The sequence below is a fragment of the Miscanthus floridulus genome, chromosome 7 (genome assembly GCF_019320115.1).
Source record: "Miscanthus floridulus cultivar M001 chromosome 7, ASM1932011v1, whole genome shotgun sequence".
Taxonomy (NCBI): Eukaryota; Viridiplantae; Streptophyta; class Magnoliopsida; order Poales; family Poaceae; genus Miscanthus; species Miscanthus floridulus.
Window position 1 is genome coordinate 34,138,240 of NC_089586.1, and position 72,089 is coordinate 34,210,328.

The 72,089-nt window shown below is 44.6% G+C and overlaps 2 protein-coding genes and 2 long non-coding RNA genes across 12 annotated transcripts; all 4 read right to left on the reverse strand.

The window, feature by feature from the left end:
- Positions 1–18,768: 18,768 nt before the first annotated feature.
- Positions 18,769–27,216, reverse strand: LOC136466857 (uncharacterized). Its single transcript, XR_010761475.1, has 5 exons — positions 27,064–27,216; positions 25,760–26,119; positions 25,616–25,679; positions 22,109–22,246; positions 18,769–19,147 (listed from the first exon to the last, which is right to left on the reverse strand). It is a non-coding gene; the product is annotated as an uncharacterized lncRNA (long non-coding RNA).
- A 10,101-nt stretch (positions 27,217–37,317) lies between these two features.
- Positions 37,318–39,406, reverse strand: LOC136466856 (uncharacterized). 3 transcript variants are annotated; one of them, XR_010761474.1, is made up of 4 exons: positions 38,899–39,406; positions 38,702–38,785; positions 37,865–38,223; positions 37,318–37,787 (listed from the first exon to the last, which is right to left on the reverse strand). It is a non-coding gene; the product is annotated as an uncharacterized lncRNA (long non-coding RNA). The 3 variants fall into 3 exon arrangements; XR_010761473.1 differs by having other exon boundaries at positions 37,865–38,607; XR_010761472.1 differs by having other exon boundaries at positions 37,865–38,610.
- A 2,134-nt stretch (positions 39,407–41,540) lies between these two features.
- LOC136466858 (uncharacterized) lies at positions 41,541–48,158 on the reverse strand. 7 transcript variants are annotated; one of them, XM_066465377.1, is made up of 5 exons: positions 48,058–48,158; positions 47,909–47,939; positions 42,671–43,085; positions 41,958–42,059; positions 41,541–41,879 (listed from the first exon to the last, which is right to left on the reverse strand). In XM_066465377.1, exons 3-5 carry the CDS (start codon positions 43,078–43,080, stop codon positions 41,873–41,875), a joined length of 519 nt encoding a protein of 172 aa, XP_066321474.1. In that variant the 5' UTR covers positions 43,081–43,085; positions 47,909–47,939; positions 48,058–48,158; the 3' UTR covers positions 41,541–41,872. The 7 variants fall into 7 exon arrangements, with proteins under 7 accessions (XP_066321474.1, XP_066321476.1, XP_066321477.1 ...); XM_066465379.1 differs by having other exon boundaries at positions 47,901–47,939; positions 48,058–48,116; XM_066465380.1 differs by lacking the exon at positions 48,058–48,158 and adding an exon at positions 46,758–46,831 and having other exon boundaries at positions 47,909–47,984.
- A 1,534-nt stretch (positions 48,159–49,692) lies between these two features.
- On the reverse strand, positions 49,693–54,332 carry LOC136463018 (uncharacterized). Its single transcript, XM_066462068.1, has 2 exons — positions 52,718–54,332; positions 49,693–51,734 (listed from the first exon to the last, which is right to left on the reverse strand). The coding sequence occupies exon 1, from the start codon at positions 53,412–53,414 to the stop codon at positions 52,719–52,721; it is 696 nt and encodes a 231-aa protein (XP_066318165.1). The 5' UTR covers positions 53,415–54,332; the 3' UTR covers positions 49,693–51,734; position 52,718.
- Between the last annotated feature and the right edge of the window lie 17,757 nt (positions 54,333–72,089).

A 72,089-nucleotide genomic window follows, 5' to 3' on the forward strand; every position in this document is an offset into this window, starting at 1 on the left:
TCCGATCACTCCTTCGGCAGTAGGTTCACCTCCTGTGAACTAACCGGACGCTGGACATCAGAGTCCAGTGCAGCGTCCGATCACTCCTTCTTCACCAAATCTTCAAATTCCTTCGCGCTGCCTGTTCCCAATCAAGTCCCAACTCCAATAAGATCCAAATAAACACAAATTAGGACTGATATGAGTGACCTCTCTCAAACCCTCAAGTTTTTCAAAATATTTTGCCTTAGGCTTTAATTCTTTTTAAGAAAATAGGGGAGAAGAGGGTGATTTAAGATAAATGACAAAACAACATTCATGCATATGCAATACTTGAATGTAAATTTAGTTGCTTGTCAAGTTTGATCCAAAGTTAAGCTTCTTCACACGCTTTTTGGCAGTTATCTTAACCATGTTAGACAAGCCCTATATGCATTATAAGGCATTAAACATGTTGTATATTACAATGCAATGCAAGGGACAACACAAGCTCATTTTTTAGTGAAGTTACTAAGATCAAGCACATTTAGTTCATTCTACAATCTACAAAATGTTGCCTCATCTAGCGGTTTAGTGAAGATATCCGTCAATTGATCCTCGGTCCTTACACCTTCTAGTGATATATCATTTTTAGCAACATGATCTCTAAGAAAGTGATGGCGAATATCTATGTACTTGGTGCGAGAGTGTTGAACCGGATTGTTTGCAAGTTTTACCGCACTTTCGTTGTCGCACAAAAGAGGTACTTTATCTAGAGCTACACTATAGTCTAGCAAAGTTTGTTTCATATAAAGTATTTGTGCACAACAAGCACCCGTGGCAATGTATTCCGCTTCGGCGGTGGACAAAGCCACACTATTTTGTTTCTTGGAGGACCAAGACACAAGTGATCTACCAAGCAAATGGCACCCACCAGATGTGTTTTTTCTATCAACTTTGCATCCGGCATAATCCGAATCGGAATAGCCAATTAATTCAAAACTAGCTCCTTTGGGATACCAAAGGCCAATGCTTGGTGTGTGCTTAAGATACCTAAGGATTCTTTTTACAACAATTAAATGAGTTTCCTTAGGATTAGCTTGAAACCTAGCACACATACACACACTAAACATAACGTCGGGCCTAGATGCAGTCAAATATAACAAGCTACCAATCATAGAGCGGTAGAGAGTTTGATCAACCGAGTTACCTCCCTCATCTAGGTCGAGATGTCCATTGGTTGGCATTGGAGTCTTGATTGGCTTACATTCATCCATCTTGAATCTCTTGAGAAGATCATTAGTGTATTTCTCTTGAGAGATGAAAATCCCTTCTCTCATTTGCTTGACTTGAAAACCAAGAAAGAATGTAAGTTCTCCGATCATTCACATCTCAAACTCTTTCGACATCAATTCACCAAATTCTTTGCATAAATCTTCATTTGATGATCCAAAGATGATATCATCAACATACACTTGACAAATGAAGATATGCCCATCAAGCTTCTTGGTGAAGAGTGTGGTGTCAACCTTCCCAATGATGAAGCCCTTCTCAATGAGGAAGTCCCGAAGGCGCTCATACCAAGCTCTTGGAGCTTGCTTAAGCCCATATAATGCCTTGGACAACCTATAAACATGATTAGGATATCTAGGGTCTTCAAACCCGGGAGGTTGATCAACATAGACTAGTTCATTTATAAAGCTATTTAAAAATGCACTTTTCACATCCATTTGATAAAGTTTTATTTCATGATGTGATGCATATGCAAGGAGGATACGGATGGCTTCTAATCTTGCAACCGGGGCAAAGGTCTCTCCAAAATCCAAACCTTCAACTTGAGAGAACCCCTTTGCAACTAGTCTTGCCTTGTTCCTCACAATAACCCTTGATCATCTTGCTTGTTTCGGAACACCCACTTTGTTCCAATGACTCTTGCACCTTTTGGCCGCTCCTCAAGAGTCCAAACTTCATTGCGAGTGAAGTTGTTCAACTCTTCATGCATGACATTTATCCAATCAGGATGTTGAAGAGCTTCTTCTACCTTATCAGGCTCAAAGCAAGAGACAAAAGAGTGATGAGCAATAAAAGAAGTAAGTTTTTTAGATCGAGTCATTACACCCTTTGATGGACTCCCTATGATGAGATCTTATGGATGATCTTGGAGTAGGGGTGTATTTCTTCTATTGACCACTTGAGGGGGAGGTTGTGGAGCATCAACATCTTGTGCTTGTACCACCATTTGTTCATGGGAGACATGAGTATCTTCATTTTCTACTCTCCCATCTTTTTCATCATCTTGTGGCACACTTGATGAAGAAGGTGGATCAATCACTTGTACATAATCTTCATCATCTTTAGGCTTGATGTCTCCAACCGGAATGTTCTTCATAGCCTCCCTCAATGGTTCATCACCTACATCATCAAGATTCTCATGTGCTCCTTGGGAGCCATTAGATTCATCAAATTCCACATCATATGTTTCTTCAACCAAGCCAGCGGCATGATTAAATACTCTATATGCTTTGGACTTTGATGAGTAACCAATAAGAAAACCAATATCACAATGTCTTTGGAACTTCTCTAGGTGTTGCCGCTTCTTGTAGATGTAGCATTTGCAACCAAACACCCTAAAGAAAGAGACGTCTGGCTTCTTCCCATTGAGCAACTCATAAGGTGTCTTGCCAAGGAACTTTTGAAGGAATAGGCGGTTTGATGCATAGCATGCAGTGTTGATTGCTTCCGCCCATAGACCTTCGGGGGTGTTGTACTCATCAAGCATTGTTCTAGCAAGAGTGATCAATGTCTAGTTCTTCCTCTCAACTACACCATTTTATTAAGGAGTATATGTTGCGGAGACTTCATGTTTGATTCCAATTTCATCACAGTAAGCTTCTATATTTGTGTTGTCAAATTCTTTCCCATTGTCGCTTCTTATCTTCTTGAGCTTCACTTCAAATTCATTTTGTGCTCTCTTGGCAAACTTCTTGAAGCAAGATGCAACTTTGGATTTGTCATGAAGGAAGAATACCCATGTATACCTTGAATAATCATCAACAATCACAAGACAATAAAGATTTCCTCCCAAACTCTTGTATGTTGTAGGTCCAAATAAATCCATGTGAAGGAGTTCTAGCACTCTTGCGGTTGACATGAAAGCTTTTGTTGGATGGATATTTGCAACTTGCTTGCCGGCTTGACATGCACTACAAAGCTTGTCATTCTCAAACTTCACATCCTTCAACCCTCTCACCAAATCATTCTTCATAAGCTTCTTGAGTGAGCTCATCCCAACATGAGCAAGTCTTCTATGCCATAGCCACCCAAGTGTTGTTTTGGTGAATAGGCATGTCTTCAAGTTTGCATCTTCGGAGGTGAAATCCACTAGATATAGGTTGTTGTATCTAAATCCTTTGAATATCACTTGTTCATCATCCTTCTTAGATACAACAACTTCCTTCTCGGTAAACAAGCATTGGAAGCCAAGATCACACAATTGCCCAACGGATAGCAAGTTGAAGCTCAATGAAGCAACATATAACACATTGGAGATTGAATGATCATTTGATATTGCCACTTTGCCCAGTCTTTTAACCTTGCCCTTTGAATTATCCCCAAATGTGATTCTTTCTTGTCCATCTACTTCTTCATCTAGTGAGGTGAACATACGAGGATCACCGGTCATATGTTGTGTGCAACCACTATCAATAATCCAATGACTTCCACCGATCTTGTAGTTCACCTACACACAAGAGATCAAGCTTTAGGAACCCAAACTTGTTGAGGGCCCTTCACCTTCTCAACAAGTGACTTTGCAACCCAAATTTTCTTAGGCCTATTCTTATTGGGAGGTCCTAAGAACATCACTTTCATCTTTCCACTAGAATCCTTTCTAAGCATGTAGTGAGCATTGAAGGCAAAGGGTCTAGCATGCTTGGGCAAGGGTTGTGGTGGTGGAGTTTGGCACTCATGAGCAAAATGGCCTTCTTGTCCACACTCAAAGCATCTCTTCGGCTTTGGCTTTGGCTTTGATTGTTGTTGTTGAGCTTGAGCCTTCTTCTTATCTTGATTTGCCATATACCCAATGACACTTCTATCCATCTTCATGACGGTGTTTATTAAGAGCTCACTTTGAAGATGCTTGCCTCTTGTGAACTTGCTCAATCCAATCTTAAGATGCTCTTTTTCTAACTTGAGCTTCTTGTTTTCTTCCTTGAGAGCATCATTGTTCTTTTCTTCCTTGAGCTTCTTGTTCTCATCTTTGAGCTTCTCATTCTCAAGGATCAAACCATCATCATGAACAATAGTCTCTAGCACAATAGGCTTGGTGGCTTTGAGTTCTTCAAATTCTTTCTTGAGCTTCTCATTATCATGCTTGAGCTTGATGTACTCATCATAGTCATTGCACTCAACCACTTGCTTGCCTTTGCCACTAGATCCTTGCTCAATGCTCTCATCAATAAGATCATCACATGATATAGCTATATCAATCTTAACAACATCATTAGTGGCATCATGTGGCTCATTGGGTAAAAATTCTTGAGCAATAACAAGGGTATCATGATTAACCTTAAGAGTAGTGTATTCATCTTTTAGCTTGTTATGGCTAGTGATGAGCTCTTTGTGCACCCACTCAAGTTTATCATGTTTATCTTTGAGCTCTTTCTTAGAAGATTTGAGCTCCTTGAGTTTGGATAACATAGCATCATTTGCCTCTCTAAGCTCAACACTAGCCCTTTCGGCTATCTCACATTTAGCTAAAAGAGAATCATTCTTAATCTCAAGCTTTTCATTTTTAGCTCTAGTCTTTATAATGATCTTAGTGTATTTCTTTAGTAGTTTAGCAAGATCATCATAAGTAGGTGACTCATATTCATCATCGCTATCACTATCACTATCATCATTATGAGCATGATCGTCACCACTACTATCATCATCATGTGATACCTTGCGTTCACCCTTGGCCATAAGGCATAGGTGTGTAGAGGATGATGGCGGTGAAGGCGGTGAAGATGATAAGTCAATAGCAATGGCGGCCACCTTCTCATTGTCACTTTCATCATCGGATGATCCACTAGATGAATCAATGTCCGTGAGCCAATCACCGATGATGTAAGCCTTTCCACTCTTCTTCTTCTTGTGGAAGTCCTTCTTGCCATCTCTTTTCTTGTATGGCTTGTTCTTTTTCTTCTCATCTTCATCTTCATTGCTTAAGTCATCTTTCTTGCCCTTGTTCTTGTTCTTGAACTTGTCTTTCTTGGGCTTTGTGCATTGATGAGCTAGATGGCCAAGTTCTCCACAATTATAGCAATCCATCTTGGAGATTGGCTTCCTTCTAGAGCTTGTGAAGAACTTCTTCTTCTTCCATCAAACTTGATGCCACTCTTGTTGAGCTTCTTTAGCATCTTGGTGGTCTTCTTCACCATGAGAGCAAGGCTTTCATCATCAACGTCATCTTCACTTGAGCTCTCATACTCAAGTCTTGCCTTGCCCTTCTCTTGGCTAGCTTTGAATGCTAAGTCCTTATCTTTCTTCTTGGTAGAGGATGAGCCATCTTGTGGCGTGATGTGCATGTACATTTCATGAGCATTTATCTTCCCCAAGATTTGTGTCGGTGTAGCGGCGGAAAGATCACCTTGATGTAGCACGGTCACAATATGCCCATATTTGTTAATGGGGAGGACACTCAAGATCTTTCTTACAACATCGAATGGTTGCATTTGAGTGAGTACAAGCCCATTGACTTTCTCTACAAAAACATTCAAACATGAATACATTTCATTAGCACTTTCCTTAGGAAGCCTTTCAAAAGAGTTGAGCTTTTTCATGACAAGATGATAGCGTTCCTCACGCTCACTCTTAGTTCCCTCATGGAGCGCACAAACGTCCGACTATAGTGCATGGGCGTCTTTGTGGTTCCTCACCCGATTAAACACATCTTTGCAAAGACCTCTAAAGATGGTGTTTTGAGCCTTTGCATTCCACTTCTCGTAATTAACATCATCGCCTTGTAGGTTAGTAGCATCCCAAGGTTTTGGGAAGCCTTGTGAGGCGGCTCTAAAAATACCAACATCTAGAGCCTCTAGATACGCCTCCATGCGAATTTTCCAATAAGCAAAGTCATCTCCCTCAAAGATAGGAGGAGGTCTATCCCCGTGAGACATCTTGCTCTAGGCGGTTAAGCCTAAATACGTGAGCATGAGGCTCTAATACCAATTAAAAGGATCAAGATGCCCAAGAGGGAGGGGGGTGAATTGGGCTAATTCTAAATTTCTTTGCAATAATTAAATCCTATGGTTAGCCCAATTAACCCCTTGTGCCTAGAAAGTGTTCCTAATTGTTCTACCGCACAAAAGACTTGCAACCTAAGTTTTAATCCTACTCTAGCATGGCAATTCTAAGAATGTAAAGACATGAATTGAATTGCACAAAGTAAATGCTCAAAGTAAATGCTCAAGGTAAATAGAGAGGAAGGAACGCGGCGATGTTTTGCCGAGGTATCGGAGAGTCGCCACTCCCCACTAGTCCTCGTTGGAGCACCCGCGCAAGGGTGTAGCTCCCCCTTGATCCGCGCATGGATCAAGTGCTCTCTACGGGTTGATTCTTCGACACTCCATCGCGATGAATCACCCACAACCGCTCACAACTTGAGTTGGGTCACCCACAAGCTCCGCCGGGTGATCACCGAACTCCCAATCACCACCAAGCCATCTAGGTGATGGCGATCACCAAGAGTAACAAGCACGAACTCTCACTTGACCACGATAAGCCTAATGAGAAGGTGGATGCACACTTTGCTACTCTCGATCTTCACTAATGAGGTCTCTCTTTTAGATTCTCAAATCTCAATCACCTCACTAGGACCTTGCTCTTCTTGGCACTCTCTAAGGTGTTTCTCAGCTGTTGGAATGAGCAAAAGTGACTCCACACACGAGTGGAGCTTCTATTTATAACATGGGCTGAAAAACGAACCGTTATGTGCCTTTGCGGGGTGACCGGACGCTCCGGTCATGTTGACCGGACGCTCCAGTCAGTACACCCCAAACTCCAGGGTTTACAGTGTGACCGGACGCGTCCGGTCATGATTTACCCTCTCTAGAACCTTACTGGAAATGACCAGACACTGGCTCTCAGCATCTGGTCACTTGACCTTCCAGCGTCCGGTCACACTGAACGATTTCACCTCAGTCAAATAAACTAACCGGACTCTGCGCCAGTGTCCGGTCACACCGAAGCCAGCGTCCGGTCAGTATTTGACCCTCCATTCACTTCCAAACCTCAATCATATGTGAATGAAGGTTGCTCCATTTGATCTTAGGCATATGTAGGAGCTACCTAGTGCTAGTTTTAACAAGTGTGCACCACACCTAACTCACTAGACTCACCTAGGTCAAGCTACCCATCCATACCCCCCTTAATAGTATGGCCAAAGGAAAAACAAAGTCCTAAACTACTCTAAGTGTCTTTAACTTCAATTGACACTTAGAACTAGCTCATCCTTAACCTTGTCGTCCATCCTTTGAAAACCGAAACGATTTCCATCATAGGGGCATGACAACCATGATTGCCCAATCGATCTCCATTACCGTGACCTAACTCAATTGTTTCTGTAAAACACATGTTAGTCACAGTAATCATGTATTGTCATTAATCATTGAAACCCAACAAGGGGCCTAGATGCTTTCAGAAGGGAATGCAAAAGCTTGCGTAAGGAACTAAAAGACCTTAAGCAAGCCTTTGATGAGCTCAATGCATCTCATGAGAGGCTAGAGTAAGCCAATGAGAAGCTTGGCAAAGCTCACAAAAAGCTTGAAAAGGCTCATTCCTCTTTGCTTGATGAGCAAAATAAGAAGAAGCATGTTAAAACTTGCAATGTAGGTTTAACTTGTGATATAATTGATGAATCACTATCCATGCCTATCATTATTGCACCTACTAACCCTTCTTGTAGCACTTCCACTTCTACCTCATCTAGTAGTGATGATCTCACTTGTGATGCCTCACTTGTAGTTGAGAATGAGAACCTTAAGAAGGAGGTCAATAAGCTCACTCACACCTTAGCTAAAGCTTATGGTGGTGAGGACCGCTTGCTTATGTGCTTGAGTAGCCAAAGAGCTTCTCTCTATAAAGAGGGATTGAGCTATACCCCCAAGAAAGGCAAAGCGGCCTTTGCTCCTCACAAGACTAGTTTTGTGAAGAACAATGGTCGGTTTTGCACTAGTTGCAAGCAAGTTGGTCATGTAGAGCAAAAAATGTATGAACAAGAAATCACAAGCTAATGTATCCTTCATAAAGCTTGATTCATGCTATATGCTTACTAAGGGTACAAATGGTGTGAAGGCTAAGTTCATTGGTAAACCATGGATGGGCTCAAAGAAGAAAGCCATTTGGGTACCAAAAAGCTTAGTGACTAACCTTCAAGGACCCAAGCAAGTTTGGGTACCTAAAAAGAATTGATCTTCTTTTATAGGTCAATTGCAAAGCTGGAGGAATGCATTGGGTTCTTGATAGTGGGTGCACTCAACACATGACCGGTGATGCAAGAATGTTCAACTCAATCAACACCAATGGCAATGATGGTTATGATAGTATCACATTTGGTGATAATGGCAAAGGTAAGGTCAAAGGGATTGGTAAGATTGCAATATCCAATTACATGAGCATATCCAATGTGTTGCTAGTTGAGAGCTTGAATTTCAATTTGCTATCCGTGGCTCAATTATGTGATCTTGGATTCAAATGCATATTTGGGGTAGATGATGTAGAGATCATAAGTGTAGATGGCTCTAACTTGATCTTCAAAGGCTTTAGATATGAGAATCTATACTTGGTTGATTTCAATGCTAGTGAAGCTAAATTATCTACATACTTGTTCACTAAGTCTAGCATGGGTTAGTTATGGCATAGAAGGCTTGGTCATGTTGGAATGAAACAATTGAATAGATTGGTTAAGCATGACTTAGTTAAAGGCTTGAAAGATGTTGTGTTTGAAAAGGATAAGCTTTGTAGCTCTTGTTAAGCCGGCAAACAAGTTGGAAACACCCATCCTAAGAAAAGTATGATGAGCACTAGTAAAGCATTTGAGTTATTGCACATGGATTTGTTTGGGCCAACTCAATACACCAGTATCGGTGGAAACAAATATAGATTTGTGATAGTGGATGACTACACTAGATACACAAGGGTATTCTTTCTAGTGGACAAAAGTGATGTATTTGCAACAATCAAATCATTTGTCAAAGGCATTCACAATGAGTTTGAAACAACCATCAAGAGAGTTAGAAGTGACAATGGTAGTGAGTTCAAGAACACTAGAATTGATGAGTTATGTGATGAATTTGGAATTAGATATCAATTCTCGGCCAAGTACACACCTCAATCAAATGGCCTTGTTGAGAGGAAGAATAGAACACTCATTGATATAGCAATGTCTATGCTTAGTGAGTACAATGTGAGTCAATCTTTTTGGGTCGAAGCTATCAACACGGCTTGCTATTGTAGCAACCGCCTCTATTGTCACCGATTGAAAGAGAAGACGCCATATGAGCTCTTGAATGGTAGAAAATCCAACATTGCATATTTTTAGGTTTTTGGTTGCAAATGCTATATCTTGAAGAAAGGCATAAGATTGGGCAAGTTCGACAAGAAATGTGATAAAAGATTCCTACTTGGCTATTCCACTACAAGCAAAGCATATAGAGTTTGGAATTTGGATAGTGGTACTCTTGAGGAAGTTCATGATGTTGAATTTGATGAAACCAAGGGTTCACAAGTAGAGAATGAGAACTTAGAAGATGTTAGAGGCATTCAACTTTTAAATGCCATGAAGAACATGGATATTGGTGAATTGAGGCCTAGGCAAGTGAATGATGATGAAGATGATCAAGTGCAAGTGCTCTCTAACTCAAATGTGCAAGATGATACAAATCAAGTTAGTGCAAGTGGATCTTATGATAATGAACAAGATCAAGTGGCTAGTACATCATCTCAACCCAAGGATCAAGCAAGTACAAGCAATCAAGTTCCAATCCTCCAACCAACCAATGTTGCAAGGGATCATCCATTGGACACTATCATTGGTGATATTTCTAGAGGTGTACAAACAAGATCAAGATTGACATCATTTTGTGAACATTTCTCATTTGTGTCATCCATTGAATCAAAGAAGATAGATGAAGTATTGAAGGATGTTGATTGGGTAAATGCTATGCATGAAGAGTTGAATAACTTCACAAGAAATCAAGTATGGGAGATGGTAGAAAGACCAAAGGGACACAATGTGATTGGAATCAAATGGGTCTTTAGAAACAAGCAAGATCAAGATGGGATAGTAGTAAGGAACAAAGCAAGATTGGTAGCACAAGGCTATGCCCCGGTTGCTAGATTGGAAGCAATTAGAATCTTGCTAGCCTATGCTTGTGCCCACAACATCAAGCTCTATCAAATGGATGTTAAGAGTGCATTTCTAAATAGCTACATCAATGAAGAAGTATATGTTGAGCAACCTCCCGGTTTTGAAGATGACAAGAAGCTCAACCATGTGTACAAGTTGAAGAAGGCATTGTATGGCTTAAAGCAAGCACCTAGAGCATGGTATGAGAGATTGATGGACTTCCTACTCTCTAAAGGGTTCACAATGGGTAAGGTTGACACCACTCTTTTCATCAAGAAGATTGGAAAAGATCTATTTGTATTGCAAATATATGTTGATGATATCATATTTGGATTAACCAATCAAGATTTTTGTGATGAGTTTGGAAAGATGATGGCTAATAAGTTTGAGATGTCCATGATTGGAGAGTTGAGTTACTTCCTTGGTCTTCAAATCAAGCAATTGAAGAATGGTACATTTGTAAGTCAAGGCAAGTACATCAAGGACATGATCAAGAAGTTTGGAATGATTGATAGCAAAGTCATTAGCACACCAATGGGAACCAATGGCAACTTGGATAGTGATGCAAGTGGAAATATGGTGGATCAAAAATTGTATCGGTCTATGATTGGAAGCCTACTCTATGTGACCGCATCAAGGCTGGATGTCATGTTTAGTGTATGCATGTGTGCAAGATTTCAAGCCTCACCAAGAGAAAGTCATTTGAAGGCTATAAAAAGAATTTTGAGGTACTTAAAGCATACACCAAATGTTGGTTTATGGTATCCCAAAGGAGCAAAGTTTGAGCTAGTTGGTTACTCCGACTCAGATTATGCGGGATGCAAGGTTGAAAGAAAGAGCACATCGGGCACATGTGAATTGTTGGGAATATCACTTGTCTCATGGTCATCAAAGAAGCAAAATAGTGTTGCATTATCAACCACCGAAGCCAAATACATATCCATCGATAGTTGTTGTGCACAAATACTTTGGATGAAAGCCACTTTGAGTGACTTTGGAATCAAATTCAAGAAAGTGCCATTGCTATGTGACAATGAGAGTGCAATCAAGCTAACCAACAATCCGATTCAACATGCAAGAACAAAGCATATAGATGTCCGCCACCATTTCATAAGAGATCACCAACAAAAAGGGGACATTTGCATTGAGAGTGTTGGCACAGAAGATCAACTTGCCGATATATTCACCAAGCCATTGGATGAGAAAAGGTTTTGCAAGCTAAGGAATGAGTTGAACATATTGGATTTCTCAAATATGTGTTGATACACCCCCACTTATATGACATGCCTCTCCTTCGAGCTATCTAAGGTAAAAGTTGATTGGCATGACATACATCCTTGCTAAGGACATGGTTAGTGCATCTAGTCACATTTTCAATCTCATTAGGACCTTTCAAGTGGTTCTATTTTATTAGGCACATTCATGAAAATCAAATGAATTTGATGTTTATATGGTATCACTATTGCTTCTATGCTTGACTTGATCTAGTGATGGCATATGAAATGTTTGTGGGCTTGTAAACCTAGTGTTTAGTCTAGAACATGAGCTATAAATGTTTAACTCAACATGGTACAAGATAACCCTTATTTGGAGGTGTGAAGAAGCTTGTCCTTAGATCAAACCGAGTTAAATATCTTTGGCATATATTCTAGTTTGAACCAAATTTAGAATTTTGATCCTCACACCATTGATTGACATTGATAATCTCGACCCTACAAGTAATACTATCTATATTTCAAACCTTTGTGGTCATTGATGACAAAGGGGGAGAGAAACAAAGATATAGTGAAAAAGGGGGAGAAATATCATAAAGGGAGAGAAACATAAAGATATACTTGATATATATGACATAGGGGGAGAGAAGTGAAAAAGGAAAGGGATCAATTAAACTTTTGAGCACACAAGTAGGGGGAGCAAGCTCATGAACTTGAATGATGCATTTGAATGTGCATTTCATATGTTTGCTTGCAATAGCACAAGTTTTAAATTACAAAATCCATGCTTGTGTGATGTATGCTAATTGTAAGATTGAATGATGAAATGAAATCATTAGATTACTTTCATTTCCAAGTATTTCCAAGTGGTATCTTTTCAAAGCTTGTGTACAAGTAGTATCAAGCTAACCATGGTGCTAAGGATGGTATAATAGTGCACTCTGATTGGTATCACGCTTCAAAGGTCCATCTTTTATACCTTAGCATCATTTGGTAGACAATGACTCCTATATTTCCTATCTAAGCATATGTGCAAGCTATAATCCAAACTCTTAGCACATATGTAGGGGGAGCAATTGCTACCATTTAGGGTTCATGAAACTTATCCATATTCTTTTACACATGGTAAATATGCTTGGACAAGCAACATGGATTCAATTGAATTTTATTTTATATCTTTGTATAAGGGTTGTCATCAATTACCAAAAAGGGGGAGATTGAAAGCTCTAGTTTGGCTTTGGTGAATTCATGAAACCCTAAGTGCTAACCTAGTTTATCAAGTGATCATGAGATAGGTAGTACACTCCAAGTGGTGAAGCAAACGAAGATCATAGCATGACAATAATGATGCCATTGTAATGATCAAGTGCTTGGACTTAGAAAGAAGAAAGAGAAAAACAAAAAGCTCAAGGCAAAGGTATAAACCATAGGAGCTATTTTGTTTTGGTGATCAAGACACTTAGAGAGTGTGATCATATTTAGGTTTAATAGTCGTACTATTAAGAGGGGTGAAACTCGTATCAGAATGCGGTTATCAAAGTGCCACTAGATGCTCTAACTCATTGCATATGCATTTAGGATCTAGTGGAGAACTAACACCCTTGAAAATATTTGTAAAAATATGCTAACACATGTGCACAAGGTGATACACTTGGTGGTTGGCACATTTGAGCAAGGGTGAAGAAGTTAGAGGTGAAATGGAGTTGGTCGCAAGGATGCTGGCATTGGTCAATTGACCGGACGCTAGGTCGCTCAGCGACCGGACGCTGAAGGGCTGCTTCCGGTTGTGTTGTCGGTCAGCACAGTAAGTAGTCCAATGAGACCGGACGCGTCCGGTCAGCAAAAGTCGGTTTTGGAACCTTACTGTAAACGACCGGACGCTGGTGTTCAGCGTCTAGTCAACTCAAGCGTAGTGTTCGATCAAGACTGATGACCGTTGAAGTCAGGACACGTGGCTGACGGCGAGCGAACGGACGCTGGGGCTCAGTGTTCGGTCAGCCCACGTTATGCCCAATGAAGGGGTATAACGGCTCTATTTCGTGGGGGCGTCTATTTAAGCCCCATGGCCAGTTGAAGCTCACATCTTTGGCCATTTTCATTGACATAGCAACCTTGTGAGCTTAGCCAAAGCCCTCCCACTCATCTCCACCATTGATTCATCATCTTTGTGAAATTGGGAGTGAATCCAAGTGCATTGCTTGAGTGTTTGCATCTAGAGGCACTTGGTGTTCGTGTTTCGCTGCGGATTTCGCTTGTTACTCTTGGTGGTTGCTGCCACCTAGACGGCTTGGAGCAGCGAGGATCATCGAGCGGAGAGTGGTGATTGTCTCCAGCTCCGATCGTGGTGATTGTGAGGGGTTCTTGACATTTTTCCGGCAGAGAGCCTAAAGGTACTCTAGTGGATTGCTCGTGGCTTGTGTGATCCTCATCTTGTATTGGTTGTGCGGTACCCTATTGAGGGTTTGGCGTGTGAAGCCAATTAGCGCGTGAACCTCCAAGCGAGTGAATCGCCACAACGAGGACTAGCTTGCCGGCAAGCAAGTGAACCTCGATAAAAATCATTGTGTTCATCTTTGATTCCGAGGTGATTGGTCTTCATTGTTATTCATCCTTGTGATTGATTGGTTCCTTCATCTACACGGTAGTATAACCTTCTTGATCACTCTCATTACATTACTGCAAACTAGTTGTCAAGCTCTTTAGTTAGCTTTTGAGAGCACACTAACATAGAGTAGCATCATAGCTATTGTGTGAATAGATACTATCTAACCTAGAATTGTGCTAGGTGGCTTGCTTTTTGAGTAGGCTAGCGCAACACTTGCTTCGCCTCATAATTGTCTAACTACTTTGTTAAGTGTTGTTGTAGAAATTTTATTAGGCTATTCACCCCCCCTCTAGCTATTAGGACCTTTCACTCGTTCCTTTCTCGTCTTCTGACCATGGGGCGGTGGGCGAGGCTAAGGTCACCGATGGTTTTGATGGCCGGCGGCGAAGGCAAGTCCAGGAAACGACGTTCTTCTCCCTTAGGTACCAAGGGATTCCATTCGTACCTCCTTTCATTTTAGTTGCTGCTATCATATTCATTCTTTTGTGATTTCTCATTCTAGAAGTTATTGCATAATTACTGCACCTAAAACAACATTCGACTATGTCAACAGTTCAGTTCCTGAGAAAGAAGCCTGCATGGTTGTTTTAGATTACATATTGGAATCGACTGTAGTGCTAAATAGAGGCCAGAAATTGTTTTAAAGTACAAAAACTAATTTGCTTTTTTGTTAAATCACCAGATTATCCTTTTCATATTTTTTTTCAGCAGGTCTTCGCAGAGTATTTATGCTAGTAAGTTCAGATGGAATAATATGCAGTTCATCAAAGCGAGCTGCTCTGAAGGTCTGTATGTGCTTGCTCTGTCTGAATAAATCAATGCTAGCTTTGAGGCTAGTATGGTCGTGTGGTATAGTATTTCTTATATTATCCCTGAACTCAATATCTATCTGGGTAAGTCCCACCACAAACAGAGTAGGAAGCAGTAGTAAAGTATATGCATGCATTAATGAATCTGAATGCTTGATTATCATATATGGGATTTGTGTACTAAAGGAAGTTACTGGGATTTGTACCTGCCTGTAGGGATTTTGCTATGTGTGACTGTGACTGCTATCATCTACATAGTACAAGTAACTCATCTTCACGGATAGTTTGATACCCTTTTGACTTGATAGTTTTAGTTTCTGTATGTTTCTGAGTGCATTCATTCCTTGTGACTGGCTGCTGTCATTTCCTTATCTTTGAGGGACCTTGCTCTATACGACACATGTGCTGCTTTTCTACCAATTTAATATATATAATTTGAGTCCTATTCTGAAAAAAAGTGTGAACTCAAGTTCCATTCTGCTGGCTGCAGGGGCTCAGCATATTTACAAGTTGTCATCTAACTTATTCCCCTCTCTCTAACGGATCTGCATGTGTCTTGGACAGGTTCTCTCATTGTGCATTACACTTTTACTTAGTAAATCAGTTTCTTCTATTGATGCATACCTTCAGCATTTGTTGATCTTGTCGTTCCCGTAAGGATATAACTTGGTATGTTTGATGATTTTGATCTCCAAGTACCGTTGATCTTTATTTTGAACACTAAAACAGCTGAACTAACTCAGGTAAGCAAAGCACAGGGTTGTGAAAACAAAGTCATATGCTACTGTTGTCAAAGATGATAGTTCCAAATATCATTATTGTGTGTGAACTGATCTTCCATTTTCATCCCTAGTGCCAAACCACTATTTGCTCCAAAAGCACTTAATGCTTACTTGTTTTTTCGATATCTTTTATACTGAAGTACCTCTTATTTTGCAGTTAGTCCAGAGCAGTCGCAATGAGTACCTTAAACTGAAAACAAGGGTGGATAATTTATAGATGACTGAGAGGCAAGTTGAGTCTACTCTTGAATTCTATCTTCATTAATTTACAGAGTTTTTAGATTTATCATAAGTCATGACCCTCTGAATTAGCACCGTAGTCTGAATTGCATAGGCATGAATGACTTAGTATGTTATATCTTTCCAATGCTGAACAAATAAATTTCTCATTTTGCAGATACAGCATATGCTTGATCAGCTCATTGATTTTCAGAGGAGGGTATGCTCTTAACATGATAAAATTTATGAAGATTTATATCTGTAGATATTTTTTTGGATAATTTCTACTTAGATATAGGTACTGTTTAAACTACTTAATGATATCGCTAAACCATGTCCAGGAGCAAATGTTGTGTGAAGCAAATAAGTGCCTTAGAAGAAAGGTATGCATGCACCTTACCATGTCCCTTAAATGTTGCAAACATAATTTACCTGGTCTTGTTTAGATACTCGGGGAAGCATCTTATTATTATGTTTTTATGTCATGTTTCGGGTTAAAAATGGTGTATATACGTCAATGAACAATTCAGCTCTTCAGGTTGGTAGATCTGTTTAATTTATTAGCACCGTAGTCTGTGTATGTATATGCTTACAAATACATGTGCAGTCGACACGTTAAATTGAGTTTCCATTTGCTGAACCAGCTTTTACTTTATAATACTTATACATGGTGTTTGTCTTAATATATCTGTGAACGACTTTTTGTAGCTCAGATTGTTTTGCATCTTTGAATAAGTTTTGCATAAGGAATACCGTAGTTCAACTGTGAAATATATATTGTGCATATTGTTTATTTGACTGTTATTACAGTATATATATGTGATAGCAGTACTTATATTTTTATAGGTGTGCATGAGCTGTCTAGTGTGCATGAGTCTAGTTACTTCATATCGATTCTCAAGACGTATACATATCGACAATCTTCATTAGCTTATATGTTTGTATATATATTTGTAATGTTCACTTAGATAGAAATCCTCAGTACCAACACCTTGTACTCTTATGCTTATGGTTAGATTTGAATTATATATATATATATATATATATATATATATATATATATATATATATATATATATATATATATATATATATGTGTGTGTGTGTGTTCTGGTCGAATTTGAAATTTTTTGGCGAAAAAATATACTGTAGGGGCGGTTCTAGACTGAACCGCCCCTACAAACAGGTATTATAGGGACGGCTGGTACTACAGCCGCCCCTACAAATCGATTTGTAGGTGCGGCTGATAACACCAGCCGTCTTTACAAATCGATTTGTAAGGACGATTTAAGAATCGTCCCTATAAATACATGATTTATAGAGACAGTATGTAAAGTCTCACCAACCGTCCTTATAAATAATATGTGTAGCAGTGACGAATGCTAGAAGAAGCTCCTTCTCCAGAGTCTGACGATTGAAGATGTTCAGGGTAACAACACATCGGTGTCATAATCATCCGTTATATATATATATATATATATATATGGAGAGTATATTCAGTAGCCAGCCAGCTACAAAATAAGTTATTCTGTAGCCACCTCCATTTACGATAATTTTATATACTAATTTACAATAATGTCAATACATATTTACGATAGTTGGGTTACTATAACACAGGGGATATTTATCATAACGTTATAGTAAACCACTTAGTAGGGAGTTACTATAATCTCGTAAATTAACATAGTAATTATCGTAACTCAAAGTGGCTATAGAATAAGTTATTTTATAACCAGCCACAGAGTAATAGTTATATATATATATATATATATATATATATATATATATATATATATATATATATATATATATATATATATATATATATAGGGAGAGGCTATTCAGCAGCCAGCTACAGAATAAGTTATTCTGTAGCCACCTCCATTTACCATAATTTTATATACTAATTTACGATAATATCAATATATATTTACTATAGTTGGGTTACTATAACACACAAGGATATTTACCATAACGTTATAGTAAACCACTTAGTAAGTAGTTACTATAATCTTATAAATTAATATAGTAATTATCGTAACTCAAGGTGGCTACAAAATAAGTTATTTTGTAGCCAGCTATAGAGTAGTAGTTCTATATATATATATATATATATATATATATATATATATATATATATATATATATATATATATATATATATATATATATATATATATATATATATATATATATATACACACGTGTGTGTGTGTTAGTATCCAAGGTACTAAATATCATTCAGTACCCGAGCTCATTCCGTCACCCACGCGCAGGAACGAAGCATCGCTCACGATCGGATGCCCAGCCCGCCCACCTGCAGTCATTTCCTATTTTCTCTCTTTTTTTCATTCAGATTTTTTGACCCGAAGTGACCGTTTATTTTTTTTTTCTTTCGGATATTTTTTTTTGACCCAAAGCAGTTGTATTGCTTGACCGGGGTTTTTTTTACTCACGTCGCACGTGTGGTTGCAATAATTGAGAACCTTTTTATGGTTTCAATAATTAAGTTTTCGTCCTTGCTTTGATGGTTCCCAACTCCCAATAAATAGTCACGTAACTTTGTACTAGTATTTGATTGTTGTTGATTTGGTAAGAATAAAAACCGGCCTGTTTACTAATACATCAAAAAATATTGTTTCACAAGATCATATGGAACTTTTTTTTAATTAGATCCAAACGACCAAAATGATAAATACTATTTTAATTAGATCTTTTTTAACCACTAGACATGCACATACGTCACGTATGTTTATTAAAGCCATATTACAATGTCAAAATCTTATTCTTTCTACAAATCAATTCATATATATGACAAACATACCGCATTTGCACACGTTAGAGGAGGCTTTTTTCTCGGAGGAATGAGTGAGCAGCAGTATTTACTTACAGAACATTTTGCAAAAAAAAAAAAAAAAAGCCCACGCAAAGCATATACAGAGTCTAATGATCGCCCAATGTTGTGCAACGTAACAATCAAATGTTAACCATCTATACAATTATAGCTAGTAAGCAGAACACCACTGTCCATGCCAGGTTCTTGTCGTGAGCCTGTGCCTCAACCCTCAGGTCTTGTGCAGCGCACACATTCTTTGCAATTATTTTTGCCTTGCTTATCTTATCACCATTTTGCTTGATCACCTCCTTTGCTAGATAGCTTCATTGTAGAGCTTAACGGCCAATATGCAAAAAAAAAAAAAAATGTTGTACAGTCAGCCCTTCAGTTATCAAAATAGGATTGTACATAGACCCTTTAATTATCACCATGCAGAATGTTTCATATCAACGGAAGGATATGTCCCTGAATATGACTAAAGTCAGCACAACCAAGAATTTCAATTAATTCAAGCACTCACAATATTTTGGTTACTGGACCTACATCAATATGATCAAGGCACCAAAAGAAAAATATTAGATTTATGCTATAACAAAATAATCGTATTGGCCCTTTCCTATCCACCTTCATTAGTGCAAAGCTACCGGATATTCTTCCAAGTCTCAACATAAGAAAAACACTCCCAAGTCCCAGGATGGTAAAAAACACACAATCTCATTCATTGCCTAAACATGAGACATTGCATGACAAATACATATAGATCAAAATTTGGAAAATTTATTACTAAATACTAATTAGAAATTATGATGAAAGCATATTAAATTAGGAAAATTTATTGCTAAATACAAATATGTGCTTGTGTAGGAGCCCCGAGACTGAAGAGAAACATATAGGATAAAAAAATATTATTATTAGGAATGATTTATAGCTTTGTTGAGAGTAATGCATGAATATGTTGTCATTACTAGGTTGTGATTCACTTATCGCATTGTTAGTTGAGGGTGTTGTAAGTCAGATACTTATTACATTATAGGCAGATGAGGATATGTACCGGCAACTAAGCCTGTGGATTTCTGCTTACAGGATAAAGGTTTTACATTACTTACCTTTGGGACAAATCTTGATTACTAGGAAAAGATTTAGATGACTACACACTTGCTAAAGTTCTAAAATTTGGTGTTGCTCTAGGAACATTATTATCTCAAGAACAGGTAAAGTTACACATATTTAGCAACGACAGGGTTTTATTTAGGTTCTAATACTCTGACAAAAGGGTATTGCAACAACATATACGATGATGCATGCAAAAGTTCAAATGGAAGGCTGGAGATCACATGATAATGTAGTAAAACAGCACAATACTTTTTGTCCTACTAACTTGAAATAGCAACATAATGGTCACTTCCAATGCAGTGTTGTTTCAACTATAGTTTGAGACTCATACCTAGTTACCTAGTTACCTAGTTACCTGCTTCCTCCATCCCAAATTGTAAGTCGTTTGACTTTTTTGACCCCAAGTTTGACCACTCGTCTTATTCAAAAATTTATGTAAAATATTACTTCTTTTGTCGTGACTTGCTTTATTAATAAAAGTTCTTCAAGAATGACTTAAATTTGACTATGTTTGCACAAATTTTTTGAATAAGACGAGTGGTCAAACTTGGAGTCAAAAAAGTCAAACAACTTACAATTTGGGATGGAGGAAGTAGTTTACTTTTGCATCATATACAACAGCCAGGTGGTCAATAGAAGACAGATAATTTATCCACGAATTGACAGAAACAGCCAATATTCCACAAGGCTAAAACAAACAACAATGAGCAAAAGCTTCCAGCACTCTCAAACAAGAAGAGCAAAAGTTTCCAACAAACTTGACAACAGGAATCTGAATCTCTCATTTGACAGTATATCTGGTTCAACGAATTTCAAGGTAGTAAAAGGAAAGCAAACATGTGGTAGAACCGCCCGAGATAACACATCTTCGGAGGCGCTCGTCTTCCACGAGACACTAAACACCCCAAAAGTAAGCTACATCGGGTGGATTCCGTCGAGCACACCCCAAGGGAGAACTCGAATAATCCATGTTTTTCCTCCAGGATCCAATAATAAGAACGAGTTTACAATACTTAGTCCATTTCATACAACCAGAGTTCTTAGAAATATATTATTACAGTACCAAGTTCAGAGTGCAAAATTTAAACATCGAAATTAAAATAAACGTCTATCGATAATATACAAAGATCCGTCTATGCACACCAGAAGAATCCTTCACACAATAGCTACTCCTCAAGCTGCACCTACAACAGGGGTAAATAAACCCTGAGTACACAATATACTCGCAAGACTTACCCGAGTAGTGGGAATAATTTCCCGACTCCAAAGGATATGATAAGCTTTATGGTTTGCTGGGTTTCCTTTTTGCGGAAAACAATACTAGTAGTGAATCCTTATGTATGTTTCTTATTAGCAGTCATGATTAGTTCATTATCTAACCATTCTAGGTAAGCACTTGTTCTACTTTCAAGCAAGAGTTGAGCAAACAGATCCATTTCACCATCTTTCATCGTCCAGTTCTTACTACGGTGCTAGATTGTAGACAAGTCATACCGAATTACCCGGCGATTCGCGAATCAATGTGCCCAGCTGGGTATCTCGAAACACATGCCCCGCTTGTACCCCAGACACAAGCAGGACCAACCCATCACTCTCCTGTCAAGGAGTCTAGGTCCCCATCCAAACTTGGACTCTAAGCCCCCACACCTGAATCTCAGATTCAGTGTGGTGCTTAGACCTCCACAATCCCCGCCTCCAATCAGTCGGTCTGGAAAGAGCCGGAACTGATGACAAGAGAGCAACGAGCCTTCCCTACTCCCATAAATAAGTATGTGCTCAGGATAATAAGTCTATGACCTGACTAGAATCAAATACAACGGCCGGTCCTTAACCAACACGAACAGAAAAAATAGTGTAACCAAGCTATGCCTCGTTAGCCGCGAAACACAACCCCTTACACCCACCAATACCCATACCATATCCATGTCCGGTCTCTATTTTTCCTCTCACCATTTTATCATGAATGATAATAATAATCACCTATTGTGAGTAACGGCAGGTTACTCACGCTACCGATAAACCTAAGCATAGCAGGTACTCGGCCTAAGCTAGTACGACTCATAGGTAGGTATATATATGCATGTAGTTTTCATAAAATGCCTGTAACATAAATGCACATTATATATATATATATATTATATCCAATGATCATTCAAAATAAGAGTTATGCACCGGGGCTTGCCTTTGGAAGGCGTGGTGTCAGCAAATTCAGCAGCTGGTGGCTCTGGGGCTCCCTCCTAGATGAGGATCTCCTCATACTCCTCGATTATCTCCTCATACTCTGGCTCGCCCACGGTCACAAACTCTACTAACTCGTTATCTACATGTATGAAATGATGATGCAATACTTAGTAATACGGCAACAACAACTCTTAAAATAAGAATACATCTATCAAACTACTAAGCTAGCTCTAATGACTAAGACGCTAAGTTACCTATTATTCCCACTAAACAAGTATGAAACATTCCACGTATTATCTTAGCAACTAAAGGCATCCTTATTCTTATTACCGATTTAATATATATACTAAAACAAGGAGTACTTAGCTACCCCATTTCTTAACCTATTCTAACGCTATAAAAATTACAGTGAGCACATAATAATCTAATGAATCTACTGTAAAAATTTCATGGCCAAAGCTATTACCCAATTGCCACAAAAATTCCTACAATTATTAATCTAAATAACATTAAACACTTCCAAATGATTTAATAGACCTTAGCATCAACACAGACATATACAAACTAACCATACTATCAGATAGACAACATTTTTAGAAACTCAACATAATTTATTTCACAATTTTTGAATACTTATATGAATTGATATCAATTTCCAAAGATCAACTTAGAATATAAAATATAAAACTATTTCTATTTTCTAGAAAAATGAAAAACGAATTCAACCCGCGTGGCCCACTAACGAGCGGCGCGGCCCACACACGTGCGAAGACGGCTCGTGGCGAGGAAGCCCGCGCGCTGGTACTTTTGCGAAAACGCCACCACTCTATCTGCTATTCACGCGACTACTATGCGGCCTATTCCTACAGTCGGCACTTAAGCAAAATAGCCCTCGCAACAACTCTTCTTTACAACGGCCAGGTCCTCGGCTGTCCCTGCGCACGTCGACGCGGCGACGATGACACAAGGCGGTGCGTCAGCCACCTGAGACCCACGCCGACCCCACCAACGAGCTGAAACCACCTATGACCCTAACGCTAACCCAATCGTGGTGATATGGAGCCACGGGGTGAACCGGAGTGAGCTGCCACCGCGCACGACCACCCACGACGGTGGTGCAACCACCCCAGCGAGCTACAACACTAATAGGCCGGTAGAGGTGGTGGCTAAGCACTAATGACGTACTACGAGTCTGCCCGAAGTGATGGTTGGGCAGAGGGTAGCTGAGGGAAGCCGGCCACATGCGACAGAGCTTGGTGGCGGCGCACTACGGTGACACGGTCGCATCAGCGATGAAGGCAATACTAGCGACTGGGCTGAGGTGCGTGGGCGAAGGAAAGAGCTAGGCGAAGGTAGTGGTATGACGAATTGGATAGCGGGTGAATGGCGAGCGAGCTGTCCTCGCCCACGGCTAAGCGTGGCCTTAACGGCTCGTCAGGGCGGACACGCCAAATTGGCGCCCGGCCGGCCGTCATCAAGGCTACGGGTGGCATAGGCGGTGAGAGGACAAGAGAGCGTATGTGTAGACATGTGGAATTAATGAGAGGCGACGCACGCATCTAGGTATTATCGTGGCGTAGCAGCGGCAGCGTGGGAAAAAGCAGGGGCATGCGGGCGGACGGTACGACGACGAGGGCTCGGTTAGTGGTTCGACTGGTGCGCGCCTTGGCCGGTTGCGGTTGTCATGGCCGAGGGACCCTCGTCCAAGCGTAGGGGACAAGCGCGTGCGTTGGCGACAGGCCATGACCCATGCGTTGTAGCACCATTAATGGTGTGGCGATGACGTGCATGGCCACGTGCAGAAGCCATCCACCCGCCCAGGGACAGGCAGCGCAGCGTAGGTGTGTAGGCATGACGCGACGTGACGCAATAGCAGCAGCAGCGACACGACGTGGTAGGGCGGCCAGACGACAGCGGATCGGTTAGGGCGTCGGGCCCGCGACGGCAACGGCACCGTGCGGCCAGGCCAACCGGCCCGCAGCGACTCGCCGAGCACGGCGTCACTCGTGTGTGCATGTGTGCGTGCATGCGTGCGTTAGACGCGTCGACGCTGCGATGTCGTGCCCCCGAGGCACGGTGACCGCACCCACTGAAAAACTGATCGAGTACGTGTTGTGCATGGTTTTTAAAGCGTCAACCACGACCCATCTAACTTGGTTATGACCCAACCAACCTGGCCGAGCTGAAGATGGTACCTAGGGCTACTGAATGGAGCAATATACATGGACCAAGGTAGACTAGAGAAGAAAATATGAGCATGCTAAGTTGGTGTTGTCAACCAGCGCCCAAACAACATTTTTGAACTTTTTGTAGCAATTAATTGATGATCAAAGCACATACTAACTAAACCAACCCCTATACCATTGACAAGTACTTACTTGGGTGCAACCCACCAAGCAAAAATATAGCACAAGCCTTTAGCTAAATTTTTCAGAATTACTTCCTCCATCCCAAATTATAAGTCGTTTGACTTTTTTTACCTCAAGTTTGACCACTCGTCTTATTCAAAAAATTTGTGCAAATATAGTCATATTTAAGTCATTCTTGAAGAACTTGTATTAACAAAATATGCCACGACAAAAGAAGTGATATTTTGCACAAATTTTTAAATAAGACGAGTGATCAAACTTGGTGTCAAAAAAGTCAAACGACTTACAATTTGGAATGGAGGAAGTAATTCACTAATATAGCATTGTCACACCGTTTTCAACTTTGAAAATTACTAAGTCTTGGGCTGAATTTTAATCCAAGTTCCATCTCTAAGCTATTGGAAATACTATCTAACAATAATATTTTTCGACAACAAGTATTTCATTGTCATCTATAAAGTTTGTACCTTCAACTTTATTTAAGTGTCACATAGGTGTTTTATATAACTTTTTCTTAATAAAAATTGGTTTTAAACCCTAAGTGATATAACATGACTGGAATTAACTTTTGTTTCGCACTTCCGTTGATCGTTTTGAGTTACGGAAGTTGATCTACACTCTTTATTACAAGCATTAACACGTAAACATGATGCTCATGACATGTTTTAGTAAATGATTTACGGTGTAACATCGAGGGTGTTACAAAACATGCATGCATTTGTGGCCATTTTGAGGAATAACAATAGTTTAAAAGCATCAGCCAAAACTGCACATTTGATAGTTCAACCAAATTTGCGAGCACATTTCATTTTAGCTTAATTAAGATGGCTACGAACTCACAACCAAGAGCATTTAGACGAGAGGTTGGACAACGTCCATCGCACACCCCATCTAGACAGCTCCTCGGTATCCAGAAAATGCTGCTTCCTTTGCCACGGGTAGGATGAATAGAAAAGGCAATGGAACAGTCAACATACCAGGTCTTGCATGACTCAAGTGTTAATTGAAAGGACAACCAGATTGACCAATTAGAAGAGTACACGGATATGGCTCAAAAATGGTCATTAGTTATTGACTTATTGGAGAGGAATTTAGTAAGCGAGAGTATGCAAAAGGATCATAATGTGCAAAAACAATACCTTCTCTATGAGTGGTCCTGGGAAGTAGCCGTTGCAAGGTGCTTAGAAGGGGAACGCCTTGGATCTGAATACACAAGGAAAGAGCCAAAAGTAATAATAAACAACAAAGCATGAGGGAGTATATTAGATTTGTGCAATGTTTACCTTTCTTGCCTGTAACCAGCTGCACAGATATGTTGAGCTCCAAAACCAAACAAGATTAGCACGTGGACAGAGAAATCACTGGTTTGGAAGTGACCTGCATCAGATCCCATGCTACCAACTAATGGACATCGATGCGACGACGCCCATATGAGTACACTTGCTATGACCCTCGGGAACATCCAGGCTGCGGCGACCTGATGGGATGAGGGGAGGACCGTGGTGCTGGGTGGACCCACGAGGGAGGCGAGGCAAGGTGCCGAACCAGGTGCGGCGAGACTCTTTTGGGCTGATAGATGGATTGATAGTCAACAAGTGGAAGATATTGCACCACAAGTAGTTGCGCTAGTGCCCAAGTGGGATCTGCACACAAAAAAACAAAGAGAAAGAAAAGAGGATAAATAACAATGATGAAAATATAACTCTACGAAGAGGAAGCATAATTAATAATATTCAGAGTAAAGTGGTTTAAAAATAGGATGGGAATCTCTGGCATTTTACAAAACATCAGTTCACACCAAAATCTGGTGGAACAATGTAGTTTGTTGGAATAGGATAACAAATAGCAAATACATACATTCAAGGTCACAAAAAAATTACATCAGAAAAGTCCGAGTGTAGATCCTTGAAACAAAAAGTAAGTTGCTAGTGATTAAAATAAATCTAAGTATACAGTTTATCCTGTTGAGAAATTGAATTGACAAAAGTTGCATTCAAAATAATGCACACAAACAACAGAAATTGTTATGGGCGCGTTGTCCATACGCTGACCATAAATCACAAGCAGGTAGAATTCATAGATGTGACTACACAAAAAGGAAGTTGATTTGATGCTACAATCTCTAACTAAATAAAAATATGAATCAACAGCATGTCCAAACAAGCCAAAGCAAATAAAACAAAAGGGAAGACAACTTGGTGGACTAGAACAAATACAAGATCCAAGGCAGGTAAAGAACTAGAACACCCAGGCAAATTCGGTAGTATTGGGCACGTACTACTCCATATTCTCCAGGGAGAGAAAGTTGGACCAAACAGCACCATAGGCCAACCATGCCAAACAGGCAATCATGCTTCCCCAACAAAAACAAAAACATCACTACTTAACCTAACAAGCGGTCCCATTGCTGAGTTTCGAACGATTTCAAAATAGCTGAAATCAAAATTATTTTATTTAAATAACATTGTTGCACTTCGTCAAGCAGGAACACAGTAGTTCCATGGTCTATAATATAGAAAACTAAGCTTGGGAATGAACTAATCCATCTCAAAATCAAAATGGTGGGATGGGTTTATCTCTATTATACCTGGATTGCACATTTCACTACTGCATTCTTCTGCTTATGCTAGTAAAGATGCAAAGAGAGTGCTAGCTTAAAATGGAATAGTTTCACTTGATCAAACTTTAGGGTGTGACTGAACTCTGAAGTGTCACTCAAAAGCATCATGAAATGCTTTGCCACCCACCAGGCAAAAAAAAAAAAGATCATGCTGAGAAGGAAATGGTAAGCAGAGGAAGTTTACTATTAGGAAACAACTTCTCCTGGCCTCCGGACCCTGACAAGAAATTTTAAGAAAAAAAATCATCACATGAAGAATATATATATTGCAATATAGCTTCCCATCTGAGATTACATCCAGACAAACATTATTTTTATAAGCTGAGAGTTCACGTGAAAGCAAATTATCATATAAAATTTTCATGATATGACATTTGAATATTGCATTGTGTAGCTGATTAAGTCTTAGCAACAAACATTTCAGCTCTCCTGAGATGAAAAAAATACTGATATATTCATTAAGCTAAGAAGATTCAGTTCAGTTGTAGGGAACTAAATAACCTGAAGAACCTTCAAATCAGTTGTGCATAACACTGAAAGAATGGGTGTTCTGAAGTACCAAAATCTAAGTTCATCTATATATTAAGCCTAAAAAAATTACCAAAAAACCTGCACCCAAGGAAAACAAACAAGATAACAGCGATACACACGTTCCACACAATCGAAGGGAGAAGCTTTCACAAGCATTTCCAATAGATGTTCGTCAGGAAGAAGAGCTTCCATAATCCACACAAGCACAAGCAAGAACAGCAGGGAAAAGACAAAATATATTTTAGAAGTAATCACACCATATAAATTTGTGACTCAGTAAGCTTCATAAATGGAGCTCCTAGTTCAAAATATTCCTAGAGGGATGCATATCAAATGGTTTTGGAAGGGTTATGCAGGAAGAAATTTGTTCCTAGAGAGTTATATTTACATGGATTTGTGCTAATCCTACCATGAGTTTAGCCAAACACAACAAAATTACATCAGCCACGAGTGTGAAACGACAATGCTTAGCTACCAAAGCTACATAAGCTCTGCAATCAGAAGCTATTTGGCATGCTTTGCTATAATATATTTATTACTGAGTCGAAAGCAACATTCTTAACAATCAATTATCACTTACTTTGGCTTTTAGATTCGACATAGCTAACTGGAACTTTTCTATGGTTCTTGAGCCAGCAGCATGATCATCCATGGCAACCTTGATAAAATCACCATTTAGCCAATTTGTTCGGGCAGACACATACCTGCAAGATGGAGAAAATAATAGAAGAAATTAGCAATACTATACATAAACCATTAAAATAAAGGAGATAAGTCCTACAAGATATTCACTAGGTAAATAAGACAAATAGTGCAAATTCAATTCAAAAGGGAAATTGTTACCTAGGTAGAAATAGAAATGAAATGACTCAATTTTCATAAGGAGAAAGAGCAAGTAATCTGCTATGGAAAGTGGAGCTGTTTTCAGAGGTAGAATACAGGTGCAGTCTTTCTTTTTTTCAAGTGCACTATATGACTATGTTTCATTACTAATGCAGCTAGTTTAGTTGTTCAATTCAAAAAGCAAATTGTTACCTAGGCAGAAATCAAAATAGAGAGAAAAACAATGAGGCATTATGTTTAGACAAAGTTTGTATCATGAACCATTTTTTTTCCAAGTCCCGAGTACCAGAACATTTGGAATGATGAGAAAAGTATATTGATCTGAACACATTTTCCCATATACCAAATTTATCCTACGCAACAAAAAATCATTTATCAAACCACAAACTTTGTTTTATTTCAGTCATAAAGAAACATTTGTTCAACACAAAACCTTGTGGCCTGATCTATTTCTAACTACAAATTCTCTGTGTTCAAACAAGTAAACAACAAATATTGTTCTGAGTCTTGGAGACACACACTGGTCATGTGACCATATGTATTCTTAACCATATAAATTCAATTTTCAAATCACATGGATTCGTGAGTTCAATCCACAAATACGTGTGCCCAAATTTATTCTTGACATAGAAGTTCATTTATCAAACCACAAATATAGATTCCATCCCAAGGAGTACTCTAATGACTAGGTAAAAACTGAAGCATCATAAAAAAAAGGTAAGATTAGGTTGACTACCAAAGAAAGTCATATTTGACGAAAAAATGTATATACTCATATAAATGAAATCATGTACGAGTCATCCTATTTCTGCTAAGCTGAAAATTGATGAAAATGCTTAGTTAGCAAGCTTCATATTGCTATACAACAACAACAACAAAGCCTTTAAGCTCCAAACAAGTTGGGGTAGGCTAGAGTTGAAACCCATAAGAAGCAATCAAGGTTCAGGCACGTAAATAGCTGTCTTCCAAGCACTCCTATCTAAGGCTAAGTCTTTGGGTATATTCCATCCTTTCAAGTCTCCTTTTATTGCCTCTACCCAAGTCAACTTCGGTCTTCCTCTGCCTCTCTTCACGTTACTATCCTGACTTAGGATTCCGCTACGCACCGGTGCATCTGGAGGTCTCCGTTGCACATGCCCAAACCATCTCAACCGGTGTTGGACAAGCTTTTCTTCAATTGGCGCTACCCCTAATCTCTCACGTATATCATCGTTCCGAACTCGATCCCTTCTTGTATGACCGCAAATCCAACGCAACATATGCATTTCCGCGACACTTAGCTGTTGAACATGTCGTCTTTTCGTAGGCCAACATTCTGCACCATACAACATAGCAGGTCTAATCGCCGTCCTATAAAACTTGCCTTTTAGCTTCTGTGGTATCTTTTTGTCACATAGGACACCAGACGCTTGCCGCCACTTCATCCACCCTGCTTTGATTCTATGGCTAACATCTTCATCAATATCCCCGTCCCTCTGTAGCATTGATCCTAAATATCGAAAGGTATCCTTCCTAGGCACTACTTGACCTTCCAAACTAACATCTTCCTCCTCCCGAGTAGCAGTGCCAAAGTCACATCTCATATACTCAGTTTTAGTTCTACTGAGTCTAAAACCTTTGGACTCCAAAGTCTCCCGCCATAACTCCAGTTTCTGGTTCACTCCTGTCCGGCTTTCATCAACTAGCACTACATCGTCCGCGAAAAGCATACACCAAGGGATGTCCCCTTGTATGTCCCTTGTGACCTCATCCATCACTAAAGCAAACAAATAAGGGCTCAAAGCTGACCCTTGATGTAGTCCTATCCTAATCGGAAAGTCATCCGTGTCTCCATCACTTGTTCGAACTCTAGTCACAACATTGTTGTACATGTCCTTAATGAGCCCGACGTACTTCGTTGGGACTTTATGTTTGTCCAAAGCCCACCACATAACATTCCTTGGTATTTTATCATAAGCCTTCTCCAAGTCAATAAAAACCATGTGTAGGTCCTTCTTCTTCTCCCTATATCGCTCCATAACTTGTCTTACTAAGAAAATGGCTTCCATGGTTGACCTTCCAGGCATGAAACCAAATTGGTTCATAGAGACCCGCGTTATTGCTCTCAAGCGATGCTCGATAATTCTCTCCCATAGCTTCATAGTATGGCTCATCAACTTAATTCCCCGGTAATTCGTACAACTTTGAATATCCCCTTTATTCTTGTAGATCGGTACCAATATACTTCTCCTCCACTCATCAGGCATCTTGTTCGATCAAAAAATATGGTTGAACAGCTTGGTTAGCCATACTATAGCTATGTCCCCGAGGCATCTCCACACCTCGATTGGGATACCATCCGGTCCCATCGCCTTACCTCCTTTCATCATTTTCAACGCCTCTCTGACCTCAGATTCTTGGATTCTCCACACGAAGCGCCTATTGGTGTCATCAAAAGAGTCATCCAACTGAAATGTTGTGTCCATATTCTCACCATTGAACAATTTGTCAAAATACTCTTGCCATCGATGTCGGATCTCATCCTCCTTCACCAAGAGATGCTCCCTTTCATCCTTAATGCACTTAACTTGGTTGAAGTCCCGTGTCTTTCTCTCACGAACCCTAGCCATCCTATAAATGTCCTTCTCTCCTTCCTTCGTACTCAAATGTTGGTAAAGATCCTCGTACGCTCTACCCTTTGCCACACTTACAGCTTGCTTTGCAGTCTTCTTTGCCACCTTGTACTTCTCTATGTTGTCCACACTCCTGTCATGGTACAAGCGTCTATAGCATTCTTTCTTCTCCTTAATAGCCCTTTGGACTTCCTCGTTCCACCACCAAGTATCTTTAGCCTCGCGTCCCCTTCCTTTGGTTACTCCACACACCTCTGAGGCTACCTTCCGAATGTTGGTTGCCATCTTGTCCCACATGTTGTTTATATCGTCTTCTTCCTTCCAAGAGCCCTCTTTGATAACCCTTTCCCTAAATACCTCTGACGTCTCCCCTTTCAGTTTCCACCACTTTGTTCTTTCAATCTTAGCTTGTTTATCCCTACGGGCACGCACTTGAAAACGAAAATCTGCCACCAAAAGCTTATGTTGAGAAACAACACACTCTCCTGATATCACCTTGCAATCCAAGCATGCTCGTTTGTCCTTTCTTCTTGCGAGGACAAAGTCAATCTGGCTACAGTGTTGTCCGCTACTGAAGGTCACTAGATGAGATTCTCTCTTTCTAAAGAAAGTGTTGGCTATCATCAGGTCAAAAGCTACCGCGAAGTCCAGAACTTCCTCCCCCTCCTGATTCCTACTACCATACCCAAAACCTCCATGAACTGCCTCGAAACCTACGCTTGTAGTACCTACATGCCCATTAAGATCTCCTCCTATAAAAAGCTTCTCACTACTAGGTATAGCTCTAACCAGGCCATCTAAGTCTTCCCAGAACTATCTCTTAACACTCTCGTCGAGGCCTACTTGGGGGGCATACGCACTAATTACGTTCAAGACCATATCACCAACGACAAGCTTGACTAAGATAATCCTATCCCCTTGCCTTCTCACTCCCACCACACCATTCTTGAGGCTCTTATCAATCAAAACTCCTACTCCATTTCTATTCGCGACTGTCCCTGTGTACCAAAGCTTGAAACCTGTATTGTCCACCTCCTTCGCCTTCTGACCCTTCCATTTAGTCTCTTGAACGCATAATATATTTACATGCCTCCTAGTCGCGGTATCAACTAATTCTCTTAACTTACCTGTAAGTGACCCTATATTCCAACTACCTAAACGGATCCTAGTTGGTTCGACTAGCTTCCTTACCCTTCGCACCCATCGACTCAGATGCGAAGACCCTTGCTCATTTTTCACTACACCCGGGCGCCGATGTAGCGCGCCACTAAGGAAGCGACGACCCGATCTTTGGTCACTTGACACCATGCCCAGATCACGACACGGCGCGTCACAGGGGTGACGACCCGGCCCTTGCCCATTTAACACCATACCCGGGTTCCGATATGGCGCGTCGCTAAGAGGGTTATGCCCCAACGATTTTCTTTCGGGTTTCATCTCCATTAAAGTGGCTAAGTTTTTACATTGGCTCGCCACGCCTAACACAACCCTCCTCCTTTACCAGGACTTGGGACCTGCTATGCTGAGACACCAAAGGCGCCCCACCATAGGCGGAGTTAAGCTTCATATTGCTATAATTTTTTAAATTTTCTTGTACTCAATTTGGATGCGAGTCTTAATATAATTTTTATTTTTCTATGTACACGCAAATTGAAAGAAGTGAACAAGAAGGGAGAAAATATTTTGTATTTTATGGTGAGGGAGATATTATTATATATCCATGGCTCTGAGATGTTTACTTATTTAAGAAAGATTAGTGAACTGGATTACAGATTAAAGAGCAAATAACTGTTGTATCTACGGTTCTTTATTCTAAAAATAGAAAGCGCGAGAAAAGAAAAGAGGATAGGAAGGAGATAACAACAATATGAATAGCAGACTAGCAGCTTGTTAGAGTAAACAAGCAAAAGAAGATTAGAGAACTGGACAGGTGAACAGGTCTCACAAATGTTGACTAAAAATAAAAAACAAGTAAGATGCATAACTGAACTGGTTAGAAAAGGAGTTAAATGCACTCTAGGTCCACAAACTTGTTTAGAGGTGCCAGATAGGTCCATAAACTTGGAAAATGCATTTGTGGCATAGTAATCTTGAGTTTTGGTTCACTCTAGGTCCATGTTGCCAAATAAGCAGGTTTATGCTAATGTGGCGTGTCCAGGGTGGACTGAGCCTCCAGCTGTGTCACGTGAGCGGCGTGTGATACCCGCATCCTCTTTGCCAATATACAGGAAGCCCCCGCCACATCCTCCTTTTCCCCATTTGACCGAGCGTTTTGTTCTCGAGTTCGTTGTGCGGGAGGCAAAGAGACAGGCGAGCAGGAGAGGCGACCGTGGAGTGAAATCGGCATCGTGGTTGGAGTGTTGTGCGGCGACGACAGGTCGTTCTCCCCGTGGCGAGGGCAGTCTTCCCTGGCGATCCTGGTGGAAGTGCATAATGAAGGCCAGAGTGCGGCGGAAAGGGGAGCCACCCCCTGATTACAGTAAGTGCCTCCAAGGTCCAATCTTGGTTATGTTTCATAGTGTTTATCGCTGATTTGTTGAGAAGGATTCATGGATGGGGTCATATAGAAGCTTTTTTGCCTAGGCTAGGGTTTCTGACTTGGTTGTTGTAGGTCGAATTAGATGGATGGATGCCTGAATATGTTCTGTTGTTGTTCATATAGGTGGAATTAGTTATCAGTTTACAGTTGAGATACATCACAATGGTTTCTTTGTTGGTCATGGTACGAATCGGTCATACATTGATGAGAGAGTGAGCTTTATCGATCATGTTCAAGCCCAAACTTTGTGTCCACAGACCTTTCATGAACTCAGTTTCATGCTTCACTATCCAAGGAATCCAGAATTGAAGGTGTTTTGGTTACTTCCTGGAAAGGATTTCCCAGATGGCATTAGGCTGATTATTTCAGAAGAAGACACTTTAGTGATGGCTTCAGTTGTGCACAAAGTGAAGACACTTGTATTGTATTTTGATCATGAGGCCATTACATCAGGCTCAGATTGGGATGATGTAGTTGCAAACCCTGTTGCATCCTTGCCTAGAGTGATCAGCCCATCCAAAGGTTAGACAAGGCAGAGAAACAATGAGGCAGCAGATGATGAAGGCCCTGAAGATGCACATGACAGCTCAAGTGATGATAGTGATTTTGATGATAGTGATTATGACTTAGAGGATGATGATGACCTTTTTGTTGACAATGTTGATGAACATGTGACAGATGAAGGTGTTGCCAAAGGGAGGAAGATGATAGCTAAGGGAACCAAGAGGGCAGCAAGAGGGACCAGTAGTGGAACTTCAGTAGTTGCTCATGATGATGATGAAAATGAGGAGTCAACTGATGATGATAGGCTAGAATTACCTCAGTCTGATGGTGAATGTGAACCAGCATTCAAATTCAAGTCATTCAAACTAGAGGACATGGCCCACCCAGTGTTTAAGGTGGGTATGATGTTTGACACTGTTGAGATGCTAAGGAAGGCTATAACTGAATATAGTCTTAGGAACAGAGTGGATATCAAGATGCCTAGGAATGAACAGAAAAGGCTTCAAGCTAACTGTTCAGAAGGATGTCCTTGGTTCCTTTATGCATCATATGATAAGAGGGCTAATGGCATGATGATCAAGACTTATACTAGGAAACACAGTTGCCAGAAGCAATGGGTCTTGAAGAGGTGCACATCTACTTGGCTTGCTGAGAAATACATTGAGACATTCAGAGCAGACCAAAAAATGTCGCTGTCCAACTTTTCTAGGACAGTGCAGAAGGAGTGGAATCTTACTCCATCAAGGACCAAGCTTGCTAGAGCTAGAAGGTTGGCTATGAAAAAGGTGCTGGGAGATGAAGAGGAACAATATAACATGCTTTGGGATTATGCACATGAGTTGAGGAAGACCAATCCTTATAGCACCTTCTACCTTAACCTAGATGGCAACATATTCAAGTCATTGTATGTGTCTCTGGGTGCTTGCAAAAGGGGATTTCTTGGAGGATGCAGACCTCTTATTTGTTTGGATGGGTGCCATTTGAAGACTAAGTATGGTGGTATAATGCTTACTGCAGTTGGAATTGATCCTAATGATTGCATCTTCCCTATTGCTTTTGGTGTAGTTGAGGTGGAATGTTTAGATTCTTGGAGATGGTTCTTGACAACACTGAAGCAGGATTTAGGGATTGAGAACACATACCCCTGGACACTAATTACTGACAAGCAGAAGGTGAGGAATCTTCCATTCATTGTAGTCCAAGTTATGTTAAATCTGTGAACTTATGACAACTGTGTGTGATTGTTGTATACTTATGACAATCTGTGTACTTGAATTTTGCAGGGCCTAATTAAAGATGTGGGTGAAGTATTTCCAGAGTCTGAGCACATATTTTGTGTTAGACACATGTACTCCAACTTCCAACAGCACTTCAAAGGTGAGAACTTGAAAAAACAACTTTGGGCATGTGCAAGATCTAGTACTGTAGTTCAGTGGACAAAAAACATGGACAAACTTAGGGTGCTAGATGAGAAGGCTTATAAGTGGGTTGAGAAAATGCCCCCTAACACATGGTCTAGATCTTTTTTTTAGTACTTACAGCAAGTGTGACATCCTATTGAATAACAGTTGTGAGGTTTTCAACAAATTCATCCTAGATGCTAGAGAAATGCTTGTGTTGAGTATGATAGAGCAAATTAAGAATCAATTGATGGCAAGGCACTACTCCAAGGAGAAAGAACATGGAGATATGTGGCAGGGTCCAATATGTCCCAAAATAAGGAAAAGGTCAATAAGATTTCTGAGTGGGCAAACACATGTTATGCCATCCCTTCTGGTAAAGGAATCTTTCAGGTTCAAGATAGGGACCATAGTTACATAGTTGATATAGGACTCAAGAAATGTGAGTGTAGGAGATGTGATCTCACTAGAATACCTTGCTCCCATGCCATCTCATGTCTTAGGCATGAAAGAATTCCTACAGAATCAATGGTCCATGACTGTTACAGTTCTGCAAGGTTCCTTGTAGCATATGGTCCTAAGATCATGCCATGTAGTGATAAGACCACCTAGGAGAAGGTATCGGCACCCAAGGTTCTACCTCCCAAGTATGAGAAAAAGGTGGGTAGGCCTTCAAAGAATAGAAGGAAACTATCAACAGAAATAGAAACTGCTACAGGAAGTAAACTGTCAAAACATGGAGTGGTTATGACATGCAGCTACTGTGGAGACAAAGGCCACAATAAGAAGGGCTACCAGCTTAGGAAAGCAGGACTGATGCCCAAAAAACAGCCAGAGACCAATGTTGAAGATGAAGAAATGAGACAGTCAGATCAAGGGGAAGCAATGCCAAGTAATATGCATGAAGAAGACATGTATGATTATGCAAGGGCTCAAGTACTTGCAGTGCTACAAATTTGTCTCATTTCACTACCATGCAACAAATTTGTCTCATTTCACTGACATTATTTTGTTGTAGACTGTGTACCATTTTGTAGATGGGAGTCAGCCACCATGGTCTTAGATTACAGAAGGAAGTGTAGAGGTAATAGAGACAATGATTTCACATCTAGACCAAGAGGTATGTACAGAACATCATGACTGTTACTATTTTTCTTTGCATTTCACAACCTGACTATAGAATTGTACTAGTACACAGGTTGCAACATCAAGCGTCCAACCTCAACCTCTGCCTGACTCAACCTTCATCATGTCAAACCTGCCTGCTGCAAGACCTGTAGCACCATCTACTGTTACCAAGAAAGGAAGAGCCGCAGTAGGAAAGCGCAAGGTGCCTATAAATCCCAAGGAGATACCTCAGGTTGCAAAGAAGCCAGGGAAGAAGACTACTCCAACAGAAAAAATTTGTGTGTAAATATGTGATGTAGCACCCAAAACAATGTGATGTAACACTTGGATGCTGATATCATTTTGGTACTAGAGTAACTTAGTGGAAGTCAGATTACTAGAGTAACTTAGTGGTGCTGGCACCGGTACACACAGGTGGTGATAGATGCTTTTGATTGACTGGTGGTGATACCAGTTACGCACAGATGACATGAAAGTGCTACTGTTGGTTCTGTAAGATGAAAGTGCTACTGTTGGTGACTTGGTTGCCATGAATGCTGCTTGTGAACTTTTTCAATGCAATCAGTTGGTGTCAAATATTTCCTGTGTCCACAATGTTTGTTAAAATTTTGCCTGGGTTCACATTGCCTGTCAAATATTTCTGTCAGCCTCAAAGATTACTGGGTTCACAATTTGTGTCAAATATTTCAAGATCAATGGCATGATACTAACTGCCATTCCATTACATCATTATGGTTAACAAAAGTACAGACTAACAATTTACATGATGTCATTGACTACACTAACAGTACTAACACTACATGGTGCCATTCACTTCACTAACAACACTAACACGATCAGCACCTGAACTACTAGCATACAAACACACACAAAACACAGAGCTTTCAATGTCACAAGCAGTTCTTCCCTAGATGCTACTGCTAACACTCCTGACTCCTTCACCATTGGTTCTTCCCTAGGTGCTACTAGCCCAATATCCTTCATCTCAGAAGCTATTGCCTCCACTTTGGGAACTCCAGTGCTGTGCTCTCCATCACTTGCCAACAATGGAGCCAACGGTACTTCCCTGGCTAGCACCTTCAGATGCTCCTCATACTCATCTTCCCAGTAGAAAAAAGGACAACCCGAATTCCTCTGCAACCAAAATGAAATCAAGATCGAGATGCAGCTCACAGGCAACCAAGAATCAAACTTTCCAAACCCTAACTTACCTTATGGAAGGGGCAACAGTAAAAAACTTGCCCTCGGCTGTGCTCCTGCGTTGAAACCCGCCGCACCACCCTCCGTCGGCTGCAATCCGAGCATATGATGAGAGGGAGGTCAAGGTTGCGCCGATTCGGGACCGAGCCGATCCACTGTTGCGCCATGGAGGAGATCGATAGAGTGGAGGGTGCAGGCAACGGCTGAGAGAATGAGGGGAGCCCGAGAGAGACAGTGACTGAGAGAGAGCGAAGGAGGATGCGGCGGGGGCTTCCTGTATATTGGCAAAGAGGATGTGGGCATCACGCGCCGCTCACGTGACACAGCTGGGAGGCTCAGTCCACCCTGGACACGCCACATCAGCATAAACCTGCTTATTTGACAACATGGACCTAGAGTGAACCAAAACTCAAGATTACTGTGCCACAAATGCATTTTCCAAGTTTATGGACCTATCTGGCACCCCTAAACAAGTTTGTGGACCTAGAGTGCATTTAACTCTTAGAAAAATATAAGGCAAAAAAGGTCCCTTGCAGTAATCTGTAAATGATAGACACAATCTAGTAAGCTAAACAAAGGTCCCTTGCAGTAATCTATAAATGATAGACACAAATAAGCTATATCTGGTAAGCTAAACAACCTCCAGGCTCATTTCATGCAACAAGGAAAAAGATAGAGAATTATCCAGGGGAGCCGATCATAGATCGATTTTAATGCAGATGAGATCATGCCCTGTTGCTGCAGCAGTGCTGTACTGCTGTTTTGCACGGAAACAATGTAGAGAACGAAATTAAATACAAAAGTTGCTATGTGCATATAAACTTAAAAAACACATGACCTGAAAGTACCTCAACTTGCATCTTCGTGCAAATAGATTCCAGATCCATGAGCAAAAAGATCAGGATCAGACAATCTACTTTAGGGTCTTGGATCTACATACAACAGAGGAAAGTCACATTGCCAATCAATCATTAATCCACATCCCCAACAATAAAAGGGGCCAAAATTGGGGTATCGAATATGAGTTAGGAGATGGGTACCATACCAGGGAACGGTTCGGGTGAGCGATTCTCCTCGTACGGTCGTCGCGTTGCGCCCCTGAAGAAGAGGATGCCGATGGCATCGTGACAGGAAAGAGGGCAGCGCCTATGAGGCTGCGGATAAGGTGAGGCCGCCGCAGCCGCCGTCGAGTCACGCAGAGGGGCTCTAGAGGGACCGACGCCGCCAGTTGTAGACGGGTGCTGCAGGTATGGCGAGGACGCCGCCGCCGCCGCCGCCGAATCCCTCAGGAAAGGTAGCTGCCGATAAGGCGCGGCTGCCGCCGCGGATTCACTCAGCATAGGGATTGGGAAGAAGGTGAAGAGGTGGAGACGAGCAGACGAACTGCTGCCAGCTTGAGGCAACGTGATGGGTAGCAGCAGCGGGCCCAAGTGCAGCGAGCTCGCTACTGCCGAACCAGGGAGCAGGGGCGGCGGCGAGCTGAGGCTGTGCAGTGGGGGCGGGGGCGGCGGCGATCTAGGTTTGTGCGACGAGAGCGGATAGAAGAAACCGGCGTCTCCCACGATCTATGAATATTGGAACGGAAAAAAGAGTATAAGGCCTCGTTTGGCAGGGCTTCACCTCACCAATGAAATTTTTTTTTTCAGCTCTACGAACGGTTCCACCTGTGGAGCTAAAACGGTTTTGGTAAACTGTTTGGTAAAATGGCTTCCCTGTAAGAATATGTTTTTAGGGGCCTGGAGGATGAGCCAGGAGAAGCCACTTTTTTTGCTCCATCCCACCCCAAATCACTGTGAGAGCATGTTTTTAGGGGCTTCACAAGTGAAGCTATTTTTACTTTACTCCGTTTGGTAAAAAAACGGCTCCAAACGGCTCCTGAAGCCGATAGAGAAGCCCTGCCAAACGGGGCCTAATAATAAACAGGAGGTGGGTGCGGGAGACGGTAGACCGGGCCAGCGCGCAGGTATATATATATATATATATATATATATATATATATATATATATATATATGTGTGTGTGTGTGTCACGAGCTTGCATTTCACAACAACAATGGTATGATTCAAGGAGGCAAAATAATCAACAATTAGATCATCATAATGCCATCCGTAAGAAACATGCACCATAGCAAGGGTTTAGTGATTCTGTGGTTGTCTATTTCTTTCTCTCTTTTTTTCTTTCGAAAAGCTACTCTTGGTGACGGACTGACGGACTCACGGTGACAACTGACACGGTCCTCATGGATTCAGCCGGTAAACGCGCGCGCTGCCTGTGCGCTGTGGTCGTCACCCGAAAGACGAAAAGCCTCCGCGACCCCCGTCCTATCCTCTTCGGCGCGGTCCCTCCCATCATCTTGAAAATCCGTGCATTGTGCTCGTGGGTGAGGAAACCGCAGAAGAGACACCGCAAAACAGACAACACCGTACCGGCCGGGCACGGCCACCCAGCTTCCCTCCCTCGCGGGCTCTCCCTCTCCCTCCCCTCCAAAGGCAGCAGCGAGCCACCATACAACGCCAGTGCTCCCCCCGCCTTTAGTTACCTGCGGGCCGCGGCCGCGCTTTGGTCAGGTCTGGATGCGCTGCCGCTGCATGCCCCAGCCCCAGCCCCCGCCCCCTGCAGGGTTCTCGCCAGTCGCCACGATAAAAGGCGGTCAGGCAGAGGGAGGGAGAAAAGAAGCCGCCGCGCGGGGCAAAGCTACTCCTACCCAAAGCGGAGGCGGGCAGTGGGCAGTGGGCAGTGGCAGTGCATGCATGTATAAAGAAAGGGCTCAAAGGAGTCGAGGCAATCGAAGAGGGAATCTCCCTCCCTCAAGCCGAGAGCCAGCCGGCCTTCCAATGCCCCGCCGCGGCGGCGACGTGGCCGCCGCGCTTTGCTCTGCTGATGCCGACCTCGCCGCCGCGCTTTGCTCTGCTGATGCCGACCTGGCCACTTTTGACTGGGATGGGATCTTTTCTCTCAACCGCTCAGGCTCAGGATGCGCGCACCGCGCCGCGCCTTATCGGCCAGCACCCAGCAGCAAATCACTTGGGCTTAGCTAGGGCGGGGTGGGCGGCACATGCGTGTGAATGATGCGGCGTCGTGCAGGGGAAGCTCATGCTCATATGGAGACATGGAACCAGTGAACCACCTGCCTTCAACTGCAAAGAGCTAAAGACAAGGCATGGGCACAAAAGACTTCAAAGAGCATCCAATGCAGTGCATTCCACACGCACTTGGGCATTTTTATATTACAGAGAAACAGAGAAAGAGACCGACGACGAGCTGCCGCTGGTTTTACCGATGCGGTCTCCAGGTTGTGTGTGTGTGTGCACGTGCTGGCGCGCGCTTACACGAGACGCAGCACCTCTCTGGGACCTGGGGACGAGAGGTGTTGGTTCGCCGCACGACGCATTGCGTTGCACGTGCATAGCTGCTACCACCGGTCAAGCACAGCTACTGCTTACTCGGAAGGAAGGAAGCAAAACGTTATCACAACTACAGAGGTTGAGGCCATGTTGGATTCTTCAACTGCTGGAATTGGTGTTTCGTGCCTTACTCCTATCAAATGAATTGCACCAGACAACGTTTCTCAACAGTCTTCGGTATTTGTCCTCGGTGTCATCGCGGCCAAGGCCACACTCCCAACAGATGAAGATGAAGGTGCCAGCAATTCACACACCAAGTACCAAAACCCGTACACCATACACATGAACAGGATGAACGCCCCGAGATATTAAGAAGCAACAGTACTAGTTAATACTTGTGAAGCAAGCGTTTTGGGGTTACATCACAGGACTCGATCCAAGCGCAATGCGGAGATGAACGAACGGAAATAAAACAGCGAACATAGGTCCGGGGTACTGTCCCAAATGGGGATGAGAAGGAACCAAATCTAAAAGAAACGGTAGGGGTGGAACAAAACTAGTAATAGAGCATCAAGGATGTCTTTTGCAAATATACTACTCTCTTATGACGATGTGAGGACTCCTCTCTTCCTGCTGCTTCTGCTTCGTCGACGCTGCAAACTTGGCTCCTACGCCTCAGTGCCTGCAAACGGAACAACCCCACATTAGGTCAGAATCATGGATAGCAGCCAGAAAAAGGAGGGAAGATTTGATAATTTACAAGTAATTTTCGTAGGTCATGGCAGCGCTACCGGAGTCCCGTGGTGCGTTGCACCTGAAACATTCCATCCTGCTAGCAAAGTTGTGCTCGTTGCATCCAGACCTGTAAACATTCAGACAGGCACGCACAAGGGTTAGCAGAAAGCAGAATTCACAGGACATGGGAATCTCAAATCATATAACTAACTGAAACATGGAAAATACATGCTGGCAGAGTGCTATGACGTTGAAATATGGTGATAAGGACAACCAATCCTCACATGTCGCACAAAACCCACTAGTACAAAACACGTACCTACTCAATACTCATCCACTAATACAACACATCAGCAACTCCTTGGAGAAGATATAAAAGCAGTTTATTGCTATCATCCATGCAGACAGAAAGCATAGATAAGATGATTCTGTTGTCTCTTACTCCAGCATGTTGCTGATAAAACAATCCTTTTTTTTTCTAAAATAAAGCCAGAAAACACGGAAGCATAGCATAACAAGAAGATATAAGCATACACAAGGTCACAACTACCATCAGACCGTGTGTATATCCATAGTCGATAAGAAAACAAGCAAATGGATTCATGGAAAGAATGATATACTTTGCCCGTCCATGAAATAGTTACTGAGTTTGTAGATACACATAACTGAAAATAAGATAGAGCAGAGCAAACTTTATCTTTCAGCAAAGGTAGAAGGATAAAGTTAAGTAGCACGCACCTGGTGCAGATCCAGTCTCCAGACTTCCAACCGGGGCGGTTGGTACGGGCAGCACCGCTGCCGGAGCCGTAGGCCCGTGAGCGTGACATGTCACTATCAAAGCCGCCAGCACCACTATTTACAGCAGCCTCCTCCTTGTAGGCAGAGCACTTGAAGCAGCTGGAGCGGCTGGCGAAGTTGTGTGCACCACAGGAGCAGTACCAGTCACCAGGGCGGACATCAGAGCCAGCACCAAAGCCACCGCCGAAGGAGGAACCACCACGGCCACCGAAGTTGGCATAGTCACCTCCACCACCACTGCCACGATCAGCGACCCCACGTGGTTCACTGCAGCGCTGGCATATGTCCCGACGGCTGAAGTTGAGGTGCTGGCACGCCCTGCAGTCCCAGTCTCCCGGCTTCCTGTTCATCTTGCCTGCAGTAGTTACACTATCAAAACCATGCAAAAAATGGGCACCCAGATTAAGGGAGATACAATCAAAGAGCTAGAATAAAAACATAATCCAAGAAGATATATATATGAAGTTACACGCTAACACAAAGCTAAATTACCTAAACAAAGCTCGGCTGCTGTGTTGCTGGGTCCTAGGAAGTGCTATGAAGTGAAATGGTGATGCAGCAAGGTGCCTATGTGCAGGGGTATTTATAGTGAAGTATGGAGGGGATGCTGAAACCGAGGGTGAGCTATCTTTGTGCCTTTGATTCTTAGTGCACTTTGGCCCGCGAAGAACAAGGGAATCACGTAAAACTAGAAAGAAGAGGAGAGTTAAAGAAAAGAAAAGAAGAGAAAGCCATTAAAGGGAAAAGAATTATGGGGAGTTTGAATGCCTCCTTTGCCCTGCATCTTAGCCTGCCTTGGCAACATCTTTTGAGACATGGGATGGAGGGATGTGCACTTCTTCGTATTCTTGTGCTTAGGAAATATGGCATGCACTAGCTGTTGTAGGTGTGCTCAGAATATGTTTTAGGAAAAACACATCCAAAACACTAATATGGAATTTGAGGAGGTGGTTGGTATAGCATCCAAAATAGAGTAAATGTTAGTGATTAGTAAAATATTCTCTTTTCATGGCACACTTATATAGTTAACTGTTGAATGACAGATTCTCTGTCTGTCTTCCTATTTTTGAAGGTATAATACATCACCCATTTAGTTACCTCGTTCCAAAACCACAAACACATCTATACCAACAATACAACTTATCGCACTAGGTCGAGCAATTGTGGAGGCTGCGCTGCATCGATAACCTAATCAAGAATCATACAAAATATATGGAAAGAAAAGCAAAACCTAAAATTAGCACTTATTAGATTCCGATGGAAATAAGCAAGTGTTGGAGGTGTTGAGAATGGAGCCTATAATTCTGAACCTATGCTTATTTATCAATATATAACCTTTGATTCCTGCAACTAAGAGAAATGCTATTCCTGTTCCTGATATTCGATGCTAACTTCGCCTTCCTTTACTATCACTTATTGAGAAAAGACCACGGAATCCATTCCAAGCAACCATCACATCAACTCAGTGCTATAACCATTTCTGTCGAGCAATCTACAACAATATCATGGCCCATCCATATCATTTATTCAGCGTAACTTGAAGTAAGCAAGCCTTTTTCAACTCAAAGCCTCGGAACAGCTTTTTCCATGGATTTAGAGGTCCCTTACATATAGCTTAATTAACTGGTGATAATTAATTTTCTGAACCATATACTATCACTAATATGAAAAATAAGTCCCATAAATAGTTGTTAGAGAAATATTTCTAAGAAAATGAGAAAAGTAGGTATCAGCCAAACTCCAATGAATGGATCAGAAATGGAATAGCTAATTTTCTGGATAAGAAGGAACAAGTATGAATATGGGGACACTGCAGCACAAGTGAATATTCTAAATGCAAGGAGAGAAAGGGGCATAAAGTGTTCAATAGCTTACCAACAGCGTGAACATCTGTTCCCTCCATTCTAAGTTATAAGACGTTTTGTCGTTTCTAGATACATAGCATTTGCTATGCACTTAGATATAGACTATATCTAAATACATAGTAAAAAGCAATGTTTTTTTTAGGAGATAGTAAAATAAATGTATCTAGAATAGCCAAAAGGTCTTATAGTTTGGAAGAGAGGGAGTACATGACAACAAGATGTGTAGGTGAAAAAGCAAAATTAGCACTAAAGAAAGAACATACTATCTTCTCAACTAAGTTAATCTAACAAATGAGAAACTTTTTCTTTGCAAAAAAAGGAAAAATTAAGAGAAGGTCCCCACTCCTGCCCCCTGGATAAGATTAAATAAAATCGATAATGCAGTTCATGCAAATAAAAACAAATGTCTTTAAACAAATATGATATGGTTGAGAAGCAAATACATTTTACCCCACTTCTGCTTAGCAAATAACCTGCGCTACCTTATTTTTGGCAAAACTCAGAATCACTCGTGAATTGATATACCACTTCGGCCCCGAGGGTTTTTCTCACTTTGATCAACAAGGGGCTACTGATAGACACACCATTGTCTAATCTAAATGCAAAAGCTTACTGGCAGATGGTCACATGGTTATATGATACAAAATCAAATAGGTGAAAGTGACAGAAGAGAAAGAAAAGGAAAAACTACAAATCAAGACATAGCTATCCAATTGGATTGATGAGCTGTAAGCGTTGAGAACTAGGCTTTATCTTTTTCGTTATAAGAGAGGGAATTTTCGAATGCAGATAAAGATGCCATTGTCTCATAATGAAACACCCCATGCACAAAACGAGATGAAAAATGATTCCTGGGCAGAAAGCAAAGGGAGGAGCTGATGCATAACTGGTGAGAATGCCTGAATACCAATAAAGACAGGGCAAAACCAAGAGGGTAGTAGCCCTCAAGGGTGGCGTTGACCACTGTCTTTAGAACTCTTTGAACAACCCTTTAATTTTCAGTTGTGTTTTACATCTCCTGTGTTGTTTCCCTTGCCCTTTATCATGCTCATCCTCGAGGCTTTACATTAGTGGATTTGCTTTTGCTTTTTATCTACTCCATCTATTTAATTTCTTTTATGTTACTGTGCTAGTTACAAGTACTAGCAGTCATGGTAGTAGATGCTACCAAAGAATATATAGGTTTCAAAACCATAGGATGATATGCCTTCTCTTCCATTCCATTCTCTTGGGTGAAGTGAAAGGAGAAGTAGATACAAATCATGGAGTCGTGTAAAAAACTGAGGGGCCAAAAGCTAGTTTGGATTCTCTCCTAGGGAAGTGCTTCCATGCATGACCATGACCAAACCCCAAAGGAAGTGATCACTTGATAGCCCCTAACATGCTTTGATTCTCTGCTTTTACACAACCAAGAAGAAACAGCTCGAGCCTTTAGCTTTTATGGTAACAAGCGTACTCAGATTAGAATTAAGACTTGTAACAGAGCACAAATAATCTTCAGCAACAACCCTATGTTCTACCAAGTGCTTTTTGACTGGTGGGACCAACAAGACCTTCAAAATATGCAGATTTCAATGGAAAGGTTTGGGCATGAACTGATAAACTATCAAGTTGAAACTGAAGATTAATCTGTATTTGTAGTAGGATTGGATCTAATTTTTTATAGATATACTGAAGCAGAAGTTGATGGCAAATGATCCTTCACAAAATTGTATTCCAACACCTAGATAAACAAAAGTAATTTGGTATGTTTATGATAATAGCACATATATCTTCCAACTGTTAGTTTATTTCTTACTAGATATCCAAGTATATGTGTACATAGAAATATGTATCGTCTTTGCACAACATCAGCCCGTGCCCCATGATTTGCATCCAGCCACTACCTAGATTGGAGCCAGCATACTAGTCAAACCTTCACAAATAATCCACTGCTGTCCCAAGGCATGAAATTTCTGAACTTAAACCCCACTTTTTGCAAGGATTGGTTTAAGTACGCTCTCCTTCCTAGAAAATGAATCATTAGGTGCACTTGCATGCTACATCTTTGTATCTAGGATTCCAAAGACCATGGTACAATTTTGCAGAGCACCCTCTTTCTGGTTTGTACTCCCTCACTGACATGAATCCAAACAATTAACATATATTGGTTGTTTCGTTACCTTTTGAGCTGCCTGCCTAACTGAACCACAAAGCAACGAGGCGGCACACGAGTGGACCAGAACGGGGGCACTGCCTAAGACAAAGAGCAATTATAATAGGTTCAATGGTGCATGAACTTTAATTATATTGTTACAGATTGCATGCACAAGCCATCGAGTGCAATAGATTCCATGGCATGTGTTCATGCATCATGCAGCACACTTGCAATCCTGTAGTTTCTTCATGACGTAATCGGTCCTCGACGAGGATAAAGTCAGTCAGTCAGCCAGTTTAGCTGACCAGCTTTCTTGTGTAGTCTCGATGCAGATTCAGTGATGGGGTATCATAGAGGTGCACATAAAGATCTCTATTCCACAGTGGCCTATCAGGGACATCAAAGCAAATGCTGTATGAAGTTTTCATTGGATAGATAAGACCAGAACGGTGCGCAGCATGATAGCACAACTCAACTGAATGACTGACGCAATGGGACCATAATAATGGTCCCATCTAGTGTAGGATTTCATCCGAGGGGCCAAACATGGCAGCAGCAAATAGAAAATAGTAAGATCAAACAGTCAAATACAGACCTATAGCATACTTTCAGATAACACCATAAACAGGCAGGCCATCACGCTCACACTGAAACAATGACCCATTTCCAGGAAGACAAACGGCACTACTGAAATCTTCAGATTTACAACCAAACGGAGAAATCACCCATACTCCGAGTGGCGACAAAGATTGCATCAAAGCAGCGAACCAAGCACCACCCTGGCCCCACGGCTCACGGCGGCAAAAGCCGCCGATTCTCTCCTCGTATCAGATGCCATAGCCATAGCTGTCGACTAATCAGCGGCCGCACGAATCTCAAGGATACGCGCCCTCAACCCCGGTGCCCGGTCCCAAAAACATTTACCGCGCGCAAACGAGGATACCATTATACCAACGGGAGAGCGAGAGCACGAGAGAGATTGTAGCAAAACCAACGGGCCGGAATTCGCAACGTTTTGCATCCAAATCCCTACAGATCGATCCAACCCTAATGGGGAAAAAATAACAAAAAAATCAAGCAAAAACAACCGATCGCATGATGCCGTCAAAAGCAACAAATCCAACGGACCCAACCACGACGATGATACGAACAAGGGAAGGAGACGGACATGTGTACCTGACCCCCGATCCTCCTCGGCTCCTCGCGACTGGCAGACGGCGGCACGTGGGGAGAGAGAGAGGAAGCGATCTCGTCAGGATCGACGCCGGAAGAACACAAACCAAACGAAACGTGAGGGGATTGAGGAGAGGGATCCGAAAACCTACCTCGCCTCGCGCCCTCGTCGCCGCAAGAACAAAACAAAAGTTTTTTTTTTTATTTTTGCGTGCGCGTGCGTATTTGTTCGCCTGATCGGTGGGAGAGCAAGGGACGCGAGGCACCGACGTCGAGGCGGGTCAAAGGGCAAGGGTCCACCGGTCCCACGCGTCGGTGGCAGCGGGAAACCGCGCGCCGTGCCGTGGCTTTCGTGGCAGCCAAGTGTCCAGCCGGTGATGTGATCTGTGACTCACTGACATGTGGGCCGCCAATTTGTTAGGCCCACACGGAAAGGGGTGCACCGTGCACGTGCTTGGGCAGGAGCGTTTGGATGATAATATCAGCCGTCCAGGAGCCTGGTTTGAGTCGCTGTTGAAGAAAATGAACTTATTTTGGTCTGATTCGCTTTACTGAAAAGTATTGTTGCCTGATTTATTGTGAGAGAAAAATAATGTATCACGATTGATAAAGGTGGGTTGATAAGTTCAAGCGAAAGCAACGGATTTTGTGAACACGTAACGCTAGCCTCAAGTTTTGAGTAAACATGATTTTTGTGAAACTCTGTTCTACTAGTTAGGGGCACAGACGGACGCAATACTGATAGATGTCGCTGATATTATATTTATTTTTAGTTTTTTTAAGACTCGGATTTGAATACGGATAGTAACAACTATGTCGGATATAACACGAATGGATATCGATATCATAAATGTGCTATTTAAGTAATCGAATATGGATACGGTATCAGATATTGAATATTTGGACTTAGATATGGATAGATCTGAACTTCTCTAAATAAATTCGGATCCGAATACGGTTGGAAAAATATTTGTACCATTTGCACTCATTATTAGTCGATTGACACTTTGACACCATATATAAAAAAGTTATTAGGCGCCTTGATTTACAAAACCTTCCGTGTATAGCCTTGAGGTTTATGAAAAAAAAAACTTTATGACTATAATAAACTCATGTTTCAATGCTATGATCTTAAATGAGTGTCTTTTTATTATGTGAAGAGTCCGAGTGGAAGCACGATTCTGCCAGAAATGGGAGTACCATTCCGATGAGCAGCGTGAGTACAAGAAAAATTGTTATTTCCCATTCAATGTTAAAGTGGTTTTCTATTTGCAATTAAAGAACGGGAACATATCTAGTGCAAACCAACCTCTCCGTGTAAACCGTGCAAACTAACTGTGGGGGAGAGGTGGGAAGGGGGATTTGCAAAAGCAGGGGAGAGGTGGGAGGGGGGATTTGCAAAAGTGTGATTACTTACACTTTTGCAAATTCTCCCTCCCACCTCTCCTCCGCAGTTGGTTTGCACGGAGAGGTTGGTTTGCACCTGATACGTAACTTCTCATTACTTATTTGCCATTGACTCAAACTTTCAATCCCTTGCAATGTCTGTTCCATTAACTTCTGTTAGGGAATGTCAGACTTTTTCATAACGACTATATTGCCCTTACCAACCCAGCTTACAAACTTCAGTCTCTTGTGTTGTCAGAAACAAACCTCAATGAAGTAGTACTACTTTATAAAATATAAATTTTATATTTACAGATTAATTCATTAATGTATTTTTCTTTGGTAAAAACGTCTTGTAGACGAGATTCTACCTTTTATATCTGACAATATCTCCATAGAAACTATCAATCATGATAAGAAGGAAAATATAGAGCAACACAACACATGAGAAATGGCATGTAAGCGGGGGCGGATCCAAAGGGGGCCTGCCGGGGCTACAGCCCCCTAGTGAGCCTGATTTCTTTATTTGACCATGGTTACTTAGCCTCAAATCACCATTAATCTCTAGCTCTAGTCCTAAATCTTCATTATTTAGCTCCCATTTGTTTCCATCCTGCATCCGGCACTGCATGTAAGGGATGAAGGTTTGAGTCGGTGGAAAATAAGGAAGGAGAGGTTTTTCAGTGGCAAATAAGGAGAAAAAGTTTCTTAGTGACAAATAAGGAACCGCTTGAACTTGTAATGACAAATAAAGAATTTTCTCCATTAGTACAGGGACGCCAGAAAGTGCAAATAACGCATACCGCAGACTATGAAGTCGAAGAGAAAACAAATGATCCACATGTTATCAGTGAACTCCCTGCAAAAATACAGTTTCCATTGTGCAACTTGTACACTTTTTTTAAAGTTAAGATACATAGGGTTGAAGCTGTGGTTGCATTGCACAAACCATGTCGCAACAAATTCACCTTTTGCGTAGTACTCACTTCGACCAAAATATAATGCAATTCTCACTTTTCGACAGTCAAACAATTTAAATTTGACCAAACTTATACAAAAGATGGCTAACATTTATGATATCAAATAGGTATCATTAGTTTGTTAAACTTAAGAAAGTTTGACTTGGTTCAAATCTAGAATTACATTTTTTTTTTGGATGGAGTAGTTAGTACACAACTTCATGTCTTCATGGTGAACATTGTTGTTCTCAGACGTTCCAAGAACCCCGGCTAGGGGTGCAACCGTGCAGTTGCCCTTTGGGGCACATCTGCTTTTTATATAAAAAAAAAAAAACCCGTACAGATCATGATTAGAGACCTCCCAAAGGAGGACACAGATACCTAAAAAGATAATTGCAGGGGGCAAAAATATCATGTTATTATGCAGGCCAAGTTTATCAGTCAATGCTAACAGAATCTGATAACTAAATTGAAGATAAGATTTCACCAGGGCTATTCTGCACTCCTGTTTTTTATAGTAGGAAGGAAGGAATAGATGGATGGATAACATTTCTCATAGCTTGATCAAATAAACACTTGCATAGATGAAAACAGTCACAAGTTTCAGCTGGACATAATGCAATTGGGTGACTGATAACATAGGCAATATATTCATTTGTTGGCAGGTCACTGACACCTAACGAAAGGCTTATCTTATTACCAGAAATTTAATTTTGTACCCACAGTACCTTTTGATTGTTATATCGTTTCATTGTACCTCTTTTGACTGTATTTGTTTTTTTTAAAAATTATTATTGAGATAGTTAAAGTTCCTCCACATAAGATAATTTGATATATAATGAGGGGCGGGCCTGGTGCAAGCGGTAGAGTCTTACGGCCTGTGACCGGAAGGTCCCGGGTTCGAGTCGCGGTCTCCTCGCATTGCACAGGCGAGGGTAAGGCTTGCCACTAACACCCTTCCCCAGACCCCGCACAGAACGGGAGCTCTCTGCACTGGGTACGCCCTTTTTAATGATGGGATCACAGGCTAATGATAGAGCTATAGTGCAAAAGATATTGTTGGTCATCACAAATCATCTCTATAAAGTGTCACACTACCAGTAACTAAGTTCAAGAGAATGGAAACAGTCAAATAGTGTATTGAAGGAACATCCAGTGATGTGAGCATATACTTTTGTACTTTGACTATGTGACTGTTTCATTCAATAATAGAGTCACTATTCAGGAAAAGAAACTGCTGGAATATGTAAATAGAGCATACTTGAGCTGAATCATAACCAACAGAACTAACAATGGAGTCATACTACCATTTGATTGAAAATGCGTTAATCTACAACAGTGAACCATGGTTAGTGGCATCTTTAAGGTAAATAATTACAGCAACACCACATAACACATCACCTTTACCAATTTGAACCTGAAGGTTGATGTGCATTCGACCACAAATATACAACAGACGTAAAATGCTCACCAGCAGCAGGTTCCTGAAAAGGAAAATGTAGTTATAGCTTCGGGTTGAACATAGCAAGCATGCTACAAACCTATAAAGAAATAACAAAGACTATTTTCATCAGATGTGAACAACAAAACTTATTTCACTACAGCAAGAGAACAACATGCCTTCCCCATGGTATCGAATTATATGAATACTTTTTAAATTATTTTTTAGATTGCAGAAGGAGAGCTAGACTGGGAGCCTTCTAAATCTGAAGCCTGTAGACGGATCCTCTTACCCATGATAGTGTGAAAAAACGTTGTGAGTTCTCTAAGTATCAGTGTGGAGCGCTTTCAGTGCCCACCATCCAAAACCAAGCATTGATCGTTCTTTTGAGAGTGCTGTCAACTGTTGATTAAGTGTTGTTGCAACTACATGGGACAAGAGTCACTGGGTGTGGACTGTGGAGTCCTTGTTGGATTTACCATATACAAAAGCAGTTAGCACCAACAAGAACAGAGGCAACTAGGACTCCTTCCATAATCCAAGTGTTCAAAGGCAAGTATGCATAGAATTTGGTACTGCAGGCAAGTGATGTTGCTGTTATGCTTGTGCAATAGTGTTGTTGTTCCTTATAACCGATATACATCCACTGTTAAAATTGACTATGGTGAGATAGTCCTTTTTAATTTTTATCTCACGCTTGCTAGTTTGCAGAGAAAGAACATGTTTTTTTAGCATCCAGGGCATAAATCATTAGATATTTATGGAGTGTTTGGTTTAGGGAATCAACCCATTCTAGATAGGTTGATGCATCATGAGTTCATTCCTCAAATTTAGTGAAATGAAATGACTTTGTTAGCTTGTTAGGAATGAGATGGTAGGTGATGGATCAATTGATTCCATTCCACAGACCAAATCAAAAAATTAAAGAGTGAGATGATGACGGACTACTTCGTTCCACATGTGATCTGCAATATCTTGCACGAAGCAGCTCAAAGCAGGAATTGTTAAGGCTATAAGTTTGCTTACATCAGTCACTTTCGTCTCCTTCGTTGCCTCCGTCTAACCGACGGAGCCCGTCAAGCGCAGCGCCAAGCTTTGGGTCGATGGATGCGGCGGTCTCGAAGGCTTCCCGAGCTTCGGCGGCGAGCCCCTTCTTCTCGTAGCACTCGCCCAGAAGGGCATGGGCGCGGGCGTTCTCGGGACTCAGGCGGACGGCCTCCGCGAGATCGGCAGCGGCCTGGTCGAGGCGGCGGCGGCGGTGGAGCGCGAGCGCGATCTCGGCGCGCTTGGCCAGCGCGTCCCCTCGTTCGCGCGGCTCGAGCGAGCGGGCGAGCGGCGGCGCGAGGGCGGCGTCGAGGGCGCGCAGCGCGGGGAGGCGGTGGCCCTGGAGGTCGAGGGCGAGGGCCTTGAGGATGAGCGGGGCGGCGTCGCGGGGGTCGAGGGCGATGGCGCGGTCGGCCTCGGTGACGGCCGCGCGGGCGAGCGGGCCGGGGGCCTTGGGGGCCGCGGCGCGCGCGCGGGCGAGGAGCTGGGCGCCCTGCGCGAAGTGCCGGCGCGACTGGGCGGACGAGCCGCCGCCGGCGCCGGAGCGGCGCAGCCGGAGGGCGGCGCGGCGGGGGAGGGAGTGGAGCGCGACGAGCATGCCGGCGGCGAGGAGGAAGAGGAGGCACTGGATGACGGCCTCCGGCCAGGTGCCGGCCGCGCCCAGTGCTAGGGAGGACATGATGCGCCTTGGGTTGGACCGTTGGACTGCGCGTCCGGGTCGGACAGTACCGAGGTAGTAGTAGCAGACTGCAGAGATTCGTCGTTCGGTCCGATCTAGGCGGACATGGCTCGGGCAGGTCTGATGTCTCTCTACAGGACTTGTCCGGATTCCAGCTAAAGATGGCAACGGGACCCCATCCCTGATTTCCCGCGGGAAATTCCCGGAACGGGGATCGTTGTAAATATTGCCCCATGAAAAATAAAACGGGGGGAAACTGATCCCCGTCGGATCTCACGGGGTCGGGGACGATCCCACGTCCTCCGTCCCCGATTCCCCGCCGCCCCGATTAGCTGGATAAAAAATGCGAGATCTGAGCTGACTTGCTATGAGGCCCGGCTGACCCAACACAGCCCAGGTCGAGGAGACGCCTATAAATTATGGAACCCTAGACCAACCCTTATCCATTCCAACCCCCTCCGCGTCCCGCTGCCAGCAGCCGCAGCCGCAACCGCTCGACCCGCCTGTACTCATACGCATGCCCTTCCGCAGCAGTAATCGCTCCTTGGCTCGTCACTCATCCACAGATCCACTCTCTGTCTCCGTTCATATCCGGAGCTGGGCGTCGCATCGCCGCCAGGGACCACGGCGCCAGGCAGGCACGCGACGCACGGGAGCCATCGCGCTGACTGGAGTGGATGAATCCTCAACGGCTCGACCACGCTTGATGCGCCTGTCATGCGCGAGAAGCTCACCTTCTAATTTAGCGTCTGTGCGTTCGTGCTAATTTGGCATCTGTGCGTTTGTGCCAATTTGGCAATGATTTTGGTTCTCTCAACTGTATGCTTCCATGGTGTTCTTACGTGTATTGGTGGTAAAGCTCAACTTTGTTGCCTTCCGAATTGATAAAGAATCGAGAATGATCTGTTGATTATAGCCCATATTGTCGGGGGATAAATACCAGAGTACCAAGGAGGAAAGTATAACTATCAACGTTGGTAGCAGTAAGAGCGTCACCGAGGTCGCGGGTTCCGTCTCATCCGACCACCAAGGTCGTGGGTTCCGTCTCATCCGATCACCAAGGTTAGGGCTCTGCCTCGTCCGACCATCGAGATTACGGGTTTCGTTTCGTTCGACCTCTGAGGGTTGGCTCTGTCTTGTCCGACCACCGAGGTCGTGGGCTTTGCCTCATCCGATCACCGAGGGTTTTGCTCTGCCTCGTCCGACCTCTGAGGTCGCTGGCTCCGCCTTGTCCGACCCTAGGAGGGTTGGCTCCGCCTTGGCTGATCTCCGAGGGATGGCTCTGCCTCGTCTGACCCTGAGGGTTGGCTTCGCCTTCTGACCTTCGAGGGATGGCTCCGCCTCGTTCGAGCCCTGAGGGTTGGCCTCGGCTGACCCCCGAGGACGGGTTCCGCCTCGTCCGACGTCTGAGGGCGGGCTCCGTCTCGCTCGACGCCTGAGGGTTGGTTCTGTCTCGCCCGATCCCTCGGGCACGGCTCCTAATGGAAGCTCACGCCGTCGCCAACCACTACGAGCCAGAAAGTACAACCCAATGTTAAACTTTTGGCATCGTGCAGGGAGCGGTCACGTCTCAACACGACCCGTCCCCACAACATGTCCTTCCAAGGAACTCACATCGTCCACAGTGACGGACGCGTGGTCACTGTGCTGCCTACTCCCTGTACGGCCGTTGATCAACATGTTGGTTCGTCGCGCCGCCCGCCGGGGCGGAGTGAGACGTTACGACCCACTGACAACGACATGGCATGGCATCAACAAGCGGATAGGCGCCCGGCGTGAGGCTGTCCCTGTCACCACCTGCCGTGTCGACGACCCTGAAGGAAAAGGAAGGCCCGACGACCCTGAAGGATTCTCTCTCTCTCTCTTATTCTCCTTTTTTCTCCCATTGTAACCCGTGCTTTTCCTTGGCCTATAAAAGGGAAAGCAGGGCACCCCACTAAGGGGCATGGGACAAACGACCCATCGCACAACGGACACTCGATCCGAACTCATCCGAACCGATCGAAACTCATTATAACACACCACCAGAGACTTAGGACATGTCCCTCTCTCGACTGTTTGTAACCTCTACTATGAACTTTCAGTGCTAGTAACACGAGCAGCAGCCACGAACTAGACGTAGGGACATTCTGCCCAAACTAGTATAAACCCTGTGTCTTTTTAGCGCATCATCCGGGCCAGACGCCCAATAATACAAAATTATTGTTGGTGTTTACTCGAAACACCGACAGTTGGCGCGTCAGGTAGGGGCCTTTTGCGTGTCTCGACATCAACACCAGGCCTCAGATGGATAATCACAACCTCAGCTAGGTCTCGGGGCGCACATATGCGCTTCGAAGACCTGGACTTCATCGTCACAATGGAGGGAGAGTTGTCAATGGCTCCCGCCGCCGTCCGACCTCTTCACTCCGCCGGCCTCAACACAATTGCCGAGGCGCTCAAGGAGCTGCAGCTGCACGCCCCGGAGGCCCACGCGCCCGGAAACAACCAGCTCCTCAACTTCGTCCACGGGAGGCTTGAGCGCCAGCTCGACGTCTTCCTGGGACCCCAGCCATTTCGGGAGGACCTACGCCGCTGAAGGGTCGAGATGGCGGACTAGAGGAGGGGTGAATAGTCTTTTCTAAAATTAATCGCGTCGGCTAACTGATACAAATGTGGAATTAAAACTATCGGTCTAGCTAAGACTATACCCCACTATATATGTTCGCTAGCACCTTGCAAAGATAACAATTATGCAACAAAGGTGCCGGGCTAGTTAGAGCTCTCCTAAACAATTCTAGGAGCACGGTTACATAAACCTATGCCACTAGTTCTTTAAGCAACAAGGGAGCTTCTACATATGCTAGTAAGCAAAAGCACAAAGCTAACTAAGCTCACTAGCAATGCTCAATAACAAGGCAACCAATGCCTAATTAGAGAGCGCAAATACTTAGTTACACAAACTAAGCAATGTGACTAACAAGGTTACTAAAATCAAATTAGCCACGCAAGGGAGCTACTTCTATGCTACACAAGCAAGAAGGTAATTAGCAAGCTACACAAGCTATCTAATTACAAGAGCAACTACACAAACTTAATATATATAAAAGTAATTGCAAGCTTGTGTAATGGGGATGCAAACCAACGGGAAGAACAAGGTTGACACGATGATTTTTCTCCTGAGGTTCGCGTGTTTGCCAACACGCTAGTCCCTGTTGTGTCGACCGCTCACTTGGTGGTTCGGCGGCTAATTAGCATCACCCGCTAAGCCCGCACGTCGGGCGCTGCAAGAACCTACCCCTTGAGTGAGGGTAGCTTAATGACACGCTTTACTAGAGTTGCTCTTCGTGGCTCCCGCGGGGCGAGCACAATGCCCCTCATAAGCACTTCTCTGGAGCGCCGCACAAGCTTCTTGCGCGCTTCGACGGAGACCACCACCAAGCCATCTAGGAGGTGGCAACCTTCAAGAGTAACAAGCACCACTGGCTTACAACTCGATCACCTAGTGCCACTCGATGCAACCTCACGATGCAATCACACTAGAATCACTCACTCACACAATCGAATGATCGCTATCAAGTATGTGTGAGATGGAGGGCTCCCAAGCACTCTCAAGCATGGACACAAAGTCCCCCAAGGTGCTCTCTTACCAGCCATGGCCGAAGGCCACTTCTATTTATAGCCCCAAGGGCTAAACTAGCCGTTACTCCTTCACTGGGCAACGGTCGGGCCGACCGGACGCTCCAGTCGTGTTGACCGGACGCTGGACCTCAATGTTCGGTCGCCCACAGACGGCCACGTGTCCTGATTCCAATGGTCACTTGACCTGACCGGACGTAGCAGCTTTCAACTGACCGGACGCTGAACCCCCAGCGTCTGGTAGTTTCCAGTAAGGTACCGACCTCGACCGAACATGTCCGGTCACACTTGATCAGACGCAGCCAGCGTCCGGTCACACTCTAGCTTCTGCGTCATCGTACATCAGCCTGACCGGACGCAGCCTGCCAGCGTCCGGTGCATGCAGATCCAGCGTCCGGTCAGTTGACCGACGCTAGCATCTTCGCGACCAACTCGTTTTCACTTCTAACTTCTTCACCCTTGCTCCAATGTGTTAACCACCAAGAATTTGCATCCGGCGCAATAGAAAATAGGCCTTCCATTTTCCCGAAAGCGCCGAACAAAGGATGTTAGCCACTCAACTTGCCACACCACTCGATCCTAGCGACAATGCAAAGTTAGATCACTCAAGTGGCACTAGATGACCGATATGCAAACAAGTTTGCCCCTCTTGATAGTACGACCATCTATCCTAAACCCGGTCATAAACTTCTCTACACACCTATGACCGGTGAAATGAAATGCCCTAGGTTATACCTTTGCCTTGCGCATTCCATTCCATCTCCTTCAATGTCGATGCAACACATGCACCAACACGATCAACAATGATATGATCCACTTCATATCATCACATGATCATATTGGTTCATCGATCTTGACTCTACTTGCTCTTCACCGTTGCCATCGTCCATCGGCGCCAAGTCTTGCTCAAGCTTCACCGCCACGCGGTCCATCACTCTAAAGCCTTCGACTTGCCCTTCACGCTTGCAACCGGTCCATCAAGCCAAGTTTTGTCTTGATCTTCTCCACCTTGATCACATGACTCAATGTCATGTCTCATGTGCATTTAAGCTCCTTCATCATCACATGTGTGAGCTTTGCAACATCTCCAAGCCATTTTCACCTTCATGGCATATGTTGCTCACACACATGTACCTGCGGACTAATCACCTATGTATCTCACATAAACACAATTAGTCCACCTAAGTTGTCACTCAATTACCAAAACCAAACAAGGACCTTTCAGCCGCCTCGTCTTTTCATTCACCAACATCATAGCATAGCTTGCCGGAAGAGAGCCGCTCTCTCTAGAATACCTCATCCAGAGCGCCCCAACAACACTCCCATCCGGTCTCTATAATGCCACAGAGACCGATGGCCACCTTGTGGCGCAACACGCGCCTTCATCCCCCATGAACGATGGGTTCGTGGGGATGACCGAATATGTCACGGAGTCTTTCCATGACCTCCTCACAGGTGAATAAGAGTCATCCTCCGGCTCTGGCTCTAGTAGGGGGAGCCATCACCCCTCTCATGAGTGCTTCATGATGGGTACCCCCGAGGGACACATCGAAAGCATCCATAAGGAGGAGGCTACCCCAACGAACGACCTTGACGATGAGGTCAAAGGGGAGATAGGGGTCCCACCCCGCCTATGGGTGGAGTAGCTAAAGGTTAGACACCAAGAGCTTGAGGAAGCATGACTCCAGCTCGAGCAGGAACGCGCAGAGCTTGATCGAGAGATCAAGCGCCATGGAGATGGTGGGTGCGCACGCGCCATGGCCCGCGACGTGAATCGAAGGATCGTCGTGGATGATGAATCCCTCTCACACTTTGCTCGGGTGAGACATAACATCGCCGCTGCGGTGGCTTGCTCCATGGGCTTCCAGGGCTAGCCACACCTGAAGATCATTGGGCCCACTGCGAGATTCACATGCTGCTCGAGTGTGTGGCAGGGTAGTAGGCCGAGAGCTCATTGTCTCGGCGATGGAAGCTCGACGCTAGCCAGCGCACGCCCTCAGAGTGCCCTGGCAGGGATGCATCAGTCCACTAGGCACCATAAGGCAGTAGGTAGCGCACCATAGTCCTGGTGCATCAGCATCTCGGCTGCAACCATTACACACACGACACCCTCGACGCCCACAGGCGTACCTACGATGACCCGAGAGAGGGAGCTAGCCACGACTATCACCCTTGTCGTGGCGGATGCTACGACAATGGCGAGGACAAAAGCCCGAGCCCTGGCCTACCAAGGCCTTAGGCCTTCGGCCGACACATCCTCAACACCGCCTTCCTGCCAAGGTACCAACCACCAACCAACATCCCAAAATACTCTGGGAAAATGAACCTTGGACTATGGCTCAAAGATTATCGGCTTGCCTACCAAGCCGGTGGAGCAGATAATAACGATTTCATTATCCGCAACCTTCCATTGTTCCTAGCCGATTCGGCACGAACATGGTTGGAACACCTTTCGCCCAACAAAATCCAAAGTTGGGCGGACCTAAAGGAGATCTTCGTGGGGAATTTCCAAGGCACATATAAGCACCCTAAGAACCCATGGGATCTCAAAAACTACCGACAGAAGGCTGGAGAAACCCTCCGTGGGTACATCCAGCGCTTCTCCCGACAGTGCAATGAGCTACCTAACGTTGTCAATGCTGACGTTATAGGGGCTTTCCTGTCTAGGACCACCTGCGAGTCCCTAGTTCATAAGCTAGGACGCAAGGGGTCGTGAACCACCAAGGAGCTCCTTGACATCGCCACCGGCCACGCCTCGGGCGAAGAGGCAGTGAGAGCGATCTTTGACTACCTCAAGGGCAAGGCAAAACGAGACAAGGACGCTGGCGAAGGCGCTTCCAACTGTCCCATCAAGAAGAAGAACAAGCAGTGGCGCGAGGGCTCGCTTGTGGCCGCCACCGACCGCAGGGGGTTGGAAGCCCACGGAGGGCACTCTGAACCACTTCAAGAAGCTACTCGAGGGGTCTTGCCTGAACCATGCCTTCCTCGTCAGGCATCTGTACAAGGATTGTGACCTCATGAAGCGGTTCTTGTCTAGAGGCTCCAACAAAGGGGAGCACGGGGAGGACCCCGATCCGACCATGGACAACGCCAAGGGGAAAGACGGTGGCTTTCCAACACCGGATGGCTACCTCATGATCTTTGAGGGTCGATAGCCTATGACTCCAAGCGCTGTTAGAAGCTCATGCACCGCGAGGTCTATATGTCCAAACTAGTCGCACCAACCTTCCTCTGATGATCGGAGTCCACCATAACCTTCGATCGAACCGACCACCTAGAGAGCATCCCGCAACTGGGGAGATACCCACTCGTGGTTGACCCGATCGTCAGCACAAAGCAGCTCACCAAGGTACTAATGGATGGAGGCAGCGGCCTCAAACATCTTGTACACTGAGACACTCGACGCTATGGGCATCGACCGAGCGCGCATCTAGCCAACCAGAGCGCCTTTCCACTGCATCATGCCTAGAAAGCAGGCCATGCCACTTGGACAGATCGATCTACCCATCGCCTTCGGGGGGTCCATCCAACTATAGAACAGAGACCCTCACCTTTGAAATGGTTGGGTTCCACGGAACCTACCACGCCATACTAGGACAACCATGCTACGTGAAGTTCATGGCCATCCCCAACTACGCCTACCTAAAGCTGAAGATGCTGGGCCTAGGTGGGGTCATCACTATCAGCACCTCCTTCTAGTGTGCCTATGAGTGTGAGGTCGAGTGCTACGATCATGCCATAGCAATCATTGCCTCTGGAGAGCTCGTAGCCATCAAGAAGGAGGTCACTGAAGAAGCACCTGACCCCAAGTGGTTGGCTAGGTCTTTTGAGCTAGTAGAGGGCTCCAAGGAGGTCCTCATAGACCTTGGCAACACCGAGGGCAAAGTGGTACGCATTGGCACCATGCTTTCCTCCAAATAGGAAAGCACGCTCGTCGACTTCCTCTGCGCCAACAGAGACATCTTTACTTGGAAACCCTCGGACATGTCAGGCATTCTAAGGGAAGTCGCTAAGCACGCCTTGAAGATCCACTTAGGCTCCAAGCTAGTGAAGCAACGCCTGCATCGCTTTGATGAGGGGAAACACAGGATCATCGGTGAGGAGATCGCTAAGGTCTTGGTAGTTGGATTCATTAAGGAAGTGTACCATCCTAAGTGGTTAGCCAATCCCATTCTTGTATGAAAGAAGAGTGGGAAATGGAGGATGTGTGTTGACTACACGGGTCTCAACAAAGCATGCCCAAAGGATCTGTTTTCTTTGCCACGCATAGACCAAATAGTCGACTCTACCTTAGGGTGCGAAACCCTCTGCTTCCTTGATGCATACTTTGGGTACCATCAAATCACGATGAAAGAGTCCAACCAGCTCACGATATCTTTCATCACCCCCTTTGGATTGTTCTGCTACATCACAATGTCATTTGGTCTAAAGAATGCTAGGGCTACGTACCAGCGTTGTATGCTTAAGTGTTTTGGGGACCTCATCAGACGGACCATTGAGGCCTACATAGACAACATCGTGGTCAAGTCCAAATAGGCTAGCCAGCTCATAGCTGACCTTGAGCAGACCTTCACAAAACTCCAAGCAAACGACATCAAGCTCAATCCCGAGAAGTACATTTTCGAGGTCCCGAGGGGTATGCTGCTCGATTTCATCATCTCCGAGCGTGGCATCAAAGCCAACCCAGAGAAAATCTCAGCCATCACAAGGATGGGCCCAATTCAAAACATGAAGGGGGTATGGCGAGTTATAGGGTGCATCGCCATGCTCAGTCGCTTCATCTCGCGCCTCGGCGAATGAGGTCTCCCCCTTTATCGACTTCTGAAGAAGGTCAACCACTTCGAATGGATGTTCGAGGCCCAAGAAGCACTTGATAAGGTCAAGCAGCTTCTAACGAAAGCCCTAATCTTGGTTCCTCTAATCGATAGAGAACCCCTTCTACTCTATATTGCGGCCACCACGTAAGTGGTCAGCACCACCCTAGTAGTGGAGCGAGAAGAAGGGCACGCCCTCAAAGTATAGTGCCTCATGTACTTCATTAGCGAGGTCCTATCTGACTCTAAAACCCACTACCCCCAAATCCAGAAGCTCCTATACGCCATCCTCATCACCAAGAGGAAGCTGTGCCACTACTTCGAGTCACATCTAGTGACAGTCGTGACGTCCTTCCCCCTCGGTGAGGTCGTCCAAAACCAGGATGCCACGAGAAGAATTGCGAAGTGGGCACTCGAGCTGATGGATCAGGGCATTATGTATGCCTCCCGAACAGCCATCAAGTCCTAGGTGTTGGCTAATTTTGTCGTAGAATGGACCGAGGTCCAAATGCCACCAGCGGCCGTTGACCAAGAATACTAGATGATGTACTTCGATGGATCGCTGATGAAGAAAGGCGCCAACATGGGGCTTGTCTTTGTTTCACCCCTCGGGGTACACATGGGGTACATGGTTCACCTTCATTTCCCCTCCTCCAACAATGTGGCTGAATATGAGGCGCTCATCAATGGCCTGCGCATCGCCATCGAGTTGGGCATCCGATGCCTCGACATCCAGGGTGACTCCCAGTTGGTCATCGACCAAGTCATGAAGGAGTCAAACTACCATGACCCCAAGATGGTTGCATACTACCGAGAAGTCTACTAGCTAGAGGACAAGTTTGATGGCCTCAAGCTCAACCACATTCCGAGGCGTCTCATCGAGGCGGCCGACGTGCTGGTGAAAGCGGCATCCGGTCGAGAACCGGTGCCAACGAGCATCTTCGCCAGTGATCAGCATAAGCCCTCGGTTCGCTACGAGGGGTTAGAACAAGTCGGTGATGGTCCACCCGCCCTGGGCTTGAGGGCTGACCAACCATCGACTCCATCCGACCCCAAAGTTATGGAGCTCGAAGAAGACCCAGCGACAAAGCCCGACCCTCTGGTCGACTGGAGGACGCTCTACCTCGACTACCTCCTCCGTGAGGTGTTGTTGATAGACAAGATGGAGGCTCGATGGCTAGCACATCGTGCCAAATCCTTCATCCTTATTAAGGGAAAACTCTACAAGTGAAGCCACACCTAGATGCTGCAACATTGCGTCCCCATCGAATAGGGGAAACTTTTGCTGAGCGATATCCACGGTGGGGTCTGTGGCCACCATGCCATGCCTAGAACCCTGGTTGAAAATGCATTACGACAAGGCTTCTACTGGTCGAACCGCGGTAGCCGACACCGAGCAGGGTGTGCGCACCTACAAAGGGTTGTCAATACTACGCTCGGTAGACTCACCTACCGGCCCAAGCGCTCTAGATGATCCCCATCACATGGTTGTTCGTGGTCTGGGGGCTCAATCTGGTCGGACCTCTCAAAAGAGTGCCCGGGGGCTACACCCACTTGCTTATCACCGTAGACAAGTTTACAAAGTGGATAGAAGCTCGGCCGATCTCCATGATCAAGTTCAAGCAGGCCGTTCTGTTCTTCCTCGACATCATCCATCGTTTTGTAGTCTTGAACTCCATCATCAAGGACAATGGCATGCAATTCATCGAAAACAAGTTTTCTTCGATTCTGCGATGAATATCACATCTGCGTCGACTAGGCCGTTGTAGTGCACTCCCGCATTAACGGGTAGGTCAAGCACGCAAACGGCATGGTCCTACAGGGCCTCAAGCCTAGGATCTTCAACCGGTTGAACAAGTTTGGTAGATGGTGGGTTGCTGAGCTCCCCATGGTGCTCTAGAGTCTAAGGACGACCCCCAACTGGGCCACCGGCTACATGCCATTCTTCATGGTCTATGGTTCTAAGGTCGTCCTCCTGACTGACCTTAACTATGGAGCGCCAAGGGTTAGGGCGTATGACAAACAGGGGGCCAAGGCGTCCCTCGAGGACACCATGGACCAACTGGATGAAGCGCATGACATTTCCCTCCTGTGCTTAGCCAAATACTAGTAGGCATTGCGATGGTACCACAAGCCGATGAGTGTAGGGTCAGACCTTTAGCATCGGAGACCTAGTCCTCCGCCTCGTCTAGAGCAGCAAGAACTACCACAAGATCTCCCCTCTATGGGAGGGACCATACGTCATCATGGAAGTGCTTCATCCAGGTGCCTACAAGCTGAAGATCATCAATGGTGAGGTCTTCGCCAATGCCTAGAACATTGAGCAGCTACGTCGCTTTTACCCTTAATAAATGCACACTTTCTCTTATCAGTTTTGTTATTGAACTCCCTAATCTTTTGTGACAACTAACCCTAGCAACGGTAGGGGGTCAGGCCTCACTTAGGGGCTAATAAGAGCATATCTATCAGGTAGACAGTCTCTACAATCCGACCCTTTCTCATGTTAAGACCTAGGAGCTAGGGTCATGGGAACAGGCTCTGAGTATAACTGGTCGGACTACGAGAGACCTATGCCCTAGCGGCTATGATGCCTTTGCTCACCAGCATAATCAGAGTTTCTTTTCCACACCTCAGGCTTTTTGGCCTTAGCCATAGAAAGGGTCGGTACGCGTTTAAGAGTCTATCTGCCTAGCAAACATTCTCTATGCCCGACCCCCTTTCGTGTTAAGCCCTAGGAGCTAGGTTTGTGGGAACAAGCTCTGAGTATAACTGGTCGGACTGTGACAAACCTATGCCCTAGTGTCTATGGCGCCTTTGCTCACCAGCGTGATTAGAATTGGCTCACCTGCACCCTGAGCTTTTACAATCTTAATGATAGAAAGGGTCGGAGTGCACTAACCTTTTTACACAAAAAGGGGAGAAGGGCTAAAAATTTGTTTTGATATAACAAAATTTAAGAGCTTGTCCATTTTGCATAAGTTCGCTGCCTGACTTATCTGCTTAACTAAATTCTTGCACGGAATGTTCTCATCCTTTATCTCTATAGGAAAGTCTTGTCTTAGTAGGTAACACAAGTCGATCGGATGGCTTGGCCACTGTCGAGAAATAGGTAGGGAGCAGCAGGATGCCCCACGCGAGTTATGCCGACCCCATCATGAATGATAGACCCAGACCCTACTCAATCATATCCAGTAAGAGCTCCCCTAACCCATCACTTTTACCATCGAGGTAAATCCTATGCCTAGGTTGATTGAATGGCTCAAAGCCGCTCCCAAGAGATGGGTCACCCTTACTTTATGCATTAATTTCACTACCGAGCCTTTGACCCCAGCAACGGCAGGGGGTTTGGATGTCGCTCGGGGGCTAGCAAGAGTGTCTATTTAGTAGACCTTCTCTATGCTCAACCCCTCCTTGTGTTAAAAAACTAGAGGCAGGGTGTACAAAAACAAACTCTGAGTACAACTAGTCAGACCGCTAGAAACCTATGCCCCAGTGGCTACGACATCTTCGCTCACTAGCATGATTAGAGTCTTTGTTCCCACACCTTGAGCTTTGGCCTCCACCTTCTCGGGAAGGGTTCGGAGGGGCCCACCTATGGAATCTCCATCGAGGAGAGGCTGGTAGGTCGCTCGAGTCGATCAGATGGCTCGGGCCACTATCGAGAGACAGGTACGGAAAATTGGGATGCCTCATGCAGGTTATGTTGGCTTTGTCATGAACATTGGACCCAGACCCCATGTGGACATATCCGGTAAGAGCTCTCTGAACCCATCACTCAAGCCATCGAGGTAACTTTACCGATTCCCACCTTTCTTTTTCCATTGCATGATCATTTATTCATCCATACTCATGCATGCATTCATACATTCATTCATACATTCATTCACACATTCATTCATCCATTCATTCATCCCATACATCCGATCATTGGATATGCAATTGCTGCATCACAACACTTCCCATCATGGCACGAAGCGGTAGTCATCTCATTCGATATGAGTGGCGACTGACCAAGGTTCAAAGGCTAACCCACAGAGGACTCGAGGCCACCTCATGTCAATAGAGATAGGGGAGAAAAACTAAGATGAGCCCCAGTGGCCTTGCCCGACCCCGCTCAGAAGTGGACAGGGACATCTTGAACTTTCTCGTTCGATTCTAACCTCGAGCCAAGCCCATAGAATCTCCATCTAGGGGAGGTCAACAGGCCAACTGAGTCACTCTCCGAAGTGGCATGGGCATCTACCGAGAGGTGGGTTAAGGAGCAGTGGAATGCTACATGAGGGCTATGCTGACCCCGTCAGCGGATGATGGACCCAGATTCCACTCGAACATGCCCGTTAGCGAGCTCACCGAGCGTGATACTTGAGTCATCGAGGCAAGTGTCGTTAGCTCATCCCCTTTGGTTGTGAAACCAAGGACGGGGTGATGCATGAAACATGGCCGACCCCTACCAAACCCCATGGGGCTTGGGGGCTCGAGCTGCCTGACCCTAAATTGAGAGACCGGGGTTCAAAGGCCGGCCCGTGGAGGGACCGAGGCCGCCTCACATCAAACAAGAGCCAGGGGAGAAAATGCAGATGAGCCCCAGTGGCCTTCGCCTGACCCACCTAGAAGTGGATAGGGTCATCTCAACCTTCTCATTCGATCCTAACCTCCAGCCGAGCCCACAGAATCCCCATTGAGGGGGCATCTACTGGAAGGTGGGTTAAGGAGCAGTGGAATGCTACATGAGGGCTTTATCGACCCCTTCATGAATGACAGACTTGGATCCCTCTCGAACATGCCCATTAGCGAGCTCACCGAGCGTGTCACTCGAGCCATTGAGGCAAGTGACATTAGCTCAACCCCTCCAGTTGCGAAAACCGCAGATGGTGCAACAATCACAAAGATGAGCCAACCCTCGATCGGACCCCTGCTATGCGTGGGGGCTTGAGGAAAGTTGGACTCACAAGGAGACCGAATGTGTGGTCTTAGAATGATAGCCCAGATCCTAGGGAGGGGGTACGCTTGAAAACAAGAGACGTTTTCTCCTACTAATTTCGCTATCCTCTCCTCGATCTTTAGTGACACCCGACCCTAGCAACAGCAAGGGGTTAGATCTCACTCGGGGGCTTATAAGGGTATAAATACACCCTTTTCGAAATAGTCACCGCACTCGACCTTTTCCCTCATGTTAAACCTAGTGGCAAGGTCTACGGAAACGAACAACTGAGCAAAGCTGGTTGGACTGCAAGAAATCTACGCCCCAGCGGCTATGACACTCTTTCTTATCAGTGTAATCAGATTTTTCCCTCTTGCACTTCGGGCCCTATGGTCTTAACAAACAGAAAGGCCGGAACACATGAGCCCCTTTCACACACAAAAAGGGAAGAAAAATAAAATCAATCAAACAAAATGAAATGACGAGTTTGTTTTTACGATACACAAGGATCGACACTTGTCCGTTGATTACAATAATGATTATCCAACCTATCTGACTAACTAACCCCTCTAGGGGAGAACTATGTCTTCTATGTTGTCTGCCAGGTCCCACGAAAGGGGAGCCACCACCATCTCTATCTCATCCAGCTCATGGGCTTCATAGCTAGGTGCAAAGCTGATGCTCATAGTCTCTAGGACGATGTTGTCCCCATAATAAGAACAAGCAATCATGAAGGATTGGTTGACCCCGGTGCAAAGGGCGTTTCTCTCGAGCTAGCGCACTCGCGCCGTGATCTCGACGGCATGGACTGTGAGTGAACTGGTCCCCTCCGACCGTACTACCTCTAGGCCATCACAGACCACTCCGAGGGTGGAGCTCAGGATACCGAGCTTGTCACTCTCTGCCTAAAGGTTCCTTGACTCGGCGAGGTCCACGGCTAGCCCAGCAGAGACGCCCTCGGCCTCCAGCCTCTAGGTCATCATGGTTCCAAGCTTAGCCTGAAGGGAGCCAACCTTCTGCTGCACGTCATCGTGCTCTTAGAGATCCTGGTCGTGCTCCTCATGAGCCGCACCATGCTCCGAGCGAAGCCTCTCCATAGTTTGGAGCAGCTTGTCCCACTCCTTGCATAGCCGAACGACCATGTTAGCATCTAGACTCATCCTCTTCTCCAGTGTTGCGAGCTTCTCCTCAGCTCCCAACTTCAGCTCCTGCTCCTTCGCAACCTTAGCTAGAAGGTCGAGGATCCACCGGCGTGTCTTGATGTCCTCTAGAGCAGCTCATCCCACTCCCTCCTAACCTTGGTGGCCTCCTCATCATCCTTTTGTGGTCTCACTAATAGGGCCTCAAATACCCTCTCGACCTTGTCCGCATGCTGACGGGCCTCAGCCACATGCAATCGGAGACTATCCGCCTCCTCGGCTAGGGGAGTCAGCTTGGTCACCCTCTGTTGGGCGGCAACAAGCTGGGCACTCACCTCCTCGCACAGCCATGCCTCCTCACCAAGGCGGTCCCAGTTTTCCTTCTGCTCATGAAGGAATCAAGATTTTCCTTGGCTGCGAGCGATAAGGGACTGAAATGAGATGATGGTCAGAACATAAAAATATATAAAGAAAGAAAAGGGCAAGAGGCAAGATCAAGCGAGTACCCAACTAGAGGGAACGACAAAGTTGCACAAGGCACCCCTAGTGTGGTCCAAGGCTTCCAGCATGGACGCGGTCCCCACATCACGCAAGGCACCCCTAGTGTTGACGTCGGCTCCAGCGGATTTGTCCACCGGAGCAGGGGCTCACCCCACACGAGCAAGTCACTACCTATCGACGTTAGGGGCAGGGACAATTCCCTGCTAGTCCTCTCTACCACCACCATGATGTCTAGGGACCCCTTGGCCATGTGCTCCTCCATCCGGTTCATGTCAGGTGCCGTCGCTTGAGCCACCGGTGGCGTGGGTCACGCCACTTCCTCAGGTGCCGCCATGGTTGCATCCAGCTATGGCCCGCCTGTCATAGCCGCCACCACCACCTTCGCCTGCGTTGGTAGTGCCATGACTGGCTGCATCACACCCGCCATGGTCGGCACCATGAGCATGAACGTCAGCTTTGTTCGCCCCGTCATCGATAGCGGTATCACGTCTATCGCTTGCTGCTCAGTGACCTCTGAAGGCATCCCTTGAGCCCTACGCCTACTTGTCCCACCGAGGGTACGAGCACCACCATAGGTGGTGCCTAACCAGCTAGTGACATAGTCACACTGGTGCCACTCCCACCCAAAATGGGTTCAACGCCAACCGACGGATGCCGCCTCGCTTGAAGGGCGACGCTCTTCTTTGGCACCAGTGCCAAAGGATTATGCCACCTCACGATGTTGCAAGAAATGAAAAGCATAAGTCACAATGAAATCCAACCAAAATAGAGAAAAATAGAGGAGCTGATGACTTACATCAGTGTTGTTGGGTGACAGACACGTTTGGGGGGTGAACCCCCAAACCCCTGCTCCACCTCGTCGAGGTAGTGCCATTTTGAGCCCGCCCCCTACTCCTAGGCAGAGGGGCTCGCTCCCCTTGCATCTTGGGGTGTGACAGTGGAGCCACCTACCTCTGCTGGCACCTTGGGTATGATGGTAGATCCGCCTACCCTATTGGCTCCTAGGGTAGGCCAATGGTCCGGCCTATCTTCACTGGCCTCACAGACGTGCCCTCCCCTCCATGGAACTAGAAGGGTCTCGACTCCTGCAAGGACAAGACAATACCTGTCAGCACATCCTTGCTCTCCAAATCATCCCACTTGATGTCATCGACTACCTCATCATCATCTTCCTCATCATCATTGTCATCGCTGTCAGTCTCCTCCCCTCGCTCCCACGCCTACAGCTACCGCTACCTCTTCTTCCTCTTGTCCTCCTTCACCTTCCTCAGCTGCTCGCCCTTGGTGTGATTCACTACCCTCATGGACACATCCATTGGTAATGGAGCCAGGTGATCTATGAGGATGAGGTCCCTCGACTGGTCCCGTCCCTCTCAATGTTAGTTTAAAGAGGTCAGGAAATCAATTGAAGAGGAGGCATAAGGAGGGGAAACTTATGAAGATGACATGGCCTGATTTTGGCCGCATCGGAGGATGTCCCAACACCAGGTAGATGAAATCAAGGGGGCACCCACGTTGTCCCGCGAAGGCTCCATCGCCTCCTTAATGCGCTGCATGATCTCAAAGGGGGTGAATGCTCCCTTGGCAAGCGTCGTCTCGTTGAATGATGCCTCAGGCACCATCGCATACAATGGGTGCACGTGCCCAACAGCGCCACCCTCCTCACATGGTAGGCCCCAATGATGCTCGACCCCTTTAGGCCACTCTCCTTTAGGATGCGGATGGTGGTGAGGTGGTCCCAGATCTTCTTCTTGTCCTTCTCTAGGACACCCCACTTCCTCCATGACTCTAAGGCCTCTTCGATCACATGCTCAGTGAACTCTAGTAGGGGGCGTCGACATTGTTCTTCAGATAGAACCACTACGAATGCCACCCCTTGTTGGAGGTCGACAGCCGCATCGATAGGTACTTACTAACCCGATTGTTCTAGAGGTGGATGCCGATGCATCCCATCAGTGTATGCAGCTCCTGCCTATCGCTCTTCTCCCTATTCTTCTAGGGGGTGATGGCGAATAAGTGCTGCCACAGATCAAAGTGGGGACTGATCCCTAGGAATTCCTCACATAGGGTGACAAATGCTGCCATATGCTGGATCCCGTTAGGATTGAGGTGTTGTAGCTCAATCTTGTAGTAATGAAGCAGCCCCTGAAGAAATCTATGGGTAGGGGTCGCGAACCCATGCTCATGGAAGTGGGCGAATGACACCACATAGCTATTGGGCGGCGACAACAACTCCTCCTCGCTTGGCAGCAACCACTCCTCGACTGAGGTCCGTGCATGGAGAAGGCCACAATGGACAAGGCCCTCCATACGCTGGAAGGTGATGTCAGAGTGGCACCATGGATCCATTAGAAGATGGGGGCGGGTGGATGTGAGCTCGATGGTGGCTAGGACGTGGATGCAGGAAACCTAGGAGATTGGAGGCGTCGGTTGTAGATGCAAAGGCATGAAGGCAAGGTATGAAACCCTAGGGGCGAACCCTTAGGTTTTATAGGGGCGATGGGCCCAAGGAAACCAACCACCTGCCTAGATCTCCATGCCTGCCATGATCTGCCATGACATCATGCCATGGGATATGCGCATGCAATCCCTATCCATTCCCTCAGAAAACTCAACAGACATTTCGCCTCTCTAGGCGGGCCACGACTCATCACAAGTAAGAGGAATATAGATCCAAAAAAACACCTCTACAGCCTATTTGGGCCCAGGAGTTCAAAGGTTGGCCCATCAACAGGTTTGACAACCGCTATAGGCACCCTTAGGATAAGGGATGGAAGGGGATGGGCCCACAAGTGGCTAGTACCCAAGCGCATGAGCACCACGGGCATCCTAGCCCACAATCAAGTCTTAGCCGAGTACGATCCATGGTTTTCTCCTAAAGAAAGGCGGAGAGCCCTTAGGACCTATCGAATGGACCCGAGAACTATATGGATTGACCACTAAGAAACTAAAGTCGGTCACCAAGATGACCCTATCCAGATCCCTGTGAATGGGAAGCCGAGACCCCAATGAAACTAGCTAGCTAACAAACCACCAAATCTCATGGCTATACCCATGAAGGGTTCGACCCCTACAAGAGGGAATCACGGTCCCCAGGACACGCCGTGGGCAACAAAAGAAGGCTAGGGCCCTTAGAGTCCTCCCTTTTAGAAAAACCTCTAGAGAAGTATTCTACTCCTCCGTAGGCTCGGGGGCTACTATTAGGGACTAATACTAGGGTACCCAAAGAGGAGGAGCTAATAACCATCAACATTGGTTCATCTGAGAAGTCAGGAGCACGACTACAACTCTTGTCGACCACTAAGGCCATGGGCTCTGCCTCGTCCAACCACCAAGGCCGCGGGCTCTACCTCGTACAACCGCCAAGGTCATGGGCTCTGCCTCATCTGATCACCGAGGCCATGGCTCTACCTCGTTCGACCACCGAGGTCATAGGCTCTGCCTCATCCAACCCCCCAAGGGTTGGCTCCACCTTGGCTAACCTCCAAGGGATGGCTCCACCATGTCCAACCACCAAGGTCATGGCTCTGCCTCCTCCAACCACCGAGGTCATGGGCTCTACCTCATCCAACCCCTGAGGGTTGGCTCTGCCTCGGTTGACCTCCGAGGGATGGCTCCGTCTTGTCCGACCTCCGAGGGTTGGCCCTAGCTCAGCTGACCCCCAAGGATGGGCTCTGCCTCA

Bases quoted from the DNA above. Each gene is read 5' to 3' on its own strand.
- LOC136463018 (XM_066462068.1), bottom strand. From the start codon at position 53,414: ATGTCCTCCCTAGCACTGGGCGCGGCCGGCACCTGGCCGGAGGCCGTC.
- LOC136466858 (XM_066465377.1), bottom strand. From the start codon at position 43,080: ATGAACAGGAAGCCGGGAGACTGGGACTGCAGGGCGTGCCAGCACCTC. The intron at 42,060-42,670 runs GTGCGTGCTACT...GAATGTTTACAG, and splicing joins GGAGACTGGATCTGCACCAG to GTCTGGATGCAACGAGCACA.